General features: G+C 47.4%; 2 protein-coding genes across 2 annotated transcripts in view; both read left to right on the top strand.

Annotated features, from left to right (window-relative positions):
- The window catches only part of SRRM4 (serine/arginine repetitive matrix 4), a 187,695-nt gene extending 171,595 nt beyond the window's left edge, over positions 1-16,100 (top strand). Inside the window, exons 9-13 of the mRNA XM_004379118.2 lie at positions 6,799-7,103; positions 11,213-11,404; positions 13,247-13,357; positions 14,092-14,226; positions 15,854-16,100. Of these exons, the coding sequence (XP_004379175.1) occupies positions 6,799-7,103; positions 11,213-11,404; positions 13,247-13,357; positions 14,092-14,226; positions 15,854-16,100 (990 nt within the window). The remainder of the gene's footprint in view (positions 1-6,798; positions 7,104-11,212; positions 11,405-13,246; positions 13,358-14,091; positions 14,227-15,853) is intronic.
- Positions 16,101-38,863: 22,763 nt separating this feature from the next.
- HSPB8 (heat shock protein family B (small) member 8) lies at positions 38,864-50,581 on the top strand. The gene is made up of 3 exons (XM_004379029.1): positions 38,864-39,230; positions 45,582-45,645; positions 50,309-50,581. Exons 1-3 carry the CDS (start codon positions 38,864-38,866, stop codon positions 50,466-50,468), a joined length of 591 nt encoding a protein of 196 aa, XP_004379086.1. The 3' UTR covers positions 50,469-50,581.
- The last annotated feature ends 20,956 nt before the right edge of the window (positions 50,582-71,537 follow it).

Genomic DNA, 71,537 nt, shown 5'->3' with positions numbered 1-71,537 from the left:
GACACCCCCTGCAGGCAACCTTCAACCCTTGAGTGATGGGGAACTGGTGTATAAATACCCCAGCATGGTCTACACTGGCTCCCAGAGTGTCCCCAGTGGGATTAAGCCCCAGCTGTCATGGGTGGTGCAAATGGTTTGCACGTGACTACTAACCTAAGAGGTTAGTGGTTTGAGCCCACCCAGTGGCGTGTGACTACTAACCTAAGAGGTTAGTGGTTTGAATCTACCCAGTGGCACCATGGAAGACAGGCCTGGTGGTCTGCTTCCATAAAGATTACGGCCAAGAAAACCCTATGGAGCAGCCCTACTCTAACACATGGGGTCATCATGAGTCGGAATCGACCTGATGCCAGTGGGTTTCGTTTAGGTTTTTTTTGGCCACCGGGTACCTGGTTTGATAATACATCTTTTCCCTGGCTATTTCTCCTCCCCCTCTCATTTCCCCACTCCGCTACAGAGGTTCCTCCCCTTCTCAAATAAGCTACTTACACTCACATTCCTTTCTAAATTCTTTCGGAATTCAGACCAGGACAGGTGTATTTCACTTGGCTATTAAGCAGATGTTACAGGAGCTGAATTTTCATGCCATGCCCCAGAGGTCCTTTGTGAAGACATGGCAAAAAGGCTAAAAGCTGAGATGGAGGAAGGGGTAAGACTGGACCAAAGAGAGCCCTGGTACGAGGGCTCCAGGCCTTGAAGAGGGAGCTGGGGGCATTGTCATCAGACAACGGTGAGTCTAAGACGACTCTTCTTGCCAAGTACCTTGGGCACTGTTTTCTAGCCAAGCTGGAAGTACAGGGGCAGAGAGCAGTTACAGGCATAGGAGAGAAACTCCCAGAGGATGAGAAGAGCTCTTCAAAGATGAACTCCGAGAGGCCTATTATCTAAATGAGACAGAGGAGAACAAGGGGGAGCCATCCTGTTTTGTCAGTGTCAAGTGGGCAACCGTTTGCATCTTAAGTGCCAGGGTGAGTGTCTGAATAGGAGGGAGACACCCAGAGACAGAGGGCAGAGGCAGGAGCGTGGGGTGGCCTCCGTGTCTGCCTGTCCTGATGTCCATGGCTTGAAGGTCTCCTTTGTATTTTCATGGCCATCATCGCCCACCCTCATTCTGCCTGGGGTTCCCCTCAATTGTGTCTCCCTCTTCATGCGGGGTGAATCGTGAGGTCTAGAGAAGGTGGAATCTAGGCATAGGAGGCCATTAGACTGTCTAGACGTCTCTAATGATTGAGATGCTTCTACCACCTGGAAGTATAGACAGAGCATGTCAAGACTTGTAAAGACAAAACCAAACAGAGATCAGAAGAAAGAGGCAGGAATGACTATCTTTAGGTTACAGCTTCCCACCCTCCCCTCCCCCCCAAAAAAATCCTCAAAGCAGATCAAATAGAGTGAGATTTGTACCTGCTAGGGATGTGACATTACGATGGCTGTGCCCTGCACAAGGGTGGACTGGCTGAGAGAGTAAGTGGGGGTTTAAACCCCACCCACACTTTATTTGGAGTCCCTGGGTAGTGCAACAGTTAAGAAGCTCTGCTGCTAGCTGAGAGGTTGGGGGTTCAGATCAACCCAGAGGTGCCTCGGAAGAAAGGCCTGGCAATCCACTGCCAAAAACTCAGCCATCATCTACTTCCACAGAGTACAGTTCTACTCTGACACACGAGGTTGCCCCGAGTCAGAGTTAATTTGATGGCCACTTTTTTTTTTTTACCCCTCTCAAAATCACCTAGCTGTGAATTCTGATGTGGGACTACTTCAGCCCAGAAAGGTATATCTTCTCTCTAACCTGTTTGACCAGAGACAGCACCCTTTTCTAATACTTGACCCAGAAGGAGCACCTTTTTATAATCTGAATGAAGGCACTGTATGGACTAGCAGCTTTGTTGAATGGCACATGAATGGCCAGAACTAGTCCATCATCTAACCTTTTAACACAGTGGCAGAGAGTGGAAAAGAAGTGGGGAGACCCAGCACAGCTTGTCCTATCTGTAAGGCTTCTCAGGTCTGGAACTTCTTACCCTAAGCAGGAGCTGAGGCCATTCAGAATCTGCACACAGAGCCCCTGTGTGCTTTCTTTCAGGTCCTGGGTCTGAGTGTCAAGAGGAAGGGGAAGAAGAGCAAAAGGTATTCCATCCCTCTGCCTCGGAGCCCTGGTGGTGTAGTGGTTAAGCGCTGGGCTGCTAACAGAAAGGTCGGTGGTTTGAACCCACCAGCGCTCCGAGGGAGAAAGATGTAGCAGTCTGCTTCTGTAAAGATTTCAGCCTTGGAAACTGTTATGAACTGTATCCCCCAAAAATGTGTGTCAACTTGGCTAGGCCATGATTCCCAGTATTGTGTGGTCATCCACCATTTTGTGATCTCTTGTGATTATACTATGTGTTGTAAATCCTAATCTATATAATGTTAATGAGGCAACATTAGAGGCAATTATGTTAATGAAGCAGGACACAATCTACAGGATTAGGTTTTATCTTGAGTCAGTCTCTTTTGAGATATAAAAGAGAGAAGCAAGCAGAGACACAGGGGGACCTCATTACCACTAAGCAAGAAGAGCCAGGAGCATAGCGCATCCTTTGGACCTGGGGTCCCTGTGCTGAGAAGCTCCTAGACCAGGGGAAGACAGATGACAAGGACCTTCTCCCAGAGCCCAGAGAAAGAGAAAGCCTTCGCCTGGAGCTGGCATCCTGAATTTGGACTTCTAGCCTCCTGAACTGTGAGAGAATAAATTTCTCTTTCTTAAAGCCATCCACTTTTGGTATTTCTGTTACAGCAGCACTAGACAGCTAAGACAGAAACGCTACGGGGCAGTTCTACCCTATCCTTTAGGGTCGCTATGAATTGGAATCGACTTGATGGCAGTGGGTTTGGTTTTTGGTTTTGGCCATAGACTTTGACCTACAACTTGATTCTAGAGGTTCTCTCTAGCTCATCACACACCTGACCCTCAGCTGAGATTAATCGATCTTTAGCCAGGGGTCCATCTAGTTCTTTGAACTGTTTTGAGTATGACAGAGCCAATCTTTCCTAAGGTATCCATCAAATCCCCAGGGCTAGACCCCACCAGAGTGTGATCACCAGCCATCCTTACCAATGAATTAAGTCAGGATGGACACAAAGAGGCTTCCAAGGGACCGTGGAGCAGCTCTGTTCATTCAGCAAGATTTGCTGACATATACTCTGTGCCAGACACTGGTGGATACTTGGGTACCACACAAAACCAGCTGTGGCCCCTGTCCTCAACAAGTTCCCCATCCAGATGGAGAGACAGGCATTAAAATAAGCAATGACCCCAATGAGTGACACAGAAGGCACTCATTTTTGAGTGAGTGGAAGATTGAATGAATGAATTTATGAAATACTGAGTGTTGTGGTACTGTGGTCTGGGAAATCAAAGAAGGCTTCCTAGAGGAGGAGATATAAAAGATGAATAAATTTAGCTATGCAAAGTGGGGAAGAGTGTTCTAGGCAGAGGGAATAGCATGTGTAGTAGCCTAGGGGTGGTAGAGCAAGATGTGGTGGTAGAACTAAAAAAAACTCTAATCCATCTGCTTACATTGTAGGGGCCAGGCTGGGGATATGTGGATGAGATGAGGTTTGTGAAGTAGACAGGACTGGGTTATAAAGGGCACTGTAATCCATGTTAAAGACTTGAGATTCATCCAAAGAAATGGGAGTTTTAAACAAGCGGGAAAGGTTAGTATTTTCTGGCACCAGGGTCAACCCAATGATAACATTTGACTAGTACCTTCATCTCCATTTTCTGGTGATGATGGAAAAGCATGATGCTTTGTAGAGTTCTCAGTTCCAACCAGACAAGTTACCTATGAATAATCAGAGTCAGGTGGAGACACTCTGTAAGTGCCCCTGTGAGCTCAGGTATGGGGGTGAGAAGATGAACAAGGACCCCTTCTCCATACACTGTCCCCTCACTCTCCAGAAATCCTATCCATGGGGATCCATGATACAGCAGGGAGATACTTTGAAGTTAATAATTAAGGCTGAGAACAAGTATCTGGGGAGAAAAAGGCCTAGGCTGGATGTCCCCGGGTAGCAAGACACCAGGTAATGGAAACCTTGCCCTTTCAGGAGCCAGCGACTGACCCCATTGGCCCCTTTCTCACTTGAGTTATCTTCCAGCCTGTTTCCCTGCAAGACAGTCTTGCCTGAGTTTCACTTGTGATATATACTGGCCAGCAAACATTCACCATATCTGGGGCAGATTCCATGAGCCACCCCTGAACCAAGCCCCAGCCTGAGAGTTCAGGTCCCAGGATCTGGGTGCATGACATGATGTTTCCTCATTTGTGACAGAGGTGCTGGAAATACATTTGTTACCACTGAACTCCACAGAGACAGAAAAGATATGGCATCCACACTGTGAAAGGGAGACAAATAGGAGGTGAATGGGAACAGGGCCTTTACATTATTTTTAAGTAAGTCTCACTCTAGAAAATTCTACCCGGGCAACCTTATTTTAAGGTCCCTTCTCTCAAAGTAAAGCTAGCCAGATCACCAAGCAGGTAAAGCGACAGGTGCTGGGTAGAACTTGGTAACGCTGGACCATCACCTTGTCTGTGTACAAAGCCTCCTAGGAGAATCCAGAAAGGAAGTCCTGCCTCCAGCTCCAGATGCTGAACTCCTGAGCTGCTGGAGTTATAGCCATTATTCTCGCAGTTCTGGTGTCTCTGTGTCTCACCTCATGACTAATGGCTGAGAAAGCAGAAATGGGTTCCCTAAGAAACCCCAAAAGTCCCACTCCTTTATGCCCAAGGTACCTAGAGTAAAGTGAGTAAAAGAGAGGCTCTTGCTGGTTAAGCTTGCCCGAACATTTGTGGGGCCTAAGTATTTGTAAATCAAGTCAACAAACTTAAATAAAGTATGTTCTCCTGTCTTGGCAAACATTCCTTTATAATGATTTGGAAAGTCAGTTCTGAATTTAGAATCTTAGACCCCTCAGAGGGCCAGGTCTGAACATGGCAGTGAACCTGTCCCTAGGCCTCAGTCCCTCCCCTTTCCCTTCCCACCTGTGGCAGCATCCAACACCATGATAGGCCTCACACACATGTATGTGGACACCTCAGCCTGAATATCCACATTCTGTCCAAATAGCTACCCTCGGACCTAGGAGTGTGCCCACTTGAGGTATAGCCCACACTCAGGAGAACAGATCTATGAAAGACACCAATAGAAACTCTAAAAGAGGCTCAGGGGCCATTTAAACAGAGTATTCTGGGATCTCAAGTATTCAGAGTGGCCTGAGGGGAAGAAGTTTCCAGATGGGAATGCCCTCTTGGCCCCATAGATTTCTCACCCCATGGGGAAGGATATCACTGGAGGAGACCCAGGACAGGGATCCCTCTTACCTACAGCTAAGCATGGTACTGTTGGTTGGGGCCAGGACTGAAACCACTGTGTCTTCCCAGCAGTGATACTGGTCGGAGCGTTTAAAGAAACCCATCCATTGTGCTTCTAAACACACCACTACCTTTCCAACTGCTGGCTCTCCCTTACCTCCGTCACTCCTTCATCTCCCCTAGATCAGCCCCAAAGAGAATTCTGAGGACCCCTCCTCATTCCCAGTCACTCCAAAATCAAATCTCCAAACCCCTTCCAAAGTCCTGTGTTGCACGCACATCCTATGTCCTCTCAACATTAACACTTAGGTAGATGCAAACTCTGGCCTCCATTTGCAATTCAGCAAGGGTTTCCTGATGCAACTTGGGCACTGAGGGACTAGTCAGAGATGATGGCTTACGGTCACCCAATGATAAAACCAAACTTGGAATTTATGCCCCACCTGTCAAGAGCATAACAGCCAAAGCTCAAAGTTCAGAACCAAGTGTGAGGATGTGCAGAAAGGTGTGTGTTTTTTCTTGTCATTTGAGACTCTAACAATGGACTCACGTTGCCCGCTCTTCCCTTTCTCTTACACCTTACCTACCTACTAAAGGAGGAGTTCTTGCTTGGTAAGTGGATATAATCCGCAAAGACATGAGAGAATTTATTAGAAGCCACTTGAGAGCCTTAGCTACCTTCTACAGGGGGAAAAGGACACACACAAATATCTGTAGAGACCTTTTTTTTGTTTGTTTTCAGTCAGATTATTTGACTTCCATTTTTTTTTTGTCCTCCCTTTCTTTTCCCCTTTAGTTGAAAATTGCTAAAAATGTCAGTTTGTGACCTTGACTTTATATTTTTAAGAAACCAAAAACTCTCACCTTTATTTCATTTCTTTTCCCCATGTGATATTTGTTTAGGGTTCTATCCAGGCAACTTTTTCTTTACCAAAAAAAAGTCAAATTCATTGAGGATTTGGTTGAAGTTTAAATTTTTGGCTTTATCTCCTTTTTTTATTTCCAAGGTGTATTTTTTCAGGCCCATAGTCCCGTTTCTTTTTCCCCTTTCCCTTCCTTTATTTTTATTACTATTATTTTTTTTAGGTTGAGTTAAGGGTGTTTACACCCCCCCCCTTCTATTGAGTTTTCTCTTTTGTTTGACTTAATTCATTAGAAATTAAATTCCACATAATTTCCTTTTTTCTTTTGTTTAATCTGGATCGCATGCTTTTTATCTGCATGATACCTAAATCTTCCAGTTATCCTAGCAGGGGGTAAACAAATCTCCTTTCTGTGGTATTCTTTCAGGAATTTGTGTTTTTGTTTTTTGGCGTCTCTTCTCCTCTTCTCTCTCTCTTTCCTTTCGTTACAGTGCATCATGACGGTAAACATTTCTTGGTTATTTAGACACGGCCCACAGGCCCTGGGCTCAGCAGTGTCCAACGGGTCTTTTTGCTTTCAGATCACTGGGTCGGGGTCTGCTGCTGACCTCTTTACCAAAACAGCCAGCCCGCTCCCCACCTCCCGAGGACGCTCCCAGGAATATGACTCAGGCAATGACACCTCCTCGCCACCCTCCACGCAAACCAGCTCTGCCGGGTCACGGGATCAGGAGAAGGGGAGCCCCAGTGGGGGCCTGAGCAAGAGCCGGGAGCTCAACAGTGGCAACACCTCTGATTCAGGGAACTCCTTCACCACCTCCTCCCCCCAGAACAAGGGGGCAACTTTGGCGAATCTCTCCCCCACCACCAGGGGCAGAGAGTCAAGGTCAGTGCACCTCAGAGGGGGAAGGGGGTCCCACCTTAGCTCTACCATCACAGTCTGTCACCCCAGCTCCTCAGGACTTTTTTTTTCCTTTTTTTGTTTTTGCAAGAGAGAGAAAACCCAACTCCAACTCAACTAGCTTCAGGTACAGCTTGATCCAAGGGTTCAATATGCATCATTGGGAATCTGACACTCCCATTCAGTCTCTTAGTTCTGCTTCCCTTTCTAGTGGTGCCATTCTCAAGTAGGCCATCCCTAAGCCCTGACAAATATGTCAACCAGCTTATGTTCTATGAGTTTAAACAAAAAAAACCAAACCCCCTGCCATCAAGTAGATTCCAACTTATAGCAAGCCTCTTTTCCAGTGATTTCAGCAAAACACCAGGGCAGGTGCTCACTGTCTCTGCTTGGCCCAGCTTGGGTCATTTGCCCACCCCTGGAGTAAAACCTCTGGCCTGAGGGATGCTATGCTTTCTTTAGTCAGCGTGTGTCACGTGCTACCTCTGAGTCTAAAGAGTAGGATCTTCACACTTACACTAGAATTGGGGGGTGGGGGGCTAGTTCCCTGAAGGAAAAACCTGGATGCTGCTATCAGGAATAGGAACAGAGATGGGTAGCAAAACCAGATGTCAATTTCCCCAATAATCACAGGAGAAAGATTATCATTAAATTCATTTTAAGTCACTGTCATTTAATTATATACCAGAGGACAAATAGGTAAGGGAGATCACGCTATCAGAACACTGAAGCTTCCCAACTTTCTTGCCCATCTGCACACACTTACTAGATAGCACTTTTCCTGCAGAAATTCCTTCCATACACTTGCCTACAAGCCAGCTATAATTCCACCACCTCCTCACCCCCACTCTTAACACTCAAGAAATCGCAGAAAAATGCTAATCAGTGAGAGTAGTGTCACAATAATAGCCACCAAAATTGACTGATCGCTTACTCTGTACCATTCATTCAGCTAGTTCACCTCAACTTGTTTTCAGGCACCTCCTATGTGCCAGGCACTGGGCTTGGGGCTGGAGCTAGAAAAATGGGCAAGTGCAGAGATGCAAGAGGGGTGGGAAGAGGGTTGCTGGTAAAAATCTACCATGCTAGTAGTAGGGTCTCCCTTCTTGGGGCAGGGGTCTGCCTTTGTTCAAAGTGGCCGGGACTTCTGAAAGATGGGCAAAGCCGTGGCACTGAAGCAGTTAACAGTTTCTTCAAGGACAAGCCACCCTTTGTCCCCAACACATAGCCACTTGAGTCCTGGACCAGCAGCCTGGCATCCACACGCAGACCTGGCCTCTGGTTTGTCTGCCCCAGCACATCCCTAGCCTCAGCTCACAGCCTAGCTTGACTAGGAGCCAGGCTGGGTCTGTGCAAATGTCAGGGTCTCTAAGACCAGGCAATGATATTCCGAGATGAGGGAGACGGGCAGAGGGAGGACACTTGTCTACTCATATACGACAGTGGTAATATGCAGGAAAAACTGACCATAGCAATAATAGTAACAACACTAATAATAATTGTTGTTAGCTGCTGTCGAGTCAGCCCCACGACTCATGGCAACCCCATGTACAACAAAACAAAGCACTGCCTAGTCCTGTGCCGTCCGCATGATTGGCTGCAAATTGGACTGTTGTGATCCACAGGGTTTTCGTTGGCTGATTTTTAGAAGTAGATCACCAGGCCTTTCTTCTTAGTCTTAGTCTGGAAGCTGTGTTGAAACATGTTCAGCATCATAACAACACGTAAGTCTCCATGACAGATGACTGGTGGCTGAGCATGAGGTGCGTTGGCTGGGAACTGAACCCAGGTCTCCACATGGACTGTGAGAATTCTACTACTGAACCCCTACTGCCCTCAATGATGATAATAATGGCAGCTAATATTTATTGAGCCCTAACTACATGATAGGTACTGAGCCAAGTGACTTCCATGCATAACCTCCCTTAATTCCTCAAAAAATCTTTATGGGATAGGTACCATTGTAACCCTGTTCGACTGGTGGGGAAACTGAGGCTCAGAGTGGTTAAGAAATTCAGTTAGTAAGCGGCAGCACCAGGATTCAAATGCAGATCTGTCTCCAGAATTAGAGCTAAAGACTGAGGGACATGTAGCATTACCCGCCTAATTTGATCTGTGTGGACAGCCAAATTAAATAATTTAGACTAAGCCTTTCACTTTGAAATATAAGTGATCATTAAATCCACAGCTATTTATGTCATGCCAGCTATGAGCAGAGGGCTCAATAAATATGGGCTGAGTGGAAGAGACATCGACTCTAAATCAGGGGAAGCACAGAGGCTGAAGGTGGAAGAGCTGGTGTCTTGGCGGGGACATAGGTTTTGGAGATGGACAGATCAGAGTTTGGGACTCTAGGAGGCCTTGAGCAAGTGGCTAACCTTCTGAGTCTTCTCAGTAAAGTGGGGATAATGAGGTTGTTGGGGGATTCAATAAGATGATACTTGTCAAGTGCCCAGGACAGTGAAGAAGTTCAAAGGGCTTATTCCATAGCTATATATTGTGGTCCTAGGATCTACAGAAGGAGTCCTGGTGGCACAGTTGTCAAACACTCAGTTGCTAACCAAAAGGTCAGTGGTTCGAACCCACCAGCCGCTCCATGGGAGAAAGACGTGGCAGTTGGCTTCCTTAATTAGGCCCTGTCCTAAGTCCTGAGATAGTGTTGGGGATACACGAGTCCCCTCCCCGAGCAGCTCACTGTCTGGTGGAGGAAGAGACAACTAACAATTATAAGACCAACTGAGGTACAGAGGGATGGGGGGAGCATAGGGGCCAGGGGCTGAGGTGATACATTAGAGGTCATGCAACCCAGACTTAGAGAGGTATCCAAGAAGGCTTCCAGCAAAGGTGAGGCCAAACTAAAGCCTGAACCATGAGTAGGAGTTGTCAGGTGACAAGCGAAGGGAAGAGCATTCCAGGTACTGGGAACAGCATGTTCTAAGGCTAGGAGACAAGGGAGAGAACAGGAGGAGCAAGGAATCTAGTATGGCTGGACTCGAGAGGAGAGGGACAAGAGCTGAGACTGAAGGGGTGAGCAGAGGCCGGGTCATAAAAGTCCTTGAAAAACATATATAATATGATTTGAACTTGACCCTTGGCTCAATCCAAATGAACATGCCCTTACTGAGAACCCAACAGGAGCCCAGCATGACCCTAAACAGGTTGGGAATACAGAAGACAGGCCCCCATCCTTTGGATGATTTTGAACAAGCCCTCATCCATCTTTTGGTCTCAATTCCCCCATCTGCAAAATGGGTTACACCAAAATCTCCCAAACTTAAACCAATTACATGTCACCTTCAAGATTTTTACATATACATGTACTACTGGTAATCGTATTTAATAAATTCAGTTTTTATATAAACCAATTTAAATGAAACTTACAGCAGTATCTTAAATATAAAAAATAGTGTCACTTGTCCTAAATAGAAGACATGTGTAAAGATACATATTAAAACAATGTATTTAATTCTAGCTGGTTACAGTTGCCTGCCCAAGGCCCTGAGCCTGAAGCCTGTGCTCTTACCTGCACTCTCTCTCTCACTTTAGGAGATTACAAAGTGTAAGAAGCCCTGTTGGTGCAACAGTTTAGCATTCGAACCCACCCAGCAGCTCCGCAGGAGAAAGAGCTGGTAGTCTGCGCAGTTCTACTCTGTCACATGGGGTCGCCATGATTCTAAATTGACTCCACTCCATGAGTCTAAATTACCCAACAACAACAGCACCCAACCAAGACTTTCTCATTAATGTAATCAGAAGGACTGAGTGTAAGGCCTGAAAAGGAATATATTTCTCACCATGTGACTTGATGTTATTTAATGCCATGCCCATCCCCAGTGACCTCAAGTGCCATCTGTGGCTGCATTCCACACTTTGTGAAATGCTGGACTAGACTGCCTATTTGTAAGGTATCTTCTGTCTCTACTCCTCTAACACATATGGTGGGAAATCCTTCCAGAAGTATTAAGATGAGAAAAGGTAGGCAGAGAGTTCTGTGAGAGCCACAGCCTAGGCACAGGTGTGGAGGTGAGTATTAGCTCAAGATGCTTCCAGACTAGCAGGCAGTCCGGTGCTAATAGACCTTCTCCCTTCCACAGAGGATTCCAGTTGCCATGTCTGGAATGTTCCGAGGTGAAGAAGTCCAGTCTGGTCTCATCCACAGCTCGGAGCTCCCCCATGAGAGAATGCTCCCGCAGCTCTTCCTATGCCAGCACCCGCTCCTCTCGCTCCCCAAACCCCAGGGCCTCCCCCAGGTATACTCGGAGCCAATCCACCTCCTCTGGGAAAAGGTGAGTGCAATTTTAGCTTTTGCTCTGCAGTACTTTCCTCCTCAAGGAGTTAGTTAACTGGAGAGATCCTCTGCCTCATGGGGGAGAGGAGTCAGACAGTTGAGTTTGAATATCCATTCTGCCCATTACTAGCTGGTAGCCTTGGGAAAATCAGTTAACCTCTCTGAGCCTCAGTTTCCTCATCTGCAAAATGAAAACAGTAACAATACTTACACTAAGGATTGTTTTGAAGACTAAGATATGTATAAAGTACTCAAGAGCAGTACTCGGTACATAATGTATATTAGTTATTATTGTTGCTGCTGGCATGGGGATAAACTAGTGTGTATCACTTGGCTTCCGCTGTATAAAAAATTACCCCAGTACTTAGCATTCTTAAAGAATAATTATTTACTTAGTTCACAATTCTGTGGATCAGCAATTAGGACTGGACTCAGCTGGGTGGTTCTTCTGAGCTTGCTGAACTCACTCACATGTCTTTGGTCAGCTTGTGGCTTGACTGGGGGCTGGCTGGTATAGGATGACCCTAGTGGACTCATCTCTGCTCCAGGTGATCTCTCGTTCTCCAGCAGGCTAGTCTGGGCTTATTTGCCTGGTGACGGCACCAGTCAATCAGAATCAATACATATGAGATGAAGATGATTTGAAATCCTGACTTTAGAGGGATGAGAAAGAAGGGCAGATGCTCCTGGGAATCCGGTGGAGAAACCAAGGCAACAGTTTTCTAAAAGTGGAAGGCATTAGCAGACAGGGGAGAACACTGGAAGTAGGACAGGGGTTAGTGTTTTGGATACACAACAGTATAGTAGTATCAAGAGCATTTGCTGGAGCTAAACAGACCTGGGTTCAAATTCCCTACCAGTTGTGTCACCTTGAGCAAATTACATCACCTCTCTGTGCCTCTGTTTCCCCATCTATAAGATGGGATTGATAATAATACCTCCCCCCAAGGATTGTGTTGACAATTAAATGAGATAATGCATGCAAAGCATTTAGTTTTGTGCTTGGCACATAATAAAATGCAAGAGAATCGTAACTAACATTTCCCATGCCCAGCTATGTGCCAGTGTGATTTACACTAATTTACTTGTTTAATTTATAGCCCTGCAGGGTTGTTGTTTGTAGGCGCCCACAAGTGGATTTTCTTTCAACTCATAGCAGGCCCCATGTGACAAAGTAGAATGGCCCCATAGGGTTTTCTAGGCTGTAATCTTTACCAAAGCAGATCACCAGGTCTTTTCTCCCACGGAGCCACTAAGTGGGTTCCAACCACTAATCTTTCAGCTGGCAGCTGAGCGCTTAACTGTTGCCACCAGGGCTCCTTCCTTATAGGGTAAATACTATTTTACAAACAGTATTTTATAAATGAGAAAACAGAGGCCCAGACAAGTTAAGTCACCTGTCCAAGGTCACACAGCTAGTAAGTAGCCAGGATAGTAAGCACGCAGTAAGAGGAAGTTGTTGTCCATATTACACAGTAAAGCCTGTGAAAGCAACCTGTGTAAGGAGGAAACCTGTCAGATGAAGGAAAAATCAAATATTTTCCACTAAAACAAGCGATAGAAAAGTGGTTTAAGACTGCACCCTGCCAAAGGCAGAAAAATTTGCAAGACCTGGAAAAACAAGGCAGTCCCTTTGAGTTCTGGCTCTCACAGGGTTCACTGCATTAACCACCCAAAGGGGAGGGGATTTCATTCTCTGGTAAGGGCCCCCATTTCTCCTACTGGCTACCAGGAAGAAAAAGGTCGCCACCCGGGGACCAGTTGAATAAAGAGCTGGGCACCCCTGACAACGCTGGCGACCACTCAGCAGGCTCCTCAGGGGCTGTTTCTTCTTCCCCAGGTCCTACTCTCGTTCTCCCAGCTATTCCTCCAAGTCAGGCAAGCGGAGTCCGCCAAGTAGAAACTCTCGATCCCGCCGCAGCCCCAGCTACTCCCGCTACAGTCCCAACAGGTACTGAGCTGCCCCTTGGCCGAGGGCGCCACCTCGTCCTGCCTCCAGGCCCCACTTCTTTGCGTGGATCTACTTCCCTGAGCCACCTCTCACAGGTGGGGATGGGGAGATAACTCAGCATTCTTGCAGTTCCTTTTGTCAGGAGTGGCAAAACCAAAAACAAACAAAAAACCCCAAATCTGTTGCCATGAGTCTGTTCCGATTCATAGCAACCCTATAGGACAGAGTAGAACTGTCCCACAGGATTTCTGAGGAGCGGCTGCTGGATTCGAACTACCAAGCTTTTGGTTAGCAGCCAAGCTCTTAACCACTGCACCACCAGGGCTCCAGGAGTGGCAAAGAGGCCCCAAATATATCCTTGTGTCCTAATGTCCCCACCCCAAACACCCAACACACCCACACCCAAGAATTCACATCTCCAAGCCTTTATTCTCCTCACATACCCATAATACGACCCCCTCATTCCTGTTTTCAGACCCACGTCCGAAACATTCACACCCTCACCCCTCTCGTGCCCACCCAAAAGGGCTGACACCCCTGCACATGCTGCAGCAACCTCATAGTGCTCACCCACTCTTCCGTCAGCCCTGTCATCTTCCCTCCCACCCTCCCTGGGTCTGGTGCAGATTCCACCTCCTGCCCCCGGTGGGATGGAAGAGGCAGGTACAGAAAGAAGTGAGAAGCCAGCCAGCCCCAGCTCTAAGTAGTCCACTCCCCGCCCCGCACTCCTTCAGGGAGCGGGACCCCAAATACAGTGAGAAAGACTCGCAGCAGCGGGAACGAGCGCGGCGGAGACGTCGGTCCTACTCACCCATGAGGAAGCGTCGGAGAGACTCCCCCAGCCACCTGGAGGCCCGGAGGATAACAAGGTGAGGCCAGGAGGGGCAAGGCTGTCCTAGCTGAGTCATCTCCCCCTGCTCCCCCACGTTAAATGAGGGACCTTAGATGGGGGGGGGGCCAAGGGGCAGAGCCAGACTGAGGAATTGGTTGAGGGTGTGAGGGTGTGGTCTGAGCCTGGGGCGGGGCCAAGAAAGGGGTGGGGCTAGGCTAGGAATGGGGGCCAAAGTAATGGGGTGGGGCCTTTGCCTGGGGGCAGAGCCAGGGCAGTGGAGACAGACCACCCTCAGACCCACACACTCTTGATAACAGGCTCAAATAGAGCCGTATATAAATACAGCCTGAAGCAAGTGTGGAGAGCGCAAACAGGGCTACTTAGGTGCCAATGGGACTGACAGAGAGCCTGGTCGGTAAGAGAGAGCACTGGACCAAGTCAAATCCGACCATGCCACTTTCCAAGTGACTCCAAGAAAGTCTCTTCACCCACTTGACCCTCAGTTTTCTCACCCACCAGATGATGGGGGAAAATACTCCCAAGGCTATTATAAGGATGAAATGGGCCGGGGGCGGGGGAGGGCAAAAAGACGCGAAGGTGCTTTGTAAACTTCACTACCAAACACCAGAACACACAGTGTGTCCTCGTTATTAATCGAATGCCCAGGATGGGTGAGTAAGATATCCTGTAATGGATGAAGTCTCAAAAGGGAAAAGCCCTAGAAGAGAAGCTGGAGGTCTGAGTGGAAACCAATTTCTCAGGCCTTGAAAACTGGGAGAATCACCAACGCTGCCCTAAAATTGGGCTCTTGAGGATAGTCTCTTGGACTCTTCCTTCTGACCGAACAAGGGTTAGCCACTCAGTCCAGAGACTCCCAGAGAGATGGATACTGGCTGCCCAGTACCTCCTTCCTAGAGATGACACGGAGAAGAATAAAGAACATGGTCCCCAGCAAGTAAGACCTGGAGTGATGGCATCCCCTTCTCATAAATCCCACAGAGCACCCTACCTCTGCCAGGTACGCAGTAGGCACTCCTACACCCATTGCCTTGACAAAAGGTGTACTTGGCGTCGACCTGGAGGACAAAGCTGAGAGGAGAGCAGCCCCATATAATCCATCTTGATTAGTCCATTCAGTATTTCCCAAACTTCAGTCACCAGCATCATCTTTACCATCTTTGCCTTGTCTGCTTACTAACCGTACTATTTACTTAACTTTTCTTTAAATAGATATGCCCTTTTTAAAGAGACGCATACGTTTATTTCAAAATGAAACGTGACAGACTATGTAGAGTAAATGGAAAATCAGCCTTTCTCACCATAAATAGAAGGTTCTAGTAAAAGTAAAGGAACCCTGCTGGTGCTGACTCCATGGCAATGGGTTTGTTTTTTTTTTTAGTAAAAGTAAAAATAGCAAAACAAAACTATGATGAAAGCTTAGATGTAGATTCTGCTGTCAGCTGGAGGCTGTGAATCCCAGGCTTGCCTTGTTAAAAAAGGAAATTATCAAGACGTATTAGCACTAAGCTGGGACTTTCCCCTTGATGTTTTCAGGACTGCTGGGGAAATGGTGAAATACTGCTTTCCCCTGGGACAAGGGTGAGGTTCTCGGGTTGATCTGGGAGCAGTCTGGCCCTCATGCATCCTTCCTCTGGTCTCCCCAGTGCCCGGAAACGCCCCATCCCCTACTACCGGCCCAGCCCCTCTTCATCCAGCAGCCTCAGCAGCGCCTCCTCCTGGTACAGCAGCAGCAGCAGCCGCTCCACCAGCCGCAGTTACTCCCGGAGCCGGAGTAGGAGTCGGAGCCGGAGCTGGACCCGGACCCGCAGTAGCAGCAGCTCTGGCTCCCGAAGCCGGAGTCGGAGCCGGAGCTACAGCTCAGCAGACAGCTACTCCAGCACGAGGCGCTAAGCAAGGACCCTCCCTTGAGCCAGCTGCCCATGGGGGCACCTTCAGTCTGCCAGCCTTCCCCACTATCTGCCCACCCTGACTTTTCCTTGGTGACAGACATTGAGGGCTCCTGGACCCTGTCCTTCCTGCTCTCCTGGGGAGGAGCAAAAGAGGGTCCGGGGGGAGAGTCCACCTTCTATACCGAGCTGCTAGGAGTCTCCACCAGCACCATCCTGGGGTTTAGCACTAGCCTGGGCACATAGAGAGAACCACTCTCCTTTGGCACAAAAAACTTAAGGTTTTGTAAAGAGCAATGAGTCCATAGCTCAGAAGTTGGGACCTGGCCAGGAAAATGTTGAGACAGTTCTGCTAACCCCCGCTAACCGAATGCACACTAGGGCCAGTGGTCATTCATCCCCACCTGCCCCCCTCCCACCCTCACCTCCCCACCATTCTCCCCTCATTCAGTTCCACGGCTGCATGTTTATGGACTCTCATGCAGTGGAGAGGTGACAGAGGAGGGCAAGGGTAGTTCAGGCCCAAGAGAGGGGGTCAGGCCTTTCACCTCCCTAACTAGGCCAGAGCAAAGGCTGAAAGACTCTTGGGTTCTAGAAGAGAGGACATATATGATGATAGGAGACACAGACATTTGAGTTGGCAGTAGGTGTTAGGAGACAGGCAGTGGGTTCCCTAGAGGCCCCTTGATCTGAGTATAGAGGCAAAACGAAGGGACCAGTCTGCTGCTCCCAAATTTCAGCATGGTCACGGGAAGGAGCCCAGCAGGTTCCACCAATGCAAAGGCCACCACATGGCTTACACAAAATGTCACTTGGCAGTTCACAGGGACCCCGCACTCCCACTGAGAAAGGAGACAGTGAAACAGTCGGGGTAGCTTGGTCTCTAGCCCCACTTCCCAAATTTGCCTCAGCCCCACTAGCTGGCACCAGCTTAATTCCACGGGACCATCTGCTGAACATTCCCCCGGTGCCATGGCCTGCTGCCAGTCCCCAGCGCCAGCCAGTCTGGCCTTCCCCTGCAGTTGGCGCCTGCCCACCCCTTCCCCACTGCCCAGACTGCCACACCCTGGATTCCACCCAATGCAGCCAGGCACCCACCCACCCACTCTTCAGCTTAATCCAGCCCCCTTGCCTCTCAGGAATTTTGCCAGGTTGGGGCACAGTAGCTCAGGTTTGGAGGGGGAGAGACCCAAATCCAGATAGTCTGGGGAAGAGGGGCTTGGATGTTCCATGTCGTGGACTCCCACTGGGTTCTGGGGTTTGCCAGCTTTGGGGAGCCCCCCCTTCATTTCTGCCCCCGTGCCACCTTCGCCCTGCCCTGGGCTCCACAGTGAGGGTAAGCTGATCCCCGACCCACAAATACCACCAGCTGCCTCATCCTCAGAAGGTGCCGAGGACAAGGGGTGAGGGCGAAGAGCCTTAAAATAAACTCTTGGGCATCCCCCTCACCAGCTGACTGGCTTTCCGGAGGCTGGTGGGTGAGTTTGGAGTTTGTGGTGGCAACAGCAGCAGGGCATGGCACTGAGGGAGAAAGGGTCAGTTCCCAGCTTAGGACCTGGGGCTGTGGGGAAGCAGAAACCAAGCAGTCTTTATCCCTCTTGCTCCAGGGAAAATATTTGGAAAAAAAATTCTCTTTCTTCGAGGCAGTGCCTCTGCCCTCCCTAATCCTTCCCATCACATCAGCCTGTGGGGCCAGAAACTGCCATGCAACCACCCACTAAATCCTTCCACCATCAGGAGAGAGCAGGGAGGGGGCCGCGGGAAGGGGAGGAGGACCCGGTCTTTCCATGATGCACCCTGGCCAGGCCTAGGCCCCGCCCCTGCCTAGGCCCCGCCCCGACATGGGCCCTGCCCCGACATGGGCCCCGCCTCTGATTTAGGCCCCGCTCCCCACAACGGGTGATGCCAATGCTGTCACCGCAGAAGGCCGGCTGGCAGGTGCCTGGGACAGGGGCAGGTGCCCTGGGAGGGCATGTACAGCAACTGTAAATAACCCTCTTTCCCGCCCAGGAACCCAGACTGGACTCCAGTCTCCCTTCCTGGAGACAAAGGCCTCGGAGGCGAGAGAACCTCCTACGCAGGACAGCAGTGAGAGGCACTCGGGCCTCACGGTTCGCGGGGCCAGCGCCGGACTGCCTTCGTTCAAACAACCTAGGGGACCATTTCGCCTGGGGTGCTCAGCAAACCTTTTATTTATGTTATTTATTTATCTATTTATTTATTTATGTGATGACTTCTTACCTGCCACCCCCACTCTCTGAAACACTTGGTTGCCATTAGCAGTATTTATTTATTTATTTGTACGGAGGGGTGGTGAGTGTATGTGTGTGTTTGCGGGGGTGGAGAGGCGTCTAAATTATTTTTGTGCATCTTTTTTCTGGGTCTCTGTTGATGGGATTTGATAGGCTGGGAGTGGGTGAGGTGTTGGCCTTTACCCTGAAGTCGAGACCCAAACCAAAACACCGATTGCCATTGAGTTGATTTCAACTCATAGCGACGCTATAGGGCAGAGTAGAGCTCACTCATACGGTTTCCAAGGCGCCACTGGTGGATTCAAATTGCTGTCCTTTTGGTTAGCAGACAAGTTCTTAACCACTATGCCACTAGGGCTCCAGTTGAGACCCAGATTGCTGTAAACCCAGACTGTCCTGGAGTTTGCCCCAAAGCACATCAGGCCCTGGATTTTGTCGTTCAGCCTGATGTCAGTGACGGTCAGGCCTCTGCCCCAGCCCTCTGTCCACAAGCTACCTCACTGAGTTATCAGAGATGCAAACAGCCAAGAGGCCTAAGAGCTAAGGCGCTGAATCAACACAGCAGAGTTGCAGCTTAGATGGGGGTTGGAGTCTAAAGTTTGCATGGAAGGGACAAACTGCACAAAGTCAAAATCACTTGTGAAAGGCCCTCAGGGAGCTACCAGACTGGAGATAGACGTGCTATCTATCTCTTGGCAAACGGGTGAGCCTTCAGTTGAGAACTTGCTGAAATAGTTGCCTTGTGTTTTGGGGGCCATGGGGGTTGAAAATGCTTTAACACTAGGATGGCAGTTGGAGTGGCGAGGTGCTCAGACTATGAGAGCAAGGCAGGAGTTGAGCGGACTAAGGGGAGAGAAGATGCACATTTGATCGCACCCTTGCTCCAGGGCATGTATTACTGGGCAGCATTACTAACTAGCTTTCCCGAGAGGACCTAGTTGGTTTCATGTAAGTTAAATATGATTCAACCTCACTGTACCTAATTTCTCGCCAACCCCTGGGATTTGGAGGCTGCATTGTTTGGAGCCCTGGTGGTGCAGTGTTTAACAGCTTGGCTGCTAACCAAAAGGTCAGCAGTTCGAATCTACCAGCCATTCCTTGGAAACCCTCTGCGGCAGTTCTACGGTGTCTTATAGGGTCTCTATGAGTCGGAACCGACTCAATGGCACATAACGACAACAACAACAGCATTTGGTCTGAAGTGCAGTCAGGCTGCGTGGGGAAGAGGTATCAGCCATCCTGGAAGAGACCCACAAATCTAAGGCAAAAGTCTTTTTCTATAATCTCTAGCTGCTTCATTTGGGGAATTAGGAACAAATGAAATTCTGAAACTAGGAAAAACAAGATGACAGGAATGCCAAATGTTTCCCCCCAAGAAGGTCATTTTCGAGCCCATCCTGGGAACCAGGATCCAGAGCCCTTTACCAGTCCTGCCTCTCTGCCCAGCTGGCAGTGTTTTCTGGCTGCTGGCTAGAGAGGGCTTGGCCCTTTCCAAAGTCACTATACACGTGTGGAATTGCCAGGTTGCCTGGTCCAGCCTTGGATTTGGTGAGATTTTTGCAACATCCCTGGTTGTTTCCCTGGCAATGTGACTACTCTATCATAACCCAAGCAAGGGGGTGTCCCCACCCTGGAGGCAGTTTGTAAGAAGGCTGCTGAAAATGCTTTCTGGGTGGTAATCTTGGCTTTTCCAACTCTCTTGCTGTGTTTCTCTAATTTCCTTTACACTCCTTTTTTGTCTACCCAAAAATAAAACTCTTGCTGGGACATTAGAAACCTTGATTAACTAGAGTTCTCAGTCCCTGGCTTGCTGCTTCCCTGCCCACTTCACCCTCATTACTTCCAGGGCATGAGACGGATCACCTGAAACCCACTTATGGTGAGGATGGATCTTAAAAACCAACACCCAACATGGGAGGGGGATGTGGCTTGAGGTCAAGCACCATGTGACTCAAGCCCTTTGACCTTCCCACTATAACCAACACTTGCTGGGTGAACCTGGGCAAGTTGCTCCCTTTCTCTAGGGCAGAGTTTCCACCTCTATAAAGTGGAGGGGTTTTTGAGATCCAATCCAAAATGTTGACATTAGGGAGATTCTCCAAAGACTCAGTTAGCCTCACTGAGACTCAGAGGGAAAAGGAAAACAGCCTTAAGGATTTTTAGGAGGGAGCTTTAGGAGTCCTGGTGGCACAACAGTTAATTGAAAGGTCAGCAGTTCGAACCCACCCAGCGGCATGGGAGAAAGACCTGGCGATCTGCTCCTGTAAACATTATAGCCTACCAAAACCCTGCGGAGCAGTTCTACTTGTGACATGGGATCACTGTGAGTGGGAATTGACTTGACAGCATCTAATAACTCAATCATGAGAGTGAAAACTAAAAGCAAGACTTGAATCCCCTTCAGCTAGTTAGGAAAGGCTAACGAATGGAAAGCCTCCATCCAGAAGCATTCTAGTTAACTGAAGTTTGACTACATTCCTAAATCTGTATGGGCTCTGAAGGGAAGTTATTCTTCCAGAAGCAAAATGAAATTAGACAGGATACCAGAGTCTCAGCCACAGGGAGCCTCCACACTTCATTTCCTCAGACCCATCCTCGTTCCCAAAAGGCGTTGCTTGAAGAGGCTAACATTTGGGGTGCTCCCAAAGATACAAAAGGCACTTTTTTCCCTTCTCAAGTCCAAATGCCAGCTTTTCCTCTACAGTGTTCTTTTCATCTCTCCTCCCCAAATATTCAAAACAGTCTCGTGTATGTGTCTTGCTTTTCCTTCCTCCCCAGATGAATAGAATTTTTGTCTGATAAAAAGCTACCCCCGCCCCCCGCCAAAAAAAATGAAACTGTTGCTGTTGAGTCGATTCGGACTCATAGTGTCCCTAGGGGACAGAGCAGAAGTGCACCATAAGGTTTCCAAGGAGCAGATGGTGGATTCAAACTGCTGACCTTTTGGTTAGCAGCTGAACACTTAACCACTCTGCCACCAGGGCCCCCCAAAATGCTCCCAGATTCCTGAAAACAATCCCCTCCCCAGTTGGCCAGCTGAGGGACTTGTGCTAGAGACTGTGTCACCAAGCAATGCTTTATTGCAACCTTTGCCTTCTGCCTTCGGGGCCCGTGGTGTTGAGGCAGTTGCTGTCTCTCTTCTGTCTGTGGCTGGTGTCTTTGTTTTCGTTTGCTCTTGTTGTTCTGCACCGTAAATACCACGATGGGGCCCCCTCACCAGGACGTGGCTTCTTTAATAATTTATTTCCTGTTTATTGAGTGGTATTGGGAAAGGAGAGGGCCACCTCTTCCCTTTAATTACTATTGGAAATCAGTCCATCTCTCAGCTCTGAGTGTGGCTGTCTGCAGCAGAGGCGTTATCTCCCAGGTAATGAGTGCTAGGATCACCGAGCAAATTGGAATTGGCAGAAACGGAGGCTTCAGTCATACAGATTAAGCTCGAATGGAACTAAAACACTGGTTATCTGCGGGGAAACTTCATTTAGATGGAAATTAATTGAGGAATAAAATGCCTGCGCATGAACCAACTTCTATTTAAAAAAGTCACAACTTCTTGGGAAAAAATAGAAAAGAGAAAGAAATTTTAATCCCTTTTCTCTGGTCAAGAAAAGCTATGCCTTATCTTCTAACGAGCTGAGGCGAAGAGACAGGAACAGTGTTCCGTTGTGGTTCTCTTGCCTGTGTCTTTGTATCTGGATGAAATGCAGTGGGTCTCTGGCCTCAGTTTTATCATCTGTAAAATGGGGCTTGGCCTATGTGTTCTTGGAGGGTAGGGGCAGGGAGTTCTAACGCTGATGCTGTGGACTCCATTCTGTGGGATATACGGTCCCCTTCGTCTTCTGTTCACCACAGGTTGAAGGGTGTCTTCTCCCAAGGAGGGAAGGGAAAAGGCAGGGCATGAACTTTAGTTATAGGGTTACGTCAGGTACCTGAGTCCTACAATCAAATATGGAAGCCTTCAAGGTGCCACCACTTTAATGACACTTGTGGCCTGTGGTACAACCCGTCATATTTAACTTGAACTTCTCTCCAAGCCCTTTGGTCCAGAGTCATCAAAGGAGAGACCAAGATGGCTTTGCTCTGCCCTTGATTTAAGCACTGAGTATTGTGTCTGCCATATTTTGTACAATTGTTCAAACAACCCAGTGACATAGGTCATACTGCCATTTTTCAGTTGAGAAAACTGAGGCCCAGGAATGGGGAGCTGACATGGCCCTGCTCTCATGGTGAGTGAGTGGTAGAGCCGGGACTTGAACTTAGATCTCTCTGACTCCATGTCCTATACTCCTTCAGTTGCTAACTTTCTTGTAGGGTCTGTACCGTGAAAACTTCTCTCTATGCTGTATCTTTTCCAATTCTCAGCTCTTTCCTCCAGTGGTAATTGGCCAAGGACTTAGCAGAACCCCCCACATCGGCCGAGGGGACTTGGTGTACCCCAAGACCATGTCTCCATGTCGGGGGCTGGAAAACACAAACTAAGAAAACCCACCACCAGCCCAGCTCAACCTGACCATCCAGCCTACCCAGAGCGGCCCCATTCCACTCTGGGGCACCAAGTTGGAGGTGGTGGGGAGATGCTGCCGTGTCCTCCAGCATCCTGGAGCCCTACCCTCTGCTCAGTGACACAGTGGCTGTGGCTTGTTTGATTTCTGGTCCCCACAGCTCAGTGTAACCTTCCCGGGGTTTCCAGTTTTTCAGCCTGTATGAAACATGTCTCTGTTCTAATAAAAGGTCCCACAGTATGGTGTTCTCATACATGGCCCAGTGTCTTCTGTCTGCATGGGGTCCCGAGAAGCAGAGGAGGGAGGAAGGTGGGAGACAGGTAACAAGCTGCACCTACTACATGCCATACATGTTGACACTGTTCACTTCGTTTCTTTAATCTTCCAGAAGAACCTGTTTTGGTTTTATATATACATTAATAGCATCTATGGAGTGTCTTATGAGGCAGTGGTGGTTCAGTGACAGAACTCTTCCCTTCTATTGGCTCAATTCCTGGCCAATGCACTTAACATGCAGACACCACCCATCCGTCAGTGGAGGCTTACATGTCGCTATGATGTTGAACAGGTTTCAGGAGAGCTTCCAGACTAAGATGAACTAGGAAGATATGGCTGACAATCTACTTCTGAAAATCAGCCAGTGAAAATTCTATGGATCACAATCCACAACCGACCACAGGTATGGTGCAGAACCAGGCAGTGTTTTGTTCTGTTGTGCATGGGGTCTCTATGAGTCGGGGTCAACTCGACAGCAACTAACAACAGCAGCAACAACATGGAGTGTCTTAGGAAACCTTTACCTAAGCATTTCATATGTATTATCTTGTTCAGTCTTCACCACAGCCCCATGAGGTTGGTATTAGGATCTCCTTACTACCAAGAAGGAAAAGCAAAGTCACTTGCCCAAGGCCATGGAGGTCACCGAATCCAGGCAGGCTGATTCCACAGCCCCAGACTGTTAACTGCTCTGCTAAGCAACGCTTTAGTTTATGCAACAAGTAACCAGTTTTCTTTGGTACAATTTTCCTTTTCTCTGGCGCCTTGATAATCAGGGAGGAAGTTCAGCATAGGGCTCAGATTTTAGAGTCCTAAGACCTGGGTTCAAAGCCAGGTCTTCCCATTGACTAGCGGTGTGACACTGGACAAGGACTACCCCCGTTGGTACTTAGTTTGCCCATCTGTTAAACAGAGAACAACAGCTACCCCGTGTTGCTCACACACACACACAAACACACACACTGATTTTTTTTCTTTCCGTTAGACTTGGGTAAAGCAACAACTTGTGTCCTCTTCTGAGGCTTTATCGATAAATAATAATAATCTTTCATGGAGCAATTATCACATGCCAGGCACTTTGCATGTACTAACTTACTTCATTTTCATAAAAACTCGTTAGCCCCATTTGACAGAGGAGAAAGTTGAGGCTCAGAAAGGAAAAGACCACACAGCTAGCAGGTATTTGAACCCAGGTCTGGGCTCCAGGGCCATTTCTGCTACACCTTTTTACCTCTGTGAGGTATTAGCTCCATAAGGGGCCCTGATGGCTTGTTCCAGAAAATGTAGCTTCCAGGAGGTCGTCCCTGTGAGGTCAGCCACCCCTCAGTGACTCACCAGAGGAGACCTTCACCCTTTTATCTCCTGCACTGGCTCCACTTAAGGAAATCAGAATGTCTGTCTTTCCAGCTATTGGTCTGAATGGGTGCCCCACCCACTCTGGGTGCCGGTTTTCCTGGCTGGGGAGGAGAGAGGACTGTTTCCAGAGATGTCTCTCTTTAGGCCAGAGATGGTGTGGAAGCGGCATGCAACCCCCCCACCACCACCACCACCGGCAGCCCTGGGAACACACAGAGTCCTTCCACTGGGCGTAGGCAACTGGAGAAACAGAGGGGGACATGGGAAAATAGAGATGTCTAAGAGTCAGGGGCTGAGACCCCTGTCCCTAGCTTGCTGTGTGACCCTAAGCAAGCTAAGCTCTTCTCTGGGCCCTACTTACCCCACCTGAGAACTTTAAAAATCCACCCATGCTGGGGTCCCATCCTACCCAAATAATAAGAGTCTCTGAGGGTGGGGGCCGATACCACTGTTTTTAAAAGTCTTCTTAGGTCATTCTAATGGGAAGCCAGGATTGAGACCCACTTAATTAGATGGTACAATGGCCACTGGGGCACAAATGGTTTACTCTTGACTACTAACCTCAAGGTTGGCAGTTTGAACCCACTCAGTGGTGCTACGAAAGAAATGCCTGGTGATCTGTTTCCATAGAGATTACAGCCAAGAAAATCCTATGGAGTAGTTTTACTCTGTAACACATGGGGTCACCATGAGTCAGAATCAGCTCAATGGCAATGGGTTTGTTTTTTTTTTTTTTTTTTGGCTTTTAAAATGCCCTCTGGATCCGATATCCTACAGAGTGCTATCAGCTGCCATGATGGTGATAACAACACCAGCAACAACAGCATCTAACACTTATGGAGGGCCTACTATGTGCCAGACAGGGTTCTTAGTATTTTACATATTTTAACATCACTTACATACATATTTCATCTCTACAACATCCTTAGGAGGTAGGTACTATTTCCACTCCCATTTTACAGATGCAGAACTTGAGGCACAGGCAGGTAGCCCAAGTCTCACATCTAGTACATGGCACAACTGGATGCGAGAATGCGCCTGAGTCCACAGGGGTACCTAAGGCAGCCTTGGAAGTTCAAGGAACACTTCAGAGAACAAGTGACATCTGGGCTGGTGCCTGGGAAGTGAGTAGGAGTTGGCCAAGCAAAGAAAACGGCTTAAGACGAGGGGTCTCATCCAATCCAGCTGTCGTCAAGTGGATTCTGACTCATTGCAACCCCACGTGTGTCAGAGTTGAACTGTGCTCCATAGGGTTGTTTTCAGTGGCTCCGTTTCTGGAAGTAGATCATGAGGCCTTTCTTCTGAGATGCCTCTGGGTGGACTCAAACTGCCAACCTTTCTTTTGGTTAGCCACAAGCATGTCAACCATATGCAGCACCCACGAAGAAAATCTCAGGCAGGAGCAAGATGAACTGCAATGACACCTCTCTACCTAAAGTAGCTCTCCATTCCCCTCCCACTCGGTACATTTCTTCCATAGCACCTATCCTCAGCTGTAATTCCACTGCTTGCTTGTTTATGGCCCATCACCAGGAGGACAGGGGCCGCGTCTGCCTCATTCACCCCCACATGCCCAGCAGGTAGTGCAATGCCTGGCAGGGAATGCATCTGCCCGGGGTTGCCAGCTCTGCTCCCTCCCCACGCCCATTCATTTCTGAGCTGGTTAATTTTTAGTTTCTGCGGGGGTGGAGAGCCTGACTAGAAGGACTATGGCAAAGCAGACACATGTCCCGCACAGGGACTCTAAGAATCTCTCATGCACGCCCTGAGAGTGGGAGACGGCAGTGTGGGGGCGGGGGCAGACATGAACACCTACTGTGGGTCCAGCAAAGGAGGACTGGTGGCACAGTAGTTGAAGCACTCGGCTGCTAACCAAAAGGTCAGCGGTTCGAACCAGCAAGCGGCTCCGCGGGAGAAAAGACCTGGCAATCTGCTCCTGTAAAGATTTCAGCCTAGGAAACCCTTTGGGGCAGTTCTACTCTATCATACAGGGTCACTATGAGTCGGAATTGACTCGCCAGTACCCAACAACAAACAATATACGTCCAGCACTGTGCCAGGCACTGGGGGTATATTAGATTAGAGATACCCTATGCCTGAGATTAGAGATCAATATGATATTTCAAAAGACAGTGGCTGAGAACAAGGACTTGGGAGTCAGAAAGACCAGGGTTTGAGCTTGGCTCTGCTGATTTCCTAGCTGTGTGTCTGTGTATAAGTGACTTAACTTCTCTTAGCTTCAAGTTCCTCATCTTTCCAACGGGGATAATGAAAGTGCCCATCACATAAGGCTGCCATGAGGATAGATGCGGAGATGCATGTAAAGCATAGTGCCTGGCAGAATTAGAGCCCGGTCATTATCACTAAGACTAAAAAGGGGCTGGTGGGGGGGGCCTCACTTGTCTAGGTGAACTCATGACAAGTTCCTAGGAGGGTTCCAGGTCACCTTAGAAAATATCCAACAGCCTCTCTTCTCACCTTTCAGCACCTTCCATGCCAGTTCTCTAGAGTGACAGTCCCAGCTGCCAGCCTCCACAAGTATCTCCTCCACTCAGAAGAATCTGGAGTCTCCTAAGAACTTGATTATCTCATGTATATCCCCTCTGTGACATTCCATCGACATTTTATACCACAGTAGTTCCAACATCAATCCACCAGTGGAAAGACACGGGGCATTATTCGTGCATTTCCACCCACAGCCATCCGGGTTTACCACTCCCTCTAACCCCATCTCAAAGCCACTCTATAGCCATGGCCAACCTATGGTCAGATGACTCATGGTGGTTTTCTTTTTATGTTGTAATAATCTCTGCCATGAAAACTTGTTCAGTGCTTTCTCAAGTTGTAACACTGTGTCCCTTTAACAATCTACTGTCAAATCTAAACCCAAAGTAAACAATACAAACCACATCAAACGTAGGCACATTGTCAAATGGAAAGCGGATGGAACCTGTGTTCTCTCTCTCTCTCTCTCTCACACACGTACACACAGTTGTTTTTTCCCTCCAGTCTCCCTCACCTCAAACCCTATTTCTAGATCAAGGAAACTTAACCCAGGGGAACCCATGGACTGCTCATGCTTGGGCTTCAGAGAGTCTGTGAATCCCTTGAAATTCTAGCAAAGGTTTTTATAATGTATGAAAATATCAGCCTTTAGGGGCAGGGAGTACATGTTTCCTATCAGTTTTTTAAAGGAATTCAGCTTAAAGAAGCCTTTAGAATGCTTCTGCAAAATCTGGATTCACTCTTTCAGAATATGGCAAAATTTCCAGCTGCCTCCCAACAGCCATTCCCCTCTTGATCCATAGTAATAAAACCCTTCAATTTTTAATTTGGTTCATAGCCACCCCTAATGAGGACTGTATTTCCCAGCCTCCCTTGAAGGTAAACGTGATCATGTGACTTTCATCAATGAGATGTAGGCAGAATTGTTGCATGGTAGCTTCCAGAAACTTCTAGAGACGAGAGTTATCATGTGCCTTTTCCTTCTTCATCATTTCTTCCTTGTTCTTGCTGGCTGGATTATGGACATGATGGCTGGAACTCTAAAAGATTACTGGTTCATGAGATGGCTTTGGGAATGGAGCCCATATAGATAGAGCAATAAGACAGAAGAAGTCTCAGTCCCCAAGGATTTTGTGGCACAGGGCCACAACACCAGTAATGGACATAATATCTCTGGACTTCAATGTTAGGAAGAAATAAACTTCCCTCTTGTTCAAGCCATTTTTTTTAAATTGTACTTTAGATGAAGGTTTACAGAACAAACTACTTTCTCATTAAACAGTACACATATTGTCTTATGACACTGGTTAACAACCCCATGACATATCAACACTCCCTTCTTGACCTTGGGTTTCCTATTACCAGCTTTCTTGAACCCTCCTGCCTCCTGGTCCTTGCTCCCGGGATAGGTGCCCCTTTAGTCTTTTTCTGTTTTATAGGCCGGTCTAATCTTTGGCTGAAGGGTGAACTTCAGGAGTGACTTCATTACTGAGCTAAAAGGGTGTCTGGGGGCCATACTCTCAGAGTTTCTCCAGTCTCTGTCAGGCCAGTAAGTCTGGTCTTTTTTTGTGAGTTAGAATGTTGTTCTACATGTTTCTCCAGCTCTGTCCAGGACCCTCTATCGTGATCCCTGTCAGAACACTCAGTGGTGATAGCAGGGCACCATCTAGTCGTACTGGACTCAGTTTGGTGGAAGCCGTGGTAGTTGTGGTCCGTTAGTCCTTTGGACTAATCTTTCCCTTGTGTCTTTAGTTTTCTTCATTCTCCCTTACTCTAGACGGGGTGAGACCAGTGGAGTATCTTAGATGGCCGCTCACAGACTTTTAAGACCCTAGACGCTACTCACCAAAGTAGAATGTAGAACACTTTCTTTATAAACTATGTTATGCCATTTGAGCTAGATGTTCCCCAAGACCTCAGCCCAGTAATTCAGTCCCTCTGGGAATTTGGACGTGTCTATGGAGCTTCCGTGACCTTGCCTTTGACAAGTTGTGCTGACTTCCCAGTATTGTGTACTATCTTACCCTTCATCAAAGTTACCACTTATCTATTGTCTATTTAGTGTTTTTCCCTCCCTACCCCTCCCCTCCCTCATAACCATCAAAGATTGTTTCTTTTTGTGTGTAAACCTTTTCATGAGTTTTTATAGTAGTGGTCTCATACAATATTTGTCCTTTTGTGATGGACTTATTTCACTCAGCATAATGCCCACCAGGTTCATCTATATCACAAGATGCTTCGTAGATTCCTCATTGTTCTTTATTGTTTCATAGTACTCCATTGTGTGTATGTACCATAGTTTGCTTATTCATTCATCTGTTGATGGGCATCTAGGTTGTTTCCATTTTTTTGCTATTGGGAACAATGCTGCAATGAACGTGGGTGTGCATATGTCTATTCCTGTGACAGTTCTTATTTCTCTAAGACATATTCCTAGGAGTGGGACTGCTGGATCATATGCTATTTCTATTTCTAGCTTTCTAAGGAAGTGGCATATTGTATTCCAAAACGTTGCACCATTTTGCATTCCCACCAGCAGTGCGTAAGAGTTCCAATCTCCCCGCAGCCTCTCCAACATTTGTTATTTTCTGTTTTTTTGATTTGTGCCAGTAATGCTGGGGTGAGATGGTATCTCATTGTGGTTGAGATTTGCATTTCTCTAATGGCTAGTGATCGCGAGCGTTTCCTCATGTGTCTGTTAGTGGCTTGAAGGTCTTTCAAACCATTGTTATTTTAACTATCTGTAGCTTGTCACTAAAGCTAATCCTAAGTAATATTCTTGGTGAAACTAAGACAGTCCGCAAAGGAAGACATCTTATTTCTATCCCTCCATCTCCATCTCTATATATCCTCCTCAGCTCCTCCAACTTTCCTCTCCATCCCAACACAAACCTTGAGAACCCTCTCAGGCCAAACCTTCCCAAGAGCTGACACTCTCATCTCTAAAACAGCTTTCCAAAGCAGTTGTCTCGCGTCATCATCACCAACTCGTCAAATCAGATTTTACTCGAACCTCAGAAGTATCTGGGAGAGGGGACTTCAGGATGGCAGCCCTTCCAGATCTCCTCTCCAAAAGATTCCAGAGCCAACCTCTGCAGCAAGGGCTCATAATGAAATTCTACATAAATGTCCCAAACCAAGACACATAGCTATGACTTTCCCAGCTAGATCTCCTGGCAGAGAAGGAGTTAAAATGGTTTACCCCTAAGAATGATATTAGCACTGAGAAAGTTCTTTCGAAGGAAAACTAACAACTACCAAAGGACAAAATTAGGAATATCTATCAGAATAGGCTAGGTTATGCAGCAATAACAAGTAAGTCTGAAATTTCAGTGCCTTAAAAAAAACAAAGGTTTACTTCTCATCTGTGCCTGTTGTGGACCAGCCAGGGCACACTATAGATCCTAATCATGCTCATGACTATGAGGTTGATGATTATGGGGCAGAGAGAAAGAGAACTTTCTGGAGCGTCTCCCACAGGGATTTAGATGCTTTGACCTAACAGCGACAGACATCAGTTTTGCACACAACTCGCTGGCCACAACAAGTTACGTGGCTCCTCCCAACCATAAGGGGGTCAGAAAGTGCACTGCTACCTACCATATACTCATAAAGTGGGGCAGGAGGAAGGAGAACCTGAAATGTTTGGTAAACAATACTAATGACAACCACAAATAACAAATTTTCTTGAATACCAACTATGTGCCAGGGACTGCTTGAGGTGCCAGTGATACAGCCATGAAGAACCGGACCAAAGCTCATGGGCCTTACATTCTGTCAGAGGAGGCAGAGAATGAACAAATTAAGTATCAGTTAGCGACAAATGCTATGACAAAAAAATAAACCAGCTGGTGCAAGAGAACATGACTTCTCTACCATGGTTAGAGAAGGCTTCTCTGAGTGGGTGAAATTTAAGTAGAGATGCAAATGCTGTGAGAGAAGCAGCCATGTGGACATCTGGGGAAGAGTGTTCCAGGCATTAGAAGAACAGGTGGAAAGGCCCTCAGACAGGAACATGCTTGGCTCTTGTGTCTGAGAACAGAAAGGAGGCCACTGTGGCTAAAGCACAGAGTCCCTGGGTGGTAAAACTGGTTTAACATTCTGGGCTGTTAACCAAAAAGTTGGAGGTTTGAGTCCACCCAGAGGTACCTTGGAATAAAGACCTGCAGATCTACTTCCAAAAAATCAGCCACTGGCAAGGGGTGGGTAGTAGCAGGGAATTAGAACAGAAAGGTAGACAGGACCCTTTATTTTCTTCATAAAGCTTTATAGTATCTGAAAGTATTTTAATTGTTTATTTATTTGTTTATTGATAGATAGGAAAGTAGGGACTTTAGCCTTGTTCACTGCTTCATCTCAAGTCCCTAGGTTAGGGCTTTGCACATAAGAACTCAACAATATGTAACAAATGCATAAATGAGTAAATGAACAAAGTGGGTCTCCCCACTCCCCCACACCCGTTCCTCTTCATCTGTTCTCGGACTCATTGAACGGTACCACCATCCACCCAGTTGTCCAGACCTAAAAACCAGTCGACGCATTTGATGCCAACTTCTCTCCTCCCATCCAATCACCCAGTCACAATGCTTCTGCTTCTTTAGATAGCACGATTCCTCTCACCCTTTACTTTTTTTCAGCCAACAACAGAGCCCAGGCCACTTACCTGGACCACTGCAACAGCCTCCTCGCTGGTCTCCCTGAAGTCTTGTCCTGCGATACACTCTCCACAAGCAGCCAGTGATTACACTAGAACTCATATCTCTTCACATCACTCTCCTCCAAGCATTTCAGTGGTTTCTTAATGTGCTTAGGACAATGCCTGACTCCTTAACGGGGTCTATACAGTCCTACATGATCTTGAGCAAGCCCACCTCCCCAACTCTTCCCCTTCACACTCTGTACTCACAATTATCTTGAGACATAAGTACTATCACCATCCGCATTTTACAGATGACAAGAAAAAGCCTCAGAGAGGCTGAGTTACTTGCCCACAGCAGCATAACAGGATTAAATTCAGGTCTGTTCTGACCTAAAAGTTCAAGTTCTTAACCACCACGTTTTACTGTTTTTCTTAAGCAGTGAATGTCAGCATTGCCACTTCCTGAAAACTCTGATTAGTTATCAGTTCCTTGGATACTAAACAAGCATTTGAGCCACAAAAAGGGGTCTCGGGGGCCCTGATACCGGCTCAGGAATCAGGAGCAGGGCCCTGGAAGCCCTTGGTGGGGGCATCCATCCTCAAAGATCAGTAGAGAGAGGGTGGGAAGACCCTCTCAGCCCCCCAGCTGACCCCTACTCCTTCTCTTGGGGCATGTGCAGCAGACAGGAAGCCCCACTGAGCCAACTGAGCCCCCAGCCCCTACCCTGGCTCTGAGCTGCTTTCACATTAATAACATGTAAGGGTCCCTGTGGTTGATGCAGCGATGCCTTGTCCCAGGCGGCCTCCAGGCTCCCAAAAGCCAACGCACTCCTGGAGTCCTTTGTTCCCCTGAAATGGTCTGGAAGGGCTGGGACAAGTTTCCAGAGGAGGTGGTGCAGTGAGAAGGTGGAGGAAGAGGTGGGCTGGTGACCTGAAGGTTGGCTGTGGTCTGTTGGGTCAGTCCAGGTTTACGTCAACACAGGAAGAGCTGGTGCTCTGGCCAGGCATGTACTGGGGGCCAGGGGCACAGCCTCATCGGGCAGCTAAGGGTACAGGCTTTGGAGCTGACAGTGCCTTAGATTTTTCAACTGTAAAATGGAGTTAACAATAGTTAACTCCTTATAGGATGGCATGCAGTTAAAAGAGGTAGAGCAGATAGGGCATTTAGCAAGCTTGACACATAATAGGTCTCATATAATGGTAGGTATCATTCCTTGGAAACCTCATGGGGTTAGTTCTACTCTGTCCTAGAGGGTTGCTATGAGTCACAATCGAATTGACAGCAATAGGTTTGGTTTGAGTTCATTACTGTCATTGTTGTTGTTTACAGAATCACATAGTGGTTAAGAGCACAGGCTCTAGAGTCAGATTGCCTGGGTTTGAATCCCAGCTCTGCCACTTGGTACCTGTGTGACCTTGGGCAAGTTATTTAACCTCTCTGTGTCTCTGTGAATAGAATAATAATAATATTTATCTTAGAGAAATTTTGGAAGAGGATTAAATAAGTTGACTTATGCCAAGAACTTATAATGGTACAAAATGTTAAGTAAGTGTTGGGGGCTATTATTATTATTATTATTCACAGAAGTAGTCAGGGGAAAAGGGATACCTGGGGCCCTGGTGGCTGCTAACCAAAAGGTCGGCAGTTTGAATCCACCAGCCGCTCCTCGGAAACCCTATGGGGTAGTTCTGCCCTGTGCTATAGGGTGTCTACGAGTCAGAATCAACCGGACGGCAATAGGTTGGTTTTTTTTAGAGAGCACTTTGGAGAAAATAATAGGAGGAAGTTAGAGCTCCATAAACAAACATTATCTCTACAGAACTGTGAGGGAAAACTTTCTATAGGGAAGGACCATGTGGATGGTTTATTCATTTTTTTTTTAGGGGAGCATGGATTCCAGTGTGTGGCAGAGGAAAGAGCACTCGGTTTGAGGTTGAGACAGACCTGGGGTCAGAACCCACAAGCAAGTGGCCTTGGACAAGTTATTTCATGCCTCTGAGCCTCAGTTTCATCACCTGTAAAATGGGGACAATGACAGCATGAACTTCTGGGGGGCTCTTGTGAAGACTAAATGACAGGATGCTTGTAAAGCCTTTAGCTTGGTGTCCGACCCGTTCTAAGCCCTCTGGAAATTTTAGTTAATATTCGAATGCCATTACCGTGTATGGAGTCCTTCACTTATGAGCTAGGCAGTTCAGACAGAGGATTGCCGATAAGACATCTTCTGCTCAACCAAGACTTGCTGAGCTCCTCCAAAGCGCCAGGTACCCTTCTAGGCACTGGGGATGCCGCTGCGAGAGAGATGCCCAAGGGTCTTGCCCTCATAGAGCTCCGCGTGCTGGGAATTCCACTTGTGTCATCTGCAGGGGGTCTAAAAAAAGGAAGGAAGGAAAAGACATAAGCACACTCATCTTCAATTTGCTGGAGGATGTGCTGGGCTCCTAGGAGTCCCTGGCTGGCACAAATAGTTAAGCACCTGCCTACTAAATGAAAGGTTGGGAGTTCAAACCCACCCACAGGCACCTTGGAAGAAAGGCCTGGCAATCTACTTCCAAAAAACCAGCCACTGAAAACCCTGTGGAGCACAGTTCTACTCTGAAACACGTGGGATTGCCGTGAGTCCGAATCTACTCCATGGTAACTGGTTTGGTTTGGTTTTGGTGGAGGGCTCTGGGGGCATCCGAGAGGGGAAACTCTGAGAGGGGTCTTCCTGGAGCTGGAGGCTGAGCAAATGTGGGAGACCACCAGATCCACCACCACCCAGACACGAGAATTGCAAGTGCCTGGAATTGTAGGCGAACATTTGGCCAAGATGGCCTCCAGAAAACCTCACCTTTGAGGGATTCACAGAGACCCTCCTTCCATCCTTACAGACCCTACCCAGTGATGGATGGAACGGCAGATTAAGGGGTGAGGCTAGGACAGGGCTGGTGGCTGGAAATCCTCCAGGAGAGGGGGTGAGCTTCCGTTTCTTACGGCAGTGGAAAGAAACAGCACCGAATCTTGCATCTGACAAAACTGTGTCCCTGCCCTGGCTCTACCTGTGTGACTTCTGGCCACCCCTTCTCCCCTCTGGGCCCCAGTCTCAGGAATGTGGGTGATGTCACCCTCTCCCTGGGCAGTCTGTCTTAGGATTAATTATGGTACTTCCCGTGTGAAAATTCCAAGGCGATGGCTGCAGCAACAGTCTTTGCTCTATGACCTGGGACCTAACCTTCCTCCCTATGCACATTGCTCCCGTGCCCCCATCTTTCCTTCTGTGGGAGAATGACTGAAGGCACCTTCCCCTCCTGGGCCTGACCCCTATTTTCACTGGGCTGGTGACAGCCCGTGGGATTTACTGACCACTTTCTGCCCGAGTGAGGATGCTGCGTCAGCAGGACAAGCAGCTGCCTCCCTCCTCAGCTTCCCAAAACAGAAGGGCGGCCTGACCCAGAAATGCAGTGAGAGCCCAAGAGGGAACAAGACACTGGGCAGCATGGGAGGATCACAGGACAAGCCCTGGGCCATCAAGTCCCCTTCTGGTGATGTCTGTGGGCTCCCAAGTCCCAGCTGTGTGGCCTGAGGCAGGTGGCTTTACCTCTCTGAACCATGAGGATTCAATGAAGTCATGAATATAAAGTGCTACGCACAGGTCTTGGTATACGGTAAGTGCTCAATAAATATGAGCCATTACTACTATGTAAGAAGTAGGGTAGCAGGAGGTTAAGAGCCAAAAGGCCTAGGTTTGAATCCCAGCTCTGCCACTTTACCAGGTATGTAAACATACGTGAGTCACGTGACCTCTCTGTGCCTCAGTATACTCATCTGTAAAACGAGGATGATAAAGTTTTCTTCCATCTAGGGTTGTGGGGAGGATATTCTATCAGTTAGTTCACATAAATTTTCTTCTTTTTTTTTTTGGAGAGTGGGATGGGAAGGTCCACACTACCCAGTTTTTCTTGGTGATGGGCAACACGTTGAAGTGGCCCAGGCTGCAAACCAGTATCTTTCCTACTTCCTGTTTTCCTGGTCTCTGCCTCACTGCGTTTGTAACACAGTCCCATAGCCCACTGTTGAGGGACTCCGTTCACCTGCTAACCTAAGATGGTTAAACATAAACTTAAAATGCTTAGACAGTGTCTGGCAAACAGCAACTGCCCAATAAATGCTAATGATTGGTATTTCTATTTTCTAGCTGCGCATCTTCCCTCCCTCCCCCGGCCTCAGTGCCAGCCTCCTTGAAATGAGGAGGTGGATTAGGTCATCTAGTTCCATCTCCATCCTCCCTTTGCCCTGATCTCTGGGATCCTTGGAACACAATGAGATGTCCCAACTCAGGGTACAGGTGGGCAGGAAGGCCAGGTGAGCCTTGTTCTAGGCGGAGGGGTCTTTCAGAGGGTTAGGCTGCAGAAGGGAGACCTGGGGAGGGAGGAGAAAGTTCTTCCAGGCAAACACACCCCCAGCGGACTCATCCATAAATAAACACAGCCCATCACACAAAAACACACACTCATCACTCCACCCACACAAATCCATACACGGGCTCCCCATGGGCCAAGCCACCCCAACCCAGTCCCACCCACCAGAAACCTCACCCCCACTCCCCACCCAGGTCCCAGGCAATGACAGATTTCTCCTGTGTGTCAGGCAGTGATTCTCCCCACCACTGGCTCCAGGCCTGGAAGGCCCTGCCCCAGCTGTAATTACAGAGAGAGCTGAGGCTCCCATGCCCAGCCATGACGTCATCCTAAAGCTTCTATCCTGGTGAGCTCACCCTGGTCAAGTGAGGGCCCAGTCACTTGGACATGACGTGGGACCTCCACTCACTCCCTCAGTCTCTGGATGGAGAGGGAGGGGGTCATCACAGACCTGGGATCCAGAACAACCCAGTCCCCCTTCCAAGGTCCTGCTACTCCACAGTTGCATGCAAGGGCCACTTAACCAGGTGTGTAGACATGAGCAAGATATGTGACCCCTCTGTGCCTAAATACACTCTTCTGTAAAATGGGGACGATAAGCCCTTTCCTTGTAGGGTTGTGGGGAGGATACCATGAGTTAATATACCTAACACCTCTGTTTCCTTGCCTGCAGAATAGGATGATGATGATAGTGATTGTTTAACATGACAATGGAGTCCCTTGGTAGTGCAAATGGTTAACCTAAAGATTGGAGTTTGAGCCCACCCAGAAGCACGTTGAAAGAAAGGCCTGGCAATCTATTTCCGAAAAATCAGCCACTGAAAACCCTACTCTGACACACATAGGGTCGCCACGAGTCAGAGTTGACTCAATGGCAACTGGTGGTTGGTAACATGATAATGTTGGCACCATGCTCACTGCAGTGGCAGATGTAGGAAGCAGTACATGATGCTGATCGTGGCTGTTCTCCATATTATTATCTTTAGCAAACTGCCTCATGTGGGCACTCCTTAACCTTCAAAATAATTTCTCAACCAATGTCTCACTGGATTCCTTAGCACCCTAGCCTGCCCCCAGCACATGGAGAAGACAGGGCTGAGACCCTGAGGCTCACAAAGCGGAAGGGGGGTGCCCAAGGTGGCCCACCTGTTGGGGACACAACAAAGACCCCAAGGGGTCTTCAGGATGATTTGTAAACTCATCCTCCAAGCTACAGGGCAATAGCAGGGAAGTCTAGAAAATGGGTTGTCTCTGGACTTTGAGTTTTAGACCAGACATCCTGTCTGAGTAAAGCACCTTCTGATAATTACCAGTGCTAATAGTCACAGTCGTAATAGAAGCTGCCATTTGTTCATGCTTTCCATGTCAGTTTCCACATCTGTAAAATGGAGATAATAATAGTACCCTTACTGGGTTGTTCCACCATGTCTGTCAGTTTGTCGAACTGTGGTGGCTTGAGTGTTGCTAGGATGCCGGAGGCCATTTCACCAGTATTTCAAATACCAGCGGGGTCACCCATGGTGGACAGGTTTCAGCAGAGCTTCCTGACTAAGACTGACTAGGAAGAAAAGGCCTGGTGATCTACTTCCAAAAATCAGCTAATGAAAACGCTATGGATCACAACTACATTGCCCAGTACAGTGCTGGAAGATGAGCCGGTTGCCACGAGTTGGAACTGACCCGACAGCAACCAGCAACAACTATGTTGTTGATGAGGGTTACACCAGTTAACGTTTGTAAAACACTCAGAAGAGTGCCTGGCATTTCACAAGCGTTATATAATTGATCATTCAAAATTTAAAATATGAAAGTGTTGATCAGTCTGCTAGATGCTTAATGGGCATGGCCTCATGTATTCGTCATGACACATCCATGAGGAGGCTACTATTATTATGTCCCTTTTACAGGTGGGAAAACTGAAAACTGTCAGGGCTACCTGGGAAAAAATGTTACTGCCCTTGGAGAACACTGAGGCCCTGAGAGTTTGAACAAGGAGCCAAGCTTGAAGGTGGGGAATCCAGCCCAGGGCCACCTGCCTTCAAGTCCACTGGGCCCCTGTGACTCTCTTCCCTTTCTGAATGTCCCCAGAGAGAGGCAGGGTGCAACATGCTCTGGGGAAGGTATTTCCAGAAGGTGACCTGAGCCCTCAGCCAGGCGGGAGGGTTATTAATAGCCAGGATTTAGGGCCCAGCTTCCAGGGTGGGCGGGCTCCGGGAGAGGGAGCCCGAGGGCGGAGCTGACAACCGGCAGGCGGAGAGAGAGAGTCTGGAGGAGGCTGGCTAAACTTGGACACCATGGCCCCTCCCAGCTGTTCCCTCAGTGGATTCTCCAGGGCTGGTTCATCACCTCCGAATACTCCTGTGACAGGAGGCGCCTGCAAAACCCGCCCCCAGCCCCCAGCAGCAAATAAATAGGAGGCTCCTAGCCCAGGAGAAGCGAGGAGAAGTTTCTAGGCGCGTCTCTGGGGTTTATTAAGCTCCTGGCTCCACTCCAGACCTCAGCAGCTCTGGCTGCAAGCCTGGGCAGCCTGGAGGACGGCGGGTGGCTTGCTGATTTCTGGTGAGGTCGTGGGAGAGGGGCCCTCTGGGATTCTGCAGGACCAGTGGGGTCACCTCTGATACTGGCGTGTCTTTGGGGGCTCGAACCCCAGCTGGGTGGGTGCTTCAGTCTTTGGCAGTGGATGGTTCTGCTCTGGGCGCCCCTAACAGAAGATCAGCATTTTCTGTGGCTGAAGAATACGTGTTGAAGACCAGCCCACCACATCACCTTGCTGAGTGACTTTGGCAGCAGCTCCCTTTCTCTGAGCCTCGTTTTCCCCTCCAAGCTCAGAGCCGCCATGGCTGATGGTCAGATGCCCTTCTCCTGCCACTACCCAAGCCGTCTCCGCCGAGACCCCTTCCGGGACTCGCCCCTCTCCTCACGCCTGCTGGACGATGGCTTTGGCATGGACCCCTTCCCCGACGACTTGACCGCCTCCTGGCCTGACTGGGCCCTGCCCCGGCTCTCCTCGGCCTGGCCAGGGACCCTGAGGTCGGGCATGGTGCCCCGGGCTCCCACCACCACGGCTAGGTTCGGGGTACCTGCAGAGGGCAGGAGCCCCCCACCCTTTCCTGGGGAGCCCTGGAAAGTGTGCGTCAACGTGCACAGCTTCAAGCCAGAGGAGCTGATGGTGAAGACCAAGGACGGATACGTGGAGGTGTCTGGTGAGTCGGGCAGGAGGGCAGGGAGTGAGAACTGGGAGGAGAGGAAGTGAACAGTAGGCCTCACCCTGGAATAGCCAAGAGAGGGCTTCCTTAGAGGGGAAGCTGTGACACCATGCCACAGGTGACTTCAGGGTTCAGGAATGCAGCCCGAAAAGTTATCTTATGGAAAAGCTCTCCTTCTCCAGCTTTCAGGAGAAATCCTAACCTGACCCAGCTATGGGTGCTGTGTCAATCAGAGGTCAGGCAGGAAAACAGAAACCATGTCAGATACTTTGACAGAATGAAACATAAAGAACAGGTTGAACAACCATTGCAGGACTAAAAACACAAAGGAGAAGTGGGGTTTACTGCACCCCAGCAGCACAAAGCAGGGTCTGGAAGGGACAGTTTGAAGCTGGGAGATGATCGTGTTAATAACCATCACAGGTTACAAGTGAAACACCTCCCCTTGTCACAGATAAGGAAACAGGCTTAATAGTGATGATGATGATAATAACCGGTAGCCTTCACTGAGTGCTTACAATCTAGAAGGCCCCATGCTAAGCCCTTTACCTGTAGCATCTCAGTTAATACAACAATCCTAGGAGATAAGTCTGCTTGTCTCCTCTTTTAACAGATGAGGAAACTGAAGCACACAGAGGTTGAAGTTACTTGCCCAAGGCTGCCCAGTATCGAAACCTAGGCCGTCTGGGAATTGGGGGCTGAGAAGAGTACTCATGATTTATGAAACATCTACTAGGTGCCAAGGACTGGGCTACAATTCTTATATTCCTTATCCCACGACGTCCTCATTCCAGCCCCAAGAAGCCAGATGTCTAGTCCCATTTTGCAGCTGAGGAAGCTGAGGCCCTCACGGACTGTCCAAGGTTACGCCATGAGTCAGCAGCAGGACTGAGGCGAGTCTGGGCCTGTCCATCCCAGGAGAGGGAAAAACTCTGTGGAAAAGGACTCAGACTCAGCTCTGGCTCCAAAAAGCAGCACAAAAAGCTTTCCTTGCTTCCCTTCCAATTAATGCTCCATTAAAAAGAGTGTTTTCCTGGCAGAGGCCTGCCAGCCAGGAAATCAATAAAAGCCACTGCAAACACAGGCCAAGCAGGGACAAGCCCCAGCAACGCTCGGGGGAGTTTCAAAGCTGCGCAGGCAGAAGCATAAACAGCAGAGGCCTCGGCGGGCGTGGTGGGCCCACGGATGCGCCAGGGCGCATGCTGATGGGCTGTCAGCCAGGGCTCTCCGAGCTGGCTGGGGGCCAAGGACAAGTTCCCAAACTGGCATCGCCACCAGCTAGCAGGACGTGCAGACAACTTAAGTTCTCTGAGCCTCAGTTTCCTTATCTGGAAAATGTGGTTCAAAACAGTGATGCCTCACAAGGATTGTCCTGAGGGGATGCACATCAAGGGTGTCCAGAGTGCCTCGCACCCAAAGCGCCTGTATTGTTATTACAGCTGTTGCTGTTATTAAAGTGCCAGATGCATCCTACAGCCCTGTAGTTGTTGTTGTTGCGTGCCGTTGAGTCGATTCTGATTCATGGAGACCCTATAGGACAGAACAGAACTGCCCCATAGGGTTTCCAAGGAGCGGCTGGTAGATTCGAACTGCTGACCTTTTGGTTAGCAGCCTGCGCTCTTAACCACTGCACCACCAGGGCTCCAGTACAGCCTAGTACATAATAAATAGTAGAAGCTGGGTTGAGACCTGGGTTGAAATCCTGGCACCTCTGTTCACTAGCTGGATGGATATGGACAAGAAAGTCTTTTCACCCGCTCTGAGCCTCAGTTGTCCCGTTTGCAGAATGGCAGACCCTAATACTATCTATCCTATAAGGCTGCAGGGAGGACTAAATACATAATCTATGATAATACACGCAGAGTGCCTGTAACATGCGGCTCATCACAGTGCCCTGCCTGCACTCCTCTTACCCTCATTGTAATCACGATCCCAGAGGCTTCCAGCTCAGGGCCGAGGGTCTCCCACGTCCCATGGCCCCTCCAGCAGACCCTCTGTCCAGCCTGGAGTGCTTTTCCTCCGTCCTTCTTTGTAGGTGCTTCTTAACAGGTGGGGTCTAGTGGCCCCAGGCCAAGATCCCAGCTTTGGGTGAGTAAGGAGCCTCAATTTCTCCATCTGTATAATTGGGGAGGTTGGGGGCTTAAATAGAACAAAGACTGGCAAAACCTTTTTAGGTTATAAAATGCCTCACAGATATGTAATCAGTAACCCCAGCTTGACAGAATCCAAATCCCCTGAGAGTACACACAAGGACTTTCATAAAAGGAGTTTAAAAAAGTCACATCCAAGGACTTTCATGGGAAATCAAGAGTCAGACTGGCCTCCCATCCTACGCTGCATAATGACAAGTCTGTTCTTCAGGAATCGTTTTGTGCTGGACACTGTGCTAACTGCCTACATACATTGGCTCACTTTTCCCTCACAAGGACCTCTGAGGAACTGTGGGTATGACTGTCACCCCCATTTCACAGATGAGGAAACTGAGGCCCAGAGGAAGTATCTCACCTGAGATTACCCGCTTCTCTGGGGCAGTGTCTGAGATTCAAAGCCAGGCCTGCCTGGACTGCTCCGGGTCCAGACGGCTGGACCTGTTTCTGACTGTGGGCCTGCACAAATCCTACCACCTCTTGGGCCTCAGCTTCACCACTGATCTTACAGGGAAGTGGACAAATTGATATTTGCCAAACCATGTACTGCAAGGCGTTACTAGGCATCTGAGAAACAGGAGAGAGGAGAAGTTATGTTCCCTTTCTAGGCTTCAGCTGCCTCAGTTGCAGCTGGAGTTTTAGAAGGTGCCAGATGAAACAAATCTATGAACAGGTCCCTCACTGCAGGACTTATCAGAGCCTTTAAATTGCTAAAGTAGTTTATGAATCTCTGAGAGATGGCTCTATCTTATCTAAGCATATATGAGTGTCTAGCTCTGGGCAAGTATTTGGAAAATGCTAGACCAGACAATCTCCACCGTGTCTCATCCCCCCATCCCCCCTCCAACGCACCCTGCAGCCACCAGCCAAGAAATGTTCCTTTCACGGGCCACTGGGCCAGTCCTGGCCAGGGAAGAGACTGGAAAGCCCCAAGGCTTATTCCTGTTCCTTCTCCTTAATCCCCAGGCCTCTGCCTCCCCTGGAAACAGCACCTTCTTTCTTTAGCTGGGCCAGTAGCTTTCCCTAAGCGCGGGTGTCTGCTCCTTGACGCTTCTGTTTCTCTGAGGCATGCTGAGAAAATGGCAGCTGCAAAGGGCGTCTGGATTCCCCTGATCTCTAGGTGATTTCTTTTTACAAAAAGAAATCATAATAACTACTTGCTTCTGTCTATAAAAATATTTTCATGGTAGAAAATGTAGATAGGAAAACAAAATAAAAAATTAAAAATCACTTATTATCCTTAAACTGCCCCTCAATCTGAGTATGCAAATTATATGCAAATAAAGCTTCAAGGGGATCCACTTAGTAGTATCTTCTTTCAACCAGATTAACCCCCTCCCCAGGCCCCTTCTTATGGAAATCGCAGGGCTGCCCCTGCTTAGAGATCCTCTCTTCCCTAACCCCAATATCCCATTTTCAGAACAAGAACAAGGAGCCTTAGCTTCTGATGAACAGTCCTTTTCTCAAATATCAAACTAAACCACATGCGCTCACCTTCGAACAGTGTTTTTACAACTTACAAAGTGATTCTGTGACTCCCTCTCATTCCTTCCTCATAGTAACCCACTAAGGTAGGTATTGTCACCCCCATTTTAGAGAAGAATAAACTGAGGCTCAGAGAAGGGGAGAGATGTTCTAGAAAATGGCAGAACAGGGACTCAATACCCAAACCTAGCATTCTGGAGCCCATCTGCCTGCTTTTGAATCTTTGCTCCATCCCTTCAAAGCTGTGTGACCTTGGGCAAGTCACTTAACTGCTCTGAACTCCTGTTTCCTTGTCCACAAAATGGTAATGACAAAAGTTGCTGTGAGAATTAAAGGAGTTGATAAAGATAAAGTGCTTAGAACAGTGGCCGACACCAACAGTAAGAGTTTGCTATTATTCTTCTTATCATCATCACAGTTTATTATTTCCAGGGCACCAAGCGTGTAAGAGGATTCCAGGATGCAGAAGGGCTGAGTCAGAGGCACTGGCCTCTCCCCAGGGGCAGCAGGCCTCTGGAGGCCCAGGCTTCGGGGAGGAGACTGGGGAAAGAACAAATGGAACTCGTCTCTGGCCACAGGCCTATGCTAGAACTAAGCAGCTGGTGGTCACCAACTTGGCAGCACAGAATAAACTCTCATTCACAGAATAGCATGTTCTGGTTAGGCAGATTTTCCAGTCTAAAAAATGAGTTTCTTTAAATGTACACCTTTCTGCCCTGCTAAAAGGAGAATAAATTGGTACCGGCTTTCCTGGGGTCAATTTGGCAATATAGATCAAGCCTTAGAAATTCTAGAGCTTGGAATTTATCCTAAAGAAATCACTGGCCTAGTGAGAAGATTTAGCTACTAGCATGTTCAATGCAGTGAGGTTTGTTCCAGTGTTGGAAACCATCTCGATGCCAACAAGTAGGGAACTGTCTAGAAGACTTATTATATATTCATTCAGTGTGCTGTGCGGCCATTAAGTATCATGTCAAGAGTATTTGGTGTAACGTGGGATAATAATTATAATGCGTTGGCAATTTCAAAACGCAATCTACAGTATGATCTCATTTGGTAAAACATGGAATATATGTCTACACCAAAAAACCAAACCTGTTGCTGTCGAGTTGATTCTGACTCATAGCGACCCTATAGGACAGAGTAGAAACCCCATAGCGTTTCCAAGGAGCAGTTAGTAGTTTCAAACGGCTGACCTTTCGGTTAGCAGCTGAGCTCTTAACCACCGTGCCACTAGGGCTCCATCTATATATATAACTAAGTAAACACAGAAAGAAAAGTCTGGGAAGACCTACACCGAATCATTGTTAGTGGTTTCTTCAAGGTGACGGGATTATGGGTGGTTTTGATTTATTTTTCTTTGTTTTCTACATTTTCTAACAAAACATGGATTATTTTATAATCAGAAAAAAGTTATTAACAAAGGAATAATAATAAAAACATTATTGATGATATAATCACCTATAAATTGCCAGTTTAAAAAGAAAAACTGGACTGCAAAAAGGCACTACAGCCTAGGGAAGTTACTTACAATCCAGGTTCTGAAGCCCTCAGAGGGGACTCCCGCGTGTAAATGAGGGGTTTTGGCTCTGGAATGTGGCTTGACAAGTGAGGAGGGAAACGTGATAGTGAGACAGCTCTGGTGTGTCCTGATCCAGTTTGTTTGAAGAGAAGTAAGACACAGTCTGTCCGTGGAAGAAACGAAGAGTGGGGAGGGGCTAAGAGGATCAGAATTTGTTACATAAATTGCAGGATAAAAGCCAGCTTGGGCTCAACCCTTCTTCTAATTCCACCTTTTCCTTCCTAACGGAAAAAAGCCCCCTCCCCCAACCCCACTCCGGTATCCTGTAGGAGTTGGGGCAGGTGGCGTTTCAAATCCATGGTATTTAACCTGTCCTTTCTTAAGGAGGGAGTTCCTGGGTGGTACAAACAGCTAATGTGGATTCGAGTCCACCCAGAGGCACCTCAGAAAAAAGGCCTGGCGATCTACTTCCAAAAAATCAGCCATTGAAAACCCTAAGGAGCACAGTTCTACTCTGACACACATGGAGTTGCCATGAGTTGGAATCAACTCGACAGCCACTGGTACTGGTAAAGCAAGCTGGGTTTGCATCTAGCCCTCAGGATATACGACCCCACTTCTGCTCTACCATCCCTTCCAGTCTGGGATGTTAGCCTTAGGGTTCCACTGCAGGTTGGGGACCAAGGAGGCAAATTTGAAACTTGGAAGATATGGTGTAACATATGGTCCAGTTCCTGTGATTTCCCATGAAAGCAGCACTCAGCTACTAACCGAAATGATGACAGTTTGAACCCATCCCGCTGCTCCACGGGAGGAAGACCTGGCAATCTGGTCCCGAAAAGATTACATCCTAGAAAACATTATGGAGCAGTCAGACTCTGTCACGTGGGGTCGCTAAGAGTCCAAAATCGATGCAACAACACACAACAACAACAATGGATAATTGTCTCCAAACCGTGCTCAAGGCCTTCTTTCCTATCCATTATCTTAATCCATCTCCACCACCAGCTTGGGAGGTGGGCTTAAGTGGGTCCATTTAACAGATGAGGGATCTGAGGCTTGGGCAACTGGACTCTCTAGTCCAAGCCACACAGCAAGGTAGGGGCAGCATCAGGATTTGAATCTGAGTCTGAGTCCTGAACGATGTTCAAGCAACATGAATATTGACATGTGACTTATTTCTCTCCCTTCCAGGCAAACACGAAGAGAAACAGCAAGAAGGTGGCATCGTTTCCAAGAACTTCACAAAGAAAATCCAGTAAGTAACCTCCAAGTAGAATCTCCGGGTGGTGCAACTGGTTATATCCTTGACTACTAACCAAAAGGTTGGCAGTTGGAACCCATCCAGAGGAGGCACCCTGGAAGAAAGCCCTGGTGATCTGCTTCCCAAAGGTCACAGCCTTGAAAACTCTATGGAGCAGTTCCACTCTGCATGCATGGGGTCGCCCTGAGTCGGGATCAACTTGACGGCAACTGGTTTTCTTTTCTTTTTTTAAATAATATTTTACTGTGTTTCCAGGGAAGGTTTACATAGCAGTTTAGGCTCCCATTCAACAATTTCAACACAAATTGCCCAGTGACATCGGTTATATTCTTAATAATGTGTGAACATTCTCAATACTTCTGTTTTGGTTGTACTGTTCAACTGGTTTGGTTTTGGTTTTTAACTTTCAAGTGTTGATCTTGGGGTAGGGGTGGAGGAGCTGGGGTGCCTGGGACCCAAGATCTAGGTCTCTCCCTCTTGAGCATCTCTCCCTCGAGATACCCCCAGAGGCAGAGAATAGACCCTCACAACTAAAGGGGAGAAAGTGTCACCGCAAACCTGCAAGAGGACCCCAGAAGGAGATGGGGGAGTACACAGGCTGCATCATCTCATCTGCTCATTGCCCTGTGAGGTGGGTGTTCATAATCTCATAGGTGAGGAATCTGAGAGCAAGAGAGGTGAAATGGCTTCTGCACAATCACATGGAGAACCAGGACACTCACCCACCCAAAATGCCCTGATAGAATCACTCTGGAAGGCTGCCTGCTCTAACTTTCCCATGGCCTGGGACAGTGTAACACCTTCCCTATAGCATCCACAAAGATTAAGTTGAAAGATGTCCTGATCTCAATGCTAGGGGTCTTGAGGCTGAGAGACTGGGACAAAGGAAGGCCACACTTTGTTGAGGAGGGTGAGTGGAAGGAACTGATGGGGTTTAACAGGAAGGGCTGGGCCTTTGGGAATCATGAGCACAGCAGGATGGCCAGCAGAGCCACATGGAGCCCCTACCTGGCAATACCTGCAGGGAGAACATGGCTGTATTCGTGGGACAGCTGCTAGGTGGTTCATCAAAAAAAAACAGTTGCCAATAAGTCAGCTGACTCATGGTGACTCCCTATATGTCAGAGAAGAACTATGCGTTGTAGAGTTTTCAATGGCTGACTTTTCCTAAGTAGATCACCCGGCCTTTCTTCTGAGGTGCCTCTGGGTGGACTCAAACCTCCAATCTTTCAGTTAGCAGCCAAGCGCATTAGCCGCTTGCACCATCCAGGTGCTTCACAGACATGCCTTATTGCTAACCAGCACCACCCTACTACATGCATGTCTGTCCCAAAGTCTTTTCGCAGGCAACACTGCACTTACCTTTGCAGCAAAGCTGTGCAGTGGGGAGAAGAGCCGTTGCCCTCCTGGGATTGCGGAGACTGTCTCCCAGAGGAGAAAGGACATGCTTGAGGTCCTTACAACTGGAATTTAGGGCAGCTCCAAACAGTGCTCCTAACCTGTGAGCTCAGTGTTCAGGCCTTGTGCAAGCAATGCTGTTTCCTCATCCATAAAATGGATGCTGAGGCCAGCTTTGCAGAGTTAAAAACAAACAAAACAAAACCAGTGGCCGTTGAGTTGATTCCGACTCATGGTGACCCTACGTGTGCAGAGCGGAACAGCTCAATAGGGTTTTCAAGGCTGTCACCTTTCAAAAGCAGATCGCCAGGTCTTTCTTCTGAGGCACCTCTGGGTGGGTTTGAACTGCCAACCTTTCAGTTAGTAGTCGAGCGCTTAACCAGTTGCACCATCTGGGGACTTTGCAGAGTTACCAACAGAAAATTAAATGAGATAACGGCACAGTGACAAGCACATAGTAGGCCATCACAAGTGGCAGTGTGTTGTAGTTGTCATGGTTATTATTATTAATGAACCTTAACTCCACCACCAACCCTGGCAAAGATGCCCCAGGCCTGTGCAGATTACACTAGCTGCATTCTCAGGCTTCTTGTAGCCTGTGATTCTGCAGCCCTGACTCTCCCGCCACGTGCCCATTCCTGACCCTCCCAAAGCCTTCAGAGTTCTTGGAAGCCCATGGACACCTCTGATAAGGCAAATGTCAAACCAATTTCCTCCTCCATCAATGGCTTGCCTGTCATCCCATGACTGCACCTCTCCCTAGCACAGCCACCCGATCTAATGTGGAAACAGGAGCAGGAGGGAGCCAATGATTCAAAAAGACTCACAAAAGACTCACACAAGGTATCTGGATGGAGCCACGGGCACAGCAGAACTGTGAAAGGGACCAAGCCGGAAAGAAGTGGGTGATAATCATCTTAAAGAGACAGCCCTTCAGTGGGGAGGAGTTACTTGACCAGATAGAAATGCCTGAAGTTGCTTGAGGCAGAGAGGCTATTCAGCTGGTGCTCAGCAGCTGAGCTGGGCTAGTTGTTAAAATAGGGAACTAGCCATTGACTAGTGTGACCTGGGTGGTACAAACAGTTAAGTGCTGGACTACTAACTGAAAAGTTGGTGGTTCAAACCCACCAAAAGCACCTCAGAAGTAAGGCCTGGTGATCTGCACCTGAAAGGTCACAGCCTTGAAAACCCAATGGAGCAGCTCTACTCTGCAAACATGGGGTCACCATGAGTCAGAACTGACTTGACAACATGTAACAACAAGCCACTGATTGCCCTGACACCCCGAAGTGCCCACCCCAGCCAATTTGCCACCCTGGCCCTGTCCCCAGGACCCTCCAATCCCTGTCATATTCCAACAACTAAAGGTTAACACCTGGTCTAGCAGGGGGTCCCTAGGGCCGTCTTCTAGCACCATAACACGCATGTATCATTTCTGATTCAGTGCTTAGCTGGGCCAGTTGCTAAGTATTTCCAGTCTTACCCGAGTGTAGGGAGTCCCAGTTGCACAGTAACATAAGTGGGTAATTTTGTGCAACTTGTGTAACTGCTCTGAGCTTCTGGTCCTCGCTTCCTCATGGATGGGGTTGTGCTGGGGAGTAAGAGGATGTGTGTAAAGCTGTGAGCACGGGGGACAGAGATGGTGCTCAGCCGTGGGAACTCACACGAGAGCCGCTGGGACAAGGAAAGGCTCTGCCCAGACTCAGGCACCAGGGAGTTGGACTGCAGTCTGCGATGGCCATGGGCAACTCTTAGGAGGTCACGTTGCCTCTCTTAGAAAAAAAATTATGTCTTTAGAGGACAGGAAAGCCCCTTAAAACCAAGCTGGATCCTCGGAGATTTCCATCCAGGCAGGAAACTGGGGAGACACGAGCTGTATGTCCTATCCATGGCTAGGACGTTCACCCCAACACATTCATCCCCATGTGAAAGGCCCCATTTTGACTGGGGAGGAAGAGGGGTCTTGGAATTTACCCATCAGGTTGGGGGCAGGGCAAGAAGGACCACAGATGGGCTATTTTCCACGTCCAACTTGGACAAGAGAACAGGAAGTGGGGGAGGCAGGAACCATCAACAGAGAATGCACACAGCCAAAGCAAACTTCCGTTTCCTTGCTCCACATCTTCCCAGACATCTGTTCTACCATTTATTGACACGTATGGTGTGCCAGTAGCCATGCTGAGCTTAATCAGTTCAATGTAATTTAATCCTTACAAAAATCTCATAGCAGAGAGTAAGTATTACTAAACCCATTTTATGGAGAGGAAACTGAGGCTCAGAGGGGTGACAAAAGTCAACCAGTCACACAGCTGGTAGCGAGCTGATCTGGGATGTGAACACAAGTCTCCTCACTGTCAAAGTCCATGATCTTCCTGTTTAGGGGAGACTTAACTACAGTCATTCACACACCACCTTATTATTTTTGCCTTACATGCTTACAGTCTGTACTATTATTTGCTTAAGATTTTTTTTTTTCCTTTTAGAGCACCTCACTTTGATTAAGTTCTCATTACTAAAGTTTTCACTGAAGGAGGCAACCGTGAAAATACATCCAATGAAAGCAAAACATGGTTAAATTCTAACAAAATAATTTTGCCTGCCTAGGGGCTTAAGCCTTAGGTCAGCTCTTTTTTTTTTGTGAAAAAGGGAAAGTAGCAAGTAATAGAGACTAAAAAAACAAACCAGTTGCCATCTAGTCAACACTGATTCATGACGACACCATGTACGTCAGAGTAGAACTGGCTGATTTTTGGGGGAAGTAGATTGCCAGGCCTTTCTTCCGAGATGCCTCTGGATAGACTCAAACCTCCAACATTTTGGTCAGTAGCAAGGGCATTAACAATTTGCACCACCTGCCCGGGGACTCCCAAAGGGACATAATGGTGACCATTTCTGCCCGTAGCCTATCAATCGTGGGTGCTAAGACGAGAAGAGTGCTAAGATGAGGAGGCTTCAACCTAGGACCTACACACCTGGACCACAGCTCACTTTCAAGTCAAGAATTACTGTTCAATCAGCATCTTACCATTTGCAAAGCATTTTCAGAATCTATCTTATGTCTCATTTTACAGATGAGGAAACAAGCTCAGAGCAATTGAGTGGCCTCCCCAAGATCACACACTAGAAGGGGCAGAGCTAGGATTCAAACACAACGTTGTATGCAAAGCCAAAGCTCTTATCAAAAATATTTCCTTCAAATCAATAAAAGAATGTTTAAGCTATACTAAAAATAATAAATAAAACCTTGTGCTTCTCCTAGGCTTCCTGCAGAGGTGGATCCTGTGACAGTATTTGCCTCACTTTCCCCAGAAGGCCTCCTGATCATCGAAGCTCCCCAGGTCCCCCCTTATTCACCATTTGGAGAGAGCAGTTTCAACAACGAGCTTCCCCAAGACAGCCAGGAAGTTACCTGTACCTGAGATGCCAGCCTTGGCCCATCCTTGTTCCCTCCCCAACCCCAGGGCTTCTCTGATTCCGGAGTACATCACTTTAGCTGAACTGATAGATTTAGTGTGATTAATATGTTGGGGGGAGGTGGACGAGATTTGACCACAGATTCCCTGGATAGTGTAGTAACAGGTTTCTCCATAAAATGGCGCAATTGACAAGTCATGCTCAGTTGCGTTAGGCCAAAATGCTAGGAGTTTCTGTCTTTATCTTTTCTATCGTAATGAAAATGTTGCACATTCTGTAGCTGCAAACAAATAGAAAGGGGACTTAACATTTCACATCGTATCTTATCTTATGGCTTAATGCAAGGTTTGTTTTTCTCTGGGGACCGCTCCATCACCCGGATTCCTATTCTGGACTCCCAATTTCCATGCCTGCTCCACGGTTTGGTTGATGGAGCCCATTGGCTCACCCACTGTGTTCCTGAAGCTCAGACCTCCAAAGGGTTATAGACAGGTCTTACATCTCTATACAGGATTTATCTACCAAACACATGAAAACAAATAGTGCCTTCTGCCCTCTGCCCAGGCATTTACAGCACGTTCCCAAACTGGCACGCCCCAAGGGCTCTGGAAGCCTGTTAGTTTATTCTCTGGCTAAAGTCCCCACTTTCTTGAGTCTTCTGCGTCTAAGTTGGGATTTTTACAGAGGGGGCTATCTTTAGACAGCCCCACCAGGAACCAAGCAAAGGCCAGACAGCCTGACAGGCAGGCTAGTTGTATTATGTATATGGGTGGGATGTGTATATCATTGTTATTTGAGTTGTGCCTTTGTTTAGGGGAAAATAACAGTTAATAATAATAATAATAAAGGAGTTGATGTTCTTAGTTTTGTGTGCTTCTTTTGATGAAGAACTATAATCCTATACTTCTTAGACATTGCTATATCAGTTAGGAATGCTTGTGGCTGCAAGTAATAATGCCAAACAAATAATGGCCCAAATGACATAGGCATCTATTATCTAACTTTACAAGAAGTCTAGAGATGAATGGCTTCAGAGTTGTTTTTTCAGCCGTTATGCCACCAAGAACCTACAGTATTTCCTTATTTTTCCTCTTCTATCTCTGACAATTCTACTTGGTCTACCCTCATGGTTACAAGATGGCTGTGGCAGCTCCAAGCATCTTGTCTTCATATGACAATGTACAGGAAGAGAAAGCAGGGGCAAAAAGGCCTTCTCATATGGCTTCCTCTTTTATCAGTGAGCAAAATCTTTTCCAGAAGCTTCCAGAAGACTTATCTCATTGGCTAAAACTGGGTCACATGTCTATCCTTAGGCCAATCCTTGGAAAAAAGAAGAGGTGGCCATGATTGGCAATATTGATTAATCCCCTGGGGCCATAAACATCTTTTGGCCCTGCAGTGTTGGCTTCATTCCCAATCTCCCTGTTGCCCCCTAGACCCCTCACCTCTGCTCCTTCCAGCGTCCATAACTCCAGGTCCTCTCATAGTGGTCACAATACAGCTGCAGTCACTACAGCCCCAAATTCCCCCACATTCTAGCCCCAAAAGGAAAAAGCAACCCTTTTCCAGTAACTTCTGTCATATTCCTGAGGGTCTTTCCTGCTGGGCCAGCATGGGTCACATGATCATCCCTGAAGTAAGCACAGTTCAAGAAACCAGTGCTTTCATTGGCCAGACCTGGGTCACATGCTCCATCCCTGAAGCCAATCCCATTTAACCGCCATGTCACCCTAGGAAGTAGATATTTTTCAGTGAAGAAGGTGAAGCTAACAGAGAAGAAAGGCAAAGTCACATGGTGATAGAGCAGAACTCGAACCTAGGTGCTTGCTTTCAGGAAGAATTGATGTGGAGCTGCTGGGCCACTTCTGAATGGCACCTCCAAACCCTCACATTACAGAATAATTCAGTGAATATTTCCTGTCTTAGTTATCTAGTGCTGCTGTAACAGAAATACCACAAGTGGATGGCTTTAACAAAGAGAAATTTATTCTCTCACAGTCCAGTGGGCTAGAAGTCCAAATTCAGGGCACCAGCTCTAGGGAAAGGCCTTCTCTCTCTGCTGGTTCTGGGCGAAGGTCCTTGTCCTCAATCTTCCCCTTGTCTAGGAGCTTCTCACGCAGAAACGCTGGGTCCAAAGGACGCGTTCTGCTCCCGGTGCTGCTTTCTTTGTGGTATGAGGTCCCCATGTCTCTCTGCTTGCTTCTCTTTTATATCTCAAAAGAGACTGGCTTAAGACACAACCCTAAGATTGTAGATTGAGTCCTGCCTTGTTAACATAACTGTCGCTCCCACATCATTAACATCATAGAGGCAGGATTTACAACACATAGGAAAATCACATCAGATAACCAAATGGTGCACAATCACACAATACTGGGAATCATGACCTAGCCAAGTTGACATGTATTTTGGGGGGAAACAATTCAATCCATGACATTTCCTGAGCACCTAACCTTGGTGCCTTGTGCTAGGTGCCAAGATACAGGGAACAATGAGCCACAATCCCTGCTCACAAGGAGCTCCCAGTCCAGTAACAGAGGTAGGCAGATAAAAGAATATCTGTCCTTCATTGAACACTTACTGTGTGCCAGGCACTGTGCTAAGTGCTTTATGTGCATTAATACATTTCACCCCACTAAAATCCTATGAGGCGAATCCAACTGTTATCTCCATTTCACTGATAGGAAATTGAGGCACGGAAGGATTAAGTACACTGCTCCCAAAGCACACAGCTGGTATGTGGCAGACCCAGGCAGCCTGACTCCAGAACCTTCACTCTTAACTATTTCTCTATTCTGTCTTTCTCCCAACAAAGCAAAATACAGTGTGTCTTAAGTGAGTCAGTCCAAATTGTGGGAAAAGGTGATATTTCAAATTGGGGCTGTTGGCATGGGAGGTAAGGCTCAGGGATGGATCACCACAGGAGGGGGTCACTCCTGTCAGGTATTGATGATTAACCCCCCAGACAAAAAAACACTCGAGTCAAGGCAAAAGATATGCCCCTAATAAAATCCACTGATGGTTCCCCATTGTTCTCAAGTTTCTCCGTAGGACTTACAAGGCAATGTTAGTTACCTCTCTCCACCCCAGCCCCAACTCCCCAACTTCTGCCCCCCCACCCTGCCTAACTTCCCTCTGTTCTCCCAACAGACAGGCCCTTTCTTGCTACCAGAACTTTGAACACACCACTCTCTCTGTCAAGGACTATTCCCCCACCCTCTTCTCTAGCCAATTCTTTAGGATCTCAGCTCAGACTCCCACCAGGCTGGCCAGAGCCCTCCTTGTTTACCCTTATCCCAACACGGTACACTGCATTATAATAGCTTGGGTATTTGTGTAGCAAAATAAATAATAATAATAAAAACCCAAGTGGCCCTAGCTGCTCTTCTTTTAAGGCCACAGGGAAAATCCCTACTCATTGGATATTTCTTCAACAAATATTTCCTGGGTACCTGCCATGGGTCAGGCACTGTGCTAGGTATTGGGTACTGTTCCTTTCCACTTCAAAAGCCTGAGAAGAGGAGGAGCGCAAGGCTATTATTACCAAGTCTGCCAGTTCTGAGCCACTCAGTGGTGACACTCATGAACAGATAGCATGGACAGCCCACCCATGAAATGGTGCCCATGCCAAGGGCATGAAGGATCACATTAATCTGCACAAGCGAGTGGAGCCTCCAAGGTAAGACTGTCTGGTAATATGGTGGCAGGGCTGGTCTGTACTAAGAAATGCAAGATGGTGGGTGGACCAGGAACCTAAATAAACGGTACACTAGATTCAATTTGAAATTCTTTGCATGGTGGTATCAAACTCATATGCCAATCCTAGCCTTTAGGGAAGTATGATGTACCCACAAATGCTTGGTATGAGTGGTCTTTGGCAGAGCGTATATCCAGAATGCTCTTTGGGTAGAGACTGAGGGCAACCCAGAGCAAAGCAAATAGAGAGGATAATTCCTCAGAAGCAGGAGTCTGAAGCTAGAAGGGACCATGAGAATATAGTTCCTGAGACGTCAAAGATCTCTTGGGGAGGGCACCGGATAGAGGTTATGAGCTAGTTTTATTTAAATCTCACAAGAAGACATGGCTTCCCCTCATATGCGATCTCATGAAAGCAGAGACCACATCTCATTACTTCTCCACTGTATCCCTAACTCCTAGGACAGTGTCTGGTGCACAGGAGGTACTTACTGATTGCCTGGATAAATGGTTGAACCAATAAAACCCAAACTCCTTTCCACGGCTTCCAAAGCCCTGCACGATCTGGCCTCAGTCACCTCCCCAACTTCACCTCCTGCAGCTTCCTCTCTTGTTCACTGTCCACAGTTCTCTTTTCTGTCCCTCAAACACACCATACTCAGTCTCACCACAGGACCTTTGCACTTTCTATTCCTTTGGTCACAAACACTCTGCTCCCAGCTCTTTGCCTGGCTGCCTCTTTCATATCCTCATGAACTCAGGTGTCCCTTCAAATCCCTCCTGTGCAGAGAGGCCTCACAATCCATAGTAGCCCCCATTCGATCCCTGGTTAATAAATACATCACACTGCTTCATTTACTGCAAAGCACCTCTCAGAATTTTTTTGCTTGGTTGCAAACACACAAACATATTAAAATGGAAGCCGCCTCAACACACATCACACAAATGCACCCTAGAATGCAAACTCCTAAAGGGGAAGGATTTTTTTTTCCTCTCTTGTCCACTACTGTGTCCTCTATGCCAAGCGCAGTGCTTGCTACATCATAAACAATGATTATTTATTGAATGAATGAATGAATGTTAAGTGAGTCACTCAGAAAATCAGACATGATCTCAACCTCAGAAAGCTGACTCATTTCTGTTCTGAGAACTTCTGGTCCAAAGACACGTGAGTTAGCATCAAAGTGTATGACTCGACCCTTCTCCAGAGATGCCCAACCAAATCACAGAGGAATATTGTCCCGGGCCCTCACTTGGATGATGCTGGCGCAGGAAGGACCTGCTTCCCCACCCCTCTCCCATGACCCACCTCCCCAGAGTTTTATCCAAGGCGCGTCCTCCCACCAGCCTGCTAGCCAGCCGGCTGCCAGTGGTGATATATGGAGATGACTTGATTTTACCTTGAAGGGAAGAAACAAATTAATGTGTCTCAAAATAAATTCCGGGAATCAGTGACTGGTTTCTCCTCCTCCCCTCCCCCTGGCCCCTTGGTGCCTCATGGGTTATGCATAATAATGTGAAAATCAATACCACCTCTGAACTGAGCCAGCACCTAGAGCTGGTGGGAGGTGAGGCTGCTTCAGGTCCCCTCCCACCCAATGTCCTGGGCACAGGAGTTGTTTGGAAGGTGGGAAGGCTCAAGAAGGAGGTAGGGGGTGGGGCTAAAGCTGGATTTTTCAAGACAACCTGACAGCTTTCTAATTCAGGCTCTGTAACTTGAGCCAGTCAATTTTTGGCTTTGGGCCAGTGGTGTCCCACGGATCTGAGAAAAGGGGGTGTTATTGGGACTCAGTGAGGTGATACTTGTACAGCGTTCAGCCTAGTGCCAGGCACAAAGAGCCTGCTCTATAAATGTTGAGCCAAACTAGTTGTTGTCGAGTTGATTCCTACTCTTGGCAACCCCATGTGTGTCAGAGTAGAACTATGCTCAACAAGGTTTTCAATAGTTAATTTTTTGGAAGTAGCTGGCCAGGTCTTTCTTCTGAGGCACTTTTGGGTGGACTTGAACCTCCAACCTATCCGTTAGCAGCCAAGCATGTTAACTGTTGGCACTACCCAGGGATTCCCTGTAAATGCTGCTGTTGCTGTTGTTAGGTCCTGTCGAGTCGGTTCTGACTCATAGCGACCCTGTGTACAACAGAACGAAACACTGCCTGGTCCTGCACCATCCTCACAACCATTGTTCTGCTTGAGCTCACTGTTGCAGCCACTGTGTCAATCCATCTCATTGAGGGTCTTCCTCTTTTTCACTGACCCTCTATTACCAAGCATGATGTCCTTCTCCAGGGACTGATTCCACCTGATAACGTGTCCAACATATGTGAGACACAGTCTCACCATTCTTGTTCCTAAGGAGCATTCTGGCTGTACTTCTTCAAAGACAGATTTGTTCGTTCTTTTGGCATTCCATGGTATATTCAATATTCTTCGCCAACAACATGATTCAAAGGGATCAATTCTTCTTTGGTCTTCCTTATTCACTGTCCAGCTTTCGCATGCATATGAGGTGACTGAAAACACCATGGCTTGGGTCAGGCGCACCTTAATCTTCAAGGTGACATCTTCGCTTTTTAACACTTTAAAGAGGTCTTTTGCAGCAGATTTGCCAAAACGCAATGTGTCTTTTGATTTCCTGACTGCTGCTTCCAGGGGCACTGACTGTAGATCCCAGAAAAATGAAATCCTAGACAGCGTCAATCTTTTCTCCGTTTATCATGATGTTGCTAACTGGTCCAGTTGTGAGGATTTTTGTCTTCTTTATATTGAGATGTAATTCATATTGAAGGCTGTGGTCTTTGATCTTCATCAATAAATGCTTCAAGTCCTTTTCATTTTCAGCAAGCAAGTTTATGTCATCTGCATTATCGCAGGTTGTTAATGAATCTTCCCCCAGTCCTGATGCCTGTTCTTCATATACTGCAGCTTCTCGGATTATTTGCTCAGCAGACAGATTGAGTAAGTATGGTGAAAGGATACAACCCTACTCACACTTTTCCTGACTTTAAGCTACACAGTATCCCCTTGTTCTGTCTGAACAACTGCCTCTTGGTCTAAGTACAGGTTCCTCATGAGCACAATTAAGTATTCTGGAATTCCCATTCTTTGCAGTGTTATCCATAATTTTTTATGATCCACACAGTCGAAGGCCTTTGCATAGTCAATAAAACACAGGTAAACATCTTTCTGGTATTCTCTGCTTTCAGCCAGGATCCATCTGACATCAGCAGTGATATCCCTGGTTCCATGTCCTCTTCTGAATCCAGCTTGAATTTCTGGCAGTTCCCTGTGCATGTACTAATGCAGCCCACTTTTGAATGATCTTCAGCAAAATTTTACTTGCATGTGATATTAATGATATTGTTCAATAATTTCCACATCCGGTGAGATCACCTTTCTAGGGAATAGGCATAAACATGGATCTCTTCCAGTTGGTGAGCCAGGTAGCTGTCTTCCAAATTTCTTGGCATAGACAAGTGAGCACTTCCAGCACTACATCCATTTGTGGAAACATTTCAATTGGTATTCCATCAATACTTGGAGTCTTGCTTTTTGCCAATATCTTCAGTGCAGCTTAGACCTCTTCCTTCAGTACCATCAGTTCCTGATCATATGCTACTTCCTGAAATGGTTAAACGTCGACCAATCCTTTTTGGTATAGTGATTCTGTGTATTCCTTCCATCTTCTTTTGATGCTTCCTGCATCATTTAATATTTTCCCCATAGAATCCTTCAATAACGCAACTCTAGGTATGAATTTTTTCTGCAGTTCTTTCAGCTTGAGAAATGTCAAGTATGTTTTTCCCTTTTGGTTTTCTAACTCCAGGTCTTTGCACGTGTCATTATAATACTTTACTTTGTCTTCTTAAGCTGCTCTTTGAAATCTCCTGTTCAGCTTTTACTTCATCATTTCTTCCTTTTGCCTTAACTATTCAGGGCTAAAGACCAAGTTTCAGAGTCTCTTCTGACATCCAATTTGGTCTTTTCTTTCTTTCCTGTCTTTTTAATGACCTCTTGCTTTCTTCACGTATGATGTCCTTGATGTCATTCTACAACTTGTCTGCTCTTCAGTCATTAGTGTTCAATGCATCAAATCTATTCTTGAGATGGTCTCTTAATTCTGGTAGGATATATTCAAGGTCATGCTTTGGCTCTTGTGGACTTGTTCTGATTTTCTTCAGCTTCAACTTCAACTTGCATATGAGCAATGGATGGTCTGTTCCACAGTTGGCCACTGGCCTTGTTCTGACTGATAATGTTGAGCTTTTCCTCATCTCTTTCCACATTATGTAGTTGATTTGAGTCCTGTGTATTCCATCTGGCGAGGTCCAAATGTTAGTGACTATTATTATCAGTTAGCTCAGAAGGGGAAAAGAGGGGAGTTATGGGATTCCTGGTTACAGCCAAGACCAGTGCTGGTAGTCACATTCCCACGATTTGTCTTTTGATTCTGTCGGATCCTGTGCTTAGAGCTGCAGGTACAAAGATGAAGGGAATGTATCCCTACCTTCAGGGGGCTCACAGTCTACTCAAAAAGACTGGCTGACTTCTAACTCCTAGTAAAGCCCAACAGGTGCACTGCTTTCCAATGAACACATCAATAACCTAGTTTAAGTTATCAATAATAACATCATTAATATTTAATTAATATACCAAAAACTAGTTGCCATCGAGTCAATGCCAATTCATGGCAACCCCATGTGTGTCAGAGTAGAATTGCGCTTTACAGAGATTTCAATGGTACTAATTATTAATTAATACATGATAATTAGGTAATAGTAGATTAACAACAGAAGTAATAAGAATCATTCTCAGCTCATCTTATATATCAAGCTCTGTGCTAACTGCTTTACAAGCATTGTCCTTTCAAATCCTCCCAATTTTCCTACAAAAGTTGGGGCTACTATTATTCCCAGTTGGCAGATGAGGAAGTTGAGGCTCATAAAGGCAAAGGAACTTGTTCAAGGCCACACATTCTATAGCTACAAGAATTGAGTCTTGAATCCACCTGCCTTGATTCTAACCCAGCTGCCTTTTTTCAAACCACACAGGCTCCCTGGACATTGAAGGGGGCTCTTCGGGTCCTTTTCTGCATGCTGATGGCAGGAGTGCTTTCCCGCTTTTCACAATGAACTCTAGCTGGCTTAGGGAACCCTCGGTCCCTGAGCCCAATCCTACAGGAATGCCTCAGTTCTCTCCTGAGCACAGGTCAGAGACTGGGGCTGGTGCCTGCCTGAGTCCTACCCTCCTGGCTGCAGAGCCTGCACATGACTATGATCCTTCAAAGCATGATGTCTTCAGATGAAGGGAACTTGGGACCCAGACTGAATTCCAAGGATGAGGCAGTTATCCATTGCTTCCTGGCTCTTCCTGTTGTAAATTCATTCATACACGCATGCATTTATTCAATCACTCAACAAATGTTTTTCGAGCACCTACTCTGTTTCAGGCCGTTGGCTGAGCTTCGGTGGGGTGGAGGTTGGAGTGGGGGGCATTTATGAAAAAGTCAGGCAAAAATCTCTGCCCTCCACCAAAGACATAAGGAAAATATTAGCCCAAAAGACAAAAGGGCCACATAAACCAGAAGACCCCATTAGCCTGAGACCAGAAGAACCAGATGGTGCCCAGCTACCACCAATGATTGCCCTGAGAGGGAACACAACAGAGAGTCCCTTACGGAGCTGGAGAAAGTGTGAAGCAGAACTCAAATTCATACAGAAAGACTAGACTTAATGGTCTGACTGAGACTGGAGGAACTCCTGAAACCATGGCCCCCGGATGCTCTGTTAACCAGAAGTAAAACCATTTCTGAAGCCCACTCTTCAAAGATCAGATTGTACTATAAAACATAAAATAATACTTGTGAGGTGTGTGCTTCTTAGTTGAAACAGATACACGAGACCAAATGGGCAGCTCCTCTCCGGAGGCAGGATGAAAAGGCAGGAAGGGACAGGAGCTGGTTGGATGGACACGGGAAACCAGGGTAGAAAGGGGTAGTGTGCTATCACATTATAGGGATTACAACTAATGTCACATAACAATATATGTGTAAATTTTTGTATGAGAAATTAACTTGAGCTGCAAACTTTCACCTAAAGCACAATTTAAAAAAAAAAAAAGAAAAAACCTTAAAAAAAAAAAAACTCTGCCCTCAGGAAGCTCATGGTCTAGAAATAGTCATGTGCAGGCCCCACTTCCAGAAATTCTACTTTAATTGGTCTGGGGTGGGGTCTAGGCATTCATATTTTTTAAAAGCTCCCCTGGGGATTCTTGTTTGCAGATGGGTCAAGAACCACTAGGGGATTAGGCACCGGGATGGGGGCTGCACAGGAAGCTGTGGGAACCCAGAGGAGGTCTGTACCCAAGCTGAGTAGGGGTAGGAATACTTTCCGAAGGCTTCTAGGAAGAAATGATGTCTAAGTTGAAACCTACAGGTTGAGTATTAATAATAACATTATTGAATGCTTATTAGCCAAGGTATATCTACACTCTTCACATCCATTATTCCATTAAATCTGTTATTAGCCCTGCAAGGTGGCACTATGATCCAAAAATGTGCCGTCGGGGAGTAGCTGAGCCAGTTTCGAACTCTGGCAGGCTGGTTCCAGACCACTGTGTTAGCTGGGCCAGCAGACGGTAAGGTGAGAGGAAAGATCAAGGGTTTCTGGCAGAGGGAATAATGTGTGGGTTTAATAGGTAATGCCCACTCAGGGCCTCAGTTTCTTCGTCTGTTAAATGGGAATAATTCATTGCCAAGCTAAATATCCTCTAGAGAGCTGCTGGGAAGAGTCTGCAAACTAAACAGGACTATTGCTGACTTATTATCATATCCCAGCCGCTCAGGAAAGGGAAACAGGGCAGGGGAGAATGGCAAGGACCAGCTGTCTTGGAAACGCTGCCTAGTGACCTGATATCATGGGACAATTCTAATTTTCCTGTGCCTGTTTGTGCTCCATCCGAGCTGCATGACAGACTGACTTGTTCTGGTTCCAACAGTGATGGCTTATAAAATCCACAGCAGATATGACAACACAGCTTCCTGCCAATAGGGATATGCATGCACAAACATACACACACACAGACACACACACACTTCATATCTAAGCCAGTGCAGACACCATTGTTGCAGGACAAAGAATGTCTTTGCCGAAGTGACAGAAATTGACAATCTCTGGGTGTGCCCAAAAATTCGTGCTAGGTCAGCAGTCCCCAAAGTGGATTCCATGAAAAGAAAAGGGGGTGGGGAGGTTTACCATGAAAAGAAAAGAGGGTGGGGAGCTTTCTGCAGCCAAATAAGTCTGAGAAGTTCTGGGTTAGACAAAGTTAAACATTCTTCTTCAGTCTGGTGATGTGCACTGTGAATCTCCAAGAGGAAGACGTAGTAGGTAGCTCTATTAGTTATCTACTGTGGCATACAAACGGCCCAAACACTTAGTGGCTTAAAACAGTAACATTTATTGTCTCACAGTTTCTGAGGTTCAGGAATTCACTTGAGGCTTAGCTGGGTGGTTCTTGCTCAGGGTCTCGCAAGAGGTTGCAATGACGATGTCAGCCATAGCTACAGTCATCTGAAGGCCTGACTGCGACTGGAGGATCTGCTTCTAAGCTCACTTCCGTGGCTGTCGGTGGGAGGTCTCACTTCCTCACTGGCTGTTGGCTGGTGGCCTCAGTTCCTCACTATGTAGGCCTCTCCAGAGAGCTCCTTGAGAGTCCTCATAATATGGCGGCTGGCTTCCGCAGGATGAGTCATCCAACAGAAAGCAGGAGGCAGTAGTTACAATATGTCTTTTTTTCCCTCTCTCTCTTTTTTTAAATTGTGATTTAGGTGAAAGTTTACAGAGCAAATTAGTTTCTCGTTAAACAGTTAATACACAATTGTTTTGTGACATTTATTGCCAATCTCACACTGTAAAATATGTCTTTCATGATCTCTTCTTGAAAATGGCATAACATCATTTCTGCCATATGCTTTTGGTCATATAGATCAGTTCCAAAAAAATTAATTTCACTTGTTTCTTTTAACTTTTTTAATGTGGCTCCTAGAAAATTCTACCACCCATCTGTCTGTCTGTCATACTTTGGTGCCTTGCATGTTGCTGTGATGCTGGAAGCTATGCCACTGGTATTTCAAATACAAGCAGGGTCATCCATGGTGGACAGGTTTCAGTGGAGCTTCCAGACTAAGAAAGACTAGGAAGAAAGGCCTGGTGATCTACTTCTAAAAATTAGCCAATGAAAACCCTACAGATTATAACTGATCATTGTCTGACTGTCTTGCTTTGGGCATGTCATCAGGAGGGATCCATTGCTAGAGGAGAACATAACGTTTGGTGAAGTAGACGGCCAATGAGGGTATGGGAGGCCCTTGGTGAGATGGATTGGCACAATAGCTGCAAAGATGGCCTCGAACTTGTGACGATGTAAGGATGATGCAGGACCAGGCAATATTTTGTTCTGTTGTACCTAAGGTCGCCATGAGTTGGAGTTAACTTGACAGCAGCTAACAACTAGAAAATTTTAAATTACAAAAGTGGCTCATGTTATATTTCTATTGGACAGAGCTGTCAGAAAGGAACCCTTGAGTGGCTCAGAATTTTTTTCTGATCTGAAGTAAGGGAACTAGGCTTTCCTACTCCCACATCTAACAATCATTGGCTAAGATCTGCCCTAGGGATGGAAGGTAGGAGGTTCAAGCTTCCAGCTCTTTGACCCTGTAGGCAAAGTGGCCCCAGTAGTTCTGGAGTAGTCCTCCAAAGAGGAGTCCCAGGTGCAGGACCTTAGAAATAAAGGCCCCCCAAAGCCAGAGGAGCAGTGCAAAGACATAGTAAGAGATCTGTGGTGTCTGGGCAGAGCCCTGGCAGTGTCTGCTGCATTTACACTCAGAGATAACTGGAAATGATCTAATGGTTTCACTAGAGGGGATTAGTTAGACAACCTATGGTACATCCATGTAATGGGAAACATTACACAACCATTAAATATGCTCTTGAGGATGATTTATTGACACAGTAACAGTTCATGGGAAAAAGAGGCTTCAAATAATCGATATGGTATGATGCCCCAATTTCAAAGAAATAAATATAAATTTCTATTTTGTTTTAGTTGTTTTTAAAATGCCATTATACTTTTTAAAGAAGGTGGAAGTTCAAGTCCTTTGTTCTTTTCTGTGTTTTCTGAATATTCTGCATGCAGAATGTATTGCATCTATAACTAGAAAGTAATCAATTGCGATTGAGTCATTTTCAACTCACAGTGACCCCATGTGTGTCAGAGTAGAACTGTGCTCCATAGGGTTTTCAGTGGCTGATTTTTCAGAAGTAGATCACCAGGTCTTTCTTCCAAGGCACCTCTGGGTGGACTGAAACCTCCAAGCTTTTGGTTAGCAGTTGAGAGAGTTAACTGCACTACCAAGGGGCTCCTAGAAAAGTAAACCTGGCTGTTAAATCTAAAATTGGATTCTCATATGAGAACTTATGATGTAATATATTTACCTGATGCAAATTTCACTTCCCCTCCTAGAACATGGCATTCATGTAGTCATACTGTGTAATGATTATACAGATAGTCTCTGGAAGTGGACTGCCTGGGTTTGAATTCTGCTCTACCACTTATAAGAGCTGGATGACCCTGGACAAATTTCTTAACTTCTCTGTGCTGCATCAGTCTCCTTGTCAGTAACATAGGGGTGATAATAGAGTGCCTCATTGGGTTGCGGTGGGGAATAAATGAGTTACGATATATAAAATGCTTAGAGCAATTCCTGCCATATAAAAAGCACTTCGGTGGTATAGTCTTACCTTCCCTACCCCACATCACCCCTAATTAGTCTGGATGGCCAAGGCCTTTTCTTTCCCGTTCCCCTCTCATTAATGCTATCCTGTTCTATCTTCTGTTGCATCCCTTGGGATCCTGCCATGTATAAGCGGGTAATGATGAATCAATCAGATTGGCCAATCACATTCATCCATGCTCGTGGTCTTATCTCCTCGGAGAATGCACTTGAACCTTGTTACAGAGGCTCCAGCTCCAGAAAGTCCTGTGCAGGCCTGGGGAGGGGACACCTGGGGCTTCTGGCTGACAGCATCCTCTCCCTTTCCTCTGGGCACAGTCTTTCAGTTTCTCTTTGGGGTATCACTTCTCCCCATTTTGTGCAGTTTTACTGGGACTTTCCATCAAGGGGCCTTGGCCTTTCTTCCCCAAGGGTGGGCACACGGTCCAAGCTAAGCCAATCAGGGCCTCTCTCCTGGGGAACTTGAACTTTGTGCAGAGGGACTCGAGGATGGGAGACTGTTGAGGCTGATTCACCCCAGTGACAGTGCCCTGAAGAGATGCCCATCCTCTTGCTTCCTAGATCCCAAGAGACTCTGTTCCTGTCCTTGCTTGTTCAGCTTTAATTTCAATTTAATTCCAGTAATTTCTCCCTTAAATTAGCTCAAGTCCATTTCTTTAGCTTGAAAACAAAGAACACCAGCTGCTACAGAGGGGAGGAGGGAGATAGACAGGTGGGGTGTTGGGTTTAGCAGCATCTCCCACACCACCTATAAGGTGACACCCGAGTTCTAACCCAGCTCAATCACAACTCCTCTGAGGCCCTGGACAAGTCCTCCCACCTCTATCCCAGCTTCTCAGAGTCCTTTGCAGGTCCACTTTCTGGAAGCATCTACATACAGTAGTGCCTGGAGTCCTCTGCTTCTCCCTGGACTCATCATCACCATGTTCCACAGCTCCAACAACCATCTCCAAGCTAACACACCTACACCCGTACTTCTAGTTCAGATCAGATCTCTGGAGCTCCAGATACCTCCTAGACATCTCCACCCATGGGCTCCTCTAACTCCACATGTCCAAAACAAAACTCAATAGTCCCCCCTAAACCTGCTCCCCTGCCCCCAGTTTACTACATGGTATCAACCAAAGCAAAACCTATTGCCTTTGAGTCGATCCCTACTCATGGTGACCCCGTGTCACAGAGCAGAACTGCTCCATAGGGTTTTCTTGGCTGTAATCTTTACAAAAACAGATCGCCAGGCCTTTCTTATGCTGTGGAGGTTCAAACCACCAACCCTTAGGTTAGTAACCAAGCATAAATCCCTACCCAAGGATACCCATGACATCAACACACCCCCTCAAAACCCAGATTCCTCTCTCTCCTTGTCAGCCTGTCACCAAGTACTGTCCATTCTCTCTGACTCCCTTGTCATATGAGTCCTATATGTCCAGCAGTTGTCACTTTACAATGATCACCCATCTTTTATCATTCATCCCTTACAACAAGCCTAGGAAGGGGGTCGTATCATCCCCATTGAAAGAAATGGGAGATCAGAGAAGCAAAGCGATCTGCCCAAGGTCACACAGGTAGTAGGAGGCACAGTCAGGATTTGAATCCAGAAGTGTCTGAGCCCAAAGCCCATGCTCATTCCTGTAGGCCCTGCTCTGTCCATGGTGCCCGGCTGAAGAAGGAACAAGATTTAGGCGAGCGGCTCTCTGGTCCATTACTAAGGTCAACAGTGCAAACAGTGACAGTGTTGTTTATGAGCTCATGTGCTCCACCTCATTCCACCCAGTTCCTAATCTGGGAGCGTGACCTGGGAATTTATCTCCCTGACAACCAGAGTGATGCAACAAACAGAGGTGGAGCTGCCAAGCTGGAGCTGAGCTACTCAGGCAGGACTGGTGGTGCACGCTGGGGATGGGTGGCTGACGTTCACCAGGGCTCCAGCCCAGCACTAACCCCTCCCTGAGGTTAGCACTATGTCCCCCTGACAAGCCAGAGGAACCCAACACCGAGTCCTGGCAGGGCCACCAGGAACTGGAAGCATGAGGAGGCTGGGAGGGTGGTAACCAGCAGTGATCACAAAACACTAGCTGTGTAGTCCTGCAGCACAGGGAAGGCTCGGGAGACCTAGGTTCCACATATAGCCCCATGACTTACTAGCTCTCCCTCCAGTTCATCAGGAAATCCTGAACTCCCAAACTTCTCCAGCCTCCAAACATTTCTCACCATCTCCTGCCCCCCCCAACCCGCCTCCACTCTGACTGGAGCCTGGTGCAGCAATAGCTCCCTCGGTCCGCCCTTGTTCCCACAGTAAATTCTTAGCACAACAGCCGAGGGATCCTGTTAAAATGTAACTCAGATGATGACATGGCTTTGCTCAAGTCCCTCCTATGGCTTCCTATTTCATTCAAAGTAAAAGCCACAGCCCTTATCATAGATACAAAGCCCTAAAGGATTCCCTCTCCCCCAGTACACACATCCCACAGTCTCTCAGCTCCTCCGACCTCATCCCTTTCCACTTACCCTCTTCACCCTGCTCACTCCACTCCTTGCTGTTCCATGAATGACCCAACACACTCCCTCTACAGGACCTTTGCATATGCTGTTCCTTCTGCCTGGAATGCACTTCCCCCAGACATCGTGCGGTCAACCCCCTCCTCTTCTTCAAGTCTTTGTTTAAACAGGACCTTCCCAATTACACGTACCCTAAATAACCTATTTAAAGCTGCAACCTGCCCTTTCTCCCTTCATCCATCATTCCTGATTGTAAAAATGGCGTGGCAGAGGCATCTGACATCCTTTAACTTCATAAGGGGAAAGAAAAATCAAGATCAACAGCCCAAGGCTGATTTCTGAGACTGAGGTCAGACATACCTCCTCTCTCGGCCATCTTTGCCAATACTGACAACAGCCATCCCTCCCACAGGACTCTACTTCTCTGTTGGGTTCACTAATTCATTGCAATGGCCCCACAGAACCCACAGATCATACTCACAGTTATAGAGTTTATTAGGAAAGCAACAGGTTACAATTCAGGTTCAGGAAAGCTCAGCATACAGTTCTTTGATCAGGACAGCCTCTTAGCCATGCCCACAGGCCAGCCTCTCTCTAGCCCTTGGCCTCTCGAACTCTCAGCCCAACCTCTGCCCTGATCAGGCAAGTGTTACAAAGCTCTTTTAGCTCTGCCAATAAATGCCCAGAGGAACCCCACTCCACCAGCAAGCCTCCTGCCCAAAGGTGCTCAGCTCTCTCACTCCATGGGTCTGCACACCCATCACATCATCTCCTGCTGGTCTCCTGGTTCTGCTGCCTCTGCTGTTATCGTTTCTCTGCCACCACTTCTCTCCATCTTGCGCTGACTCCAGTGTTACAGCTCTCCCTCTCTCCTGGGTCTAGAAGGCTCCCAGCGCAGGGACCCTGGGTCTAAACGACGCGTTCCACTCCCAGCTTTTCTTTCTCGATGGTCATGAGATCTCCTCTGGCCACCTCTGGGATGGCTCATTTTAAGCCTAGTGGGATGGCTAAACTGACCAATCTCCTCATTAGGGTTCCATACACCTTATTTGCATGGTCCCACCCCACAATGGTGCCATGCATCTTATTTGCATTATTAGCAAGCTATCCAATCCCCTTGGTGGGCCACAAGTACCTCATCTGCACAGTCCCACCAGTCATTTGGTGGGAGTTACAAGACCATGGCAAGAAAGGCCGTATAAAAGCAATCCATTGCACCACACTGATTCCTTGTCATGATCTGTTTTTCCATAGCACTTACCACTTTATAAAATAGCAGAAAATTTATCTATTTATTTCATTGTTGTTGTTAGCTGCCATTGAGCCAGCCAGTGACTCATGGTAACTCCATGCACAACAGTGGAATGAAACACTGCCCAGTCCTTAGCCATACCCATGATTGGTTTCAGATCAGACCATTGTGATCCATAGGGTTTTCATGGGCTGATTTTAGGAAGTAGGTCTACAGGCCTTCCTTCCTAGACAATCTTAGTCTGGAAGTTCCACTGAAACTTGTTCATCATCATAGCAACACACCAGCCTCCACTGACAGACGGGTAGTAGCTGTACTTGAGGTACAGGTGCCAGAAATTGAGCCCCAGTCTCTTGCATGGAAGGTAAAATTCTACCACTGAAACACCAATACTCCCTATCTCCATTGTTTATTATCTGTACCCACCTGCTGAATGTAAGCTCTACAAGGACAGGAATTTTTTTTTCCTGTATTAGAAGTACCTATAACAGTTGCTGGTATGCAGTTGGCTCTCAGTAAATATGAATGAATACTGGTTAGGGCAAGTTGCTATACTTCTCTGGGCTTCTGTTTCCATGAATAAAGGATTATGAGCCATCCCTGAGAGGAGGGGGAGGTATCATGGTGGGGATCGGGTCAGATGATGACTGTAACCACCCTTTGCAAATTGTGAGCACTGTACACGTAAGAGGAAGTGGAAGAACACTGACCTTCCCTGAGTACTCTTTGAGTACCAGATACTTTTTGTGACATATCTCATTTTATTACTCCCATTTTACAGATGAGGAAACCGAGGTTCAGAAAAGTAATGTCTCTTGCCTTAAGATCACACAGTATTTAAGTGTTAGTGTCAGAGCTTCAACCTAGCTGTCAGCTTTTTCTGTAAGTTGCTTCCAACTCTAGCATTTCACATGCCTAAGAGAAAACTCCTTCTCCAGGGACCAGATCTGAGCCCAGAGGAATAATAATAGTGATAAAGATCTGAGAAATAGCTAGTAAGGGCTTCCTACATGTCGGGCTCACTTGACTGTGCATCAGTTGTTTTAACAGGCTACCCTCACAGGAAAGCAGGAAATAGGTGCTTTTATTCCCACATAGCAGATGATGAATCTGAGGATCAGACGTCAAGTTATTTGCTTGAGGCTACATAGCTAATAAATAACAGGACAGCGTTTGAGCTCAGAGCAATATGACTCCTAAGCCCATGGGATCTTGAGAATGTCAATAATCACTGAGATGTGGTTTCTCTAATGCCACATATGGCCCCTGTGCCCATGACCACCCCCCTAGGGACCTCCTCACAGAAGCAGACCCAGAGGGCACTTCTGAAGGTGGGAACACAAGCACAGGGCCAACCCCTCCTGCCCACTCCTTCAGCGTGAACATGGCAAGTAGGAGGAATAGGCGGCGGTGGGAGTCGGGTGGGGATCCCGCAGGCCTGTGCTGCCAACAAAGACAAATGAATGAACCACTTGGCAAACGAGGGCACTTCCACCCCAGAGCAGAACTGTCACTGGTAAATAAATCATCGACTCTCCACGATGGGCGTGCCAATTTCAGCAGGAGAAGATGAGTGCATTTATCTGCCTTGTGACACCCTGGATGTCTTCAGGCTTCGAGGGGATATGAAAATATTCCCTAGCATGTACTCTGCCCGGCTGGTTTGCAGGAGGAGTTAATGGGATGGGGGTGACAGAGCGGACCTGGCTGGGGTTGCGGGGAGGGGTCGGGCTTTCATTCCAAGAACCTTGTTCATCCTGGACTTTCCACTGTTGCCCTCGTGCAGGGTCCTGATGCTCTCTATGCCTTTAAAAAGAACAACAATAATAATATCATGTATTGCATGTCTAGGTCCCTGGGTTTTTGCTTAATGGTTTAGAGCTTGGCTGCTAACTGAAAGGTTGGCAGTTCGAACCCAACCAGCTGCTCTGTGGGAGAAAAGACCTGGTGATCTGCTCCCATGAAGATTACAGCCTAGAAAACCCTATGGGACAGTTCTACTCTGTCACATGGGATTGCTATGAGCCGGAATCGACTTAACAGCACCCAAGAACAACAAAACAACTAACCCAAAGAGTGGCAGTATCAACACACCCGGTGGTACCAGGAAAGAAAGGCCCGGCATCTACTTCTGTAAAGATCACAGCCAGAAAACCCATGGAGCAATTCTACTCTACAACACCTGAGGTCTCCAGGAGTTGGAATTGGCCTGATGGCAACGGGTTTTGTTCTGTTTTGTTTTGTCTTTTAGTGTAGAGTGCCCACTATGTGGGAGGCACTGTGGTAAGCTGTTTACATACATTTTTCTCACTGACTGACTAAAAATAAATCATTGTTGAGCAATGTCTGTTGCACAGGAAAATGACCCCTTTGATTTTAGCTGTTCTTTACAATTATTCTCAAATATTAAATGACATCTAAGAGATGTGGTCCAGCCCCAGGTCAGAGGTACTCAGTTGAAGCCTCATGCTCACCTCCCAAGGGTTTCCCCAACTCCCCACCATCACCAGTAGCAAGAACCACCTCACCCAGCCTCTTCCCTCCATGGTTGACTCCGAAAAAGTGACAGCTGGGGATAGTGAAGGGAGACCAAGTGGGAGGCAGAACAGAAGGAACTGGAAAAGCCCATCCCCTTGGGGAGGTAAAGGGCTCTGAGACTCTACGGTCACACTGTCTTGACAAGTTCTGCTGTGCTTGGCCAGCTATCTTGGCGAGACTAATACTACTAAGATCCATTGTATTTGGGAGGTACGTAGAGAACCCTCCCAGTGTCTATGGAGGTTTCTGTGTTACTCAAATGGAATGGAGGAGGAGATGTTTGCATAGGCACTTGTTGTTTAGTTGCCAGGGAGTCAACTCTGACTCATGGCGACCTTACGTACAACAGAACGAAACGTGGTCTAGTCCTGTGTCATCCTCACAATCGCTGGATCTTCACAATCGCTGGCACATTTGAGTCCCTCATTGCAGCTGTTGTGCTAATCCATCTCATGGAGGGTCTCCCTCACCCTCATTGGCCTTACCAACATGATGTCCTCAACCAGCAATTGATCCTTCCTGATGACATGCTCAAAGCAAGCAAGTTGCGATCCAAAGCTCTGTTGTGATCCATGGGGTTTTCACTGGCTAATTTTGCATGTGTGTGTGCTTTAGGTGAAAGTTTACAGAGCAAATTAATTTCTCATCAAACAGTTAATACACAAATTGTTCGTGACATTGGTTGCCAGCCTCATGATATGTCAACTGTCTCCCCTTCTCCGCCCTGGGTTTCCTGTTTCCATTCATCTAGTTTTCCCGCCCCTTCTTGCCTTCTCACCTTTGTTTTTGGGCTGGTGTTCCTGTTTGTCTCCTATGCATGAACTGAATTACGAAGCACGTTCCTCACGTGTGTTACTGTTGGCCCTACAGACCTGGCTGATCTCTGGCTGAAGGGTGAACCTCAGGAGTGACTTCACTACTGAGTTAAAAGGGTGTCTGGGGACCATATTCTCAGGGTTTCTCCAGTCTCTGTCAGACCAGCAAGCCTGGTCTTTGTGTGTGTGTGTGTGAATTTGAATTTTGTTCTACATTCTTCTCCCCCTCTGCCTAGGACCCTCTATTGTAATCTCTGCCAGAGCATCTGGTGGTGGTTACTAGGCACCATCTAGTTGTTCTGGGCCCAGTCTGGTGGAGGTTGTGGTAATTGTGGTACATTAGTCCTTTGGACTAATCTTTCCCTTGTGTCTTCTGTCTTCTTCATTCTCCTTTGTTCCAGCTGGGAGGGACCAGTAGGTACATCTTAGATGGCCATTTGCAGGCTTTTAAGATGCCAGTTGCTACTCACCACAGTCGGATGTAGAA

This window comes from Trichechus manatus, unplaced genomic scaffold (genome assembly GCF_000243295.1).
Source record: "Trichechus manatus latirostris isolate Lorelei unplaced genomic scaffold, TriManLat1.0 scaffold00061, whole genome shotgun sequence".
Taxonomy (NCBI): Eukaryota; Metazoa; Chordata; class Mammalia; order Sirenia; family Trichechidae; genus Trichechus; species Trichechus manatus.
This window is presented reverse-complemented; position numbering and strand designations above follow the sequence as displayed.

Bases quoted from the DNA above. Each gene is read 5' to 3' on its own strand.
- HSPB8 (XM_004379029.1), top strand. From the start codon at position 38,864: ATGGCTGATGGTCAGATGCCCTTCTCCTGCCACTACCCAAGCCGTCTC. The intron at 39,231-45,581 runs GTGAGTCGGGCA...TCTCCCTTCCAG, and splicing joins CGGATACGTGGAGGTGTCTG to GCAAACACGAAGAGAAACAG. The intron at 45,646-50,308 runs GTAAGTAACCTC...TGCTTCTCCTAG, and splicing joins AACTTCACAAAGAAAATCCA to GCTTCCTGCAGAGGTGGATC.